Source organism: Dromaius novaehollandiae, chromosome Z, assembly GCF_036370855.1.
Source record: "Dromaius novaehollandiae isolate bDroNov1 chromosome Z, bDroNov1.hap1, whole genome shotgun sequence".
NCBI lineage: Eukaryota > Metazoa > Chordata > Aves > Casuariiformes > Dromaiidae > Dromaius > Dromaius novaehollandiae.
In genome coordinates, this window is record NC_088132.1 from 33,484,176 (window position 1) to 33,556,264 (window position 72,089).

The following is a 72,089-nucleotide window of genomic DNA, read 5'->3' on the forward strand; positions in this document are numbered from 1 at the left end:
CTGTCTATGATCTCTTGTTAGTTCAGGATCCAGTTTGCTTTCATGCTCCAAGGCCCCCTCTATCCCCATTACCCAGTCTGGAGAGAACCTCTGGGCAGGAGAGCTAAGGCAGAAGACAGGTCTGGGTTACAGGGGGGGTCTCTGCTCCTACAGTGTGGGCCTAACAAACTCAAACCTGCTGGTCACAGTCACCGAAAGCTGCATTGTCGGCCAAAGGGGTTAATGGCTGTAAAACCAGTAAAGGCCAAAAACCAGTACTTACATGTTATCTGACCAAATCCAGCATTCAGAACTGGATCAGCCCAGTTTGCCACCTGCTCGCTCCTAGGTCTGAGATCCTGCAGCAGTTCTGTTTCAGAAAAAGTGGTTCCTCAGATGCTGGCATGTCTCCTTGCAGGCATGTCTCGAGCTGCCCAGGTCTGCACAGAGCCGAGCGGCTAGATGCCAACCTCTTCCCGTGGACCTGCCCCGAGACGCTGCTGCTCACCTCTGCCGGACCCATGCTGGCAGCGTCTCCCAGCACCCGACTCTAGGCCTTTGCAGAGTGGAGAAGATGGTTCATCTCCGTCCCTAGCGGCTTAGAGCATTTGCTCAGGAGGTAGGCAACCAGGCTAATTTTTTTGGGGGGCTTGCAGAGCTCCAAACCTCTATCTCCTAATTGCACTAATCATCAGTCTGAATGGTATTTTGGATTACTGCTCTGTGTCTTGAGGGGGGGAAAGGCAGAGAAAAGCACACCAGCATGTATTATAAAAAACCCTGGGCATCGATCCCTGCTACAAGGAATACATAACATACCCTGCTTGAGTATTCATTTTAAAAACAGTGTAAAGACAAAACTCCAGGTTCTTTAGCTCAGTGAGAGCCCTAAGGGCTTAGCTACCTTGGCCTTCCTTTTTTTCTGCTACCAAGAACCATAAATCATTTTTTTTCTGCACAACAATTTCAACAGACGACATTAAGCGCGTCCTAGCTGTCTGCCCTTTCTGTCCTCATCTGAATTAGCCTGGCCCCAGTTTCCTCTTCATCTTGGCTACAGTTGCTTACACACACGCACCGATTTTATAACCCCATCAGTACCTCAGGCTGGATGGCCTTGAGATTGAGAAGGAAGGAAAGTAAAAAGCTCCGTGCAGCTCTCAAAATGTTAGCTTCTCTAACAGGAAGAATCCCATAAATTTCAGTGTACACAATACAAAGCCATTTTACTACGTAAACTAGAGCTCTCTCCCTTTCCCTCTCTGCCTTCAGATGGTGGAAGCCACTCTCCTTTTCCTTTTCTCTCCTTTCCTTCCCTCTGGACTGGTAGATTATTTTTCATTGCATAGCTGGAATTGTAACCCTCTTCCCTCTGCTATTTTTTCCCCCTCCCTTGGGCCTGATCCAAAACCCACTTAAATTAAGAGAATTAATAGATTCTTTTGTGTCTGACATAGTGAGACTGTGTCAGCAAAAGTCAGTCTCCCAGCAGGAATGGTGAGAGATATTGTGACATTAGAAGTAAATCACTCCTTAAAATACTTTTGAAAAAATTAGCCCACCAATTTATGATTGTTTTATAGTTAAGGCTTTGATTTTGATGTTCCAAAGTATTTTTTATTTCTGTAGAAAATTCAGTCACTTCCAAGCAGCAGGACTGTTTCTTATTAACATCATTAAAAATAATCACAGCCAACTTCAAGCATTTAAACCTGCAGTTAGTCCCCAGTAAAATACAGTAAATAAACTAATGAGGAGATTGGAATTTTCCACCATTGCAAACATCAAGGCACTCTTCTGTCAGATAGTTTGTTTCATGTCCATAACCAACACAAACATTACCAAAAAAGGATAGTGTGGGAGAATGGTGGTATTAAGAGAGATCACTCCTGCAGCTGTGAGCATTGTCCCTTTAATTTTTTTAAATTTTTTACTATGATGGGAAATAACCAGAAATACAAACTTCCAAACAGAACCTGAAGAAGAGAGACTGAATTTACTAGTTTTCCGAGAAGATAATAACCAACAGAAACTGCAATGAATCATTTGTACTAGATATCAAAAGATTGTTGTGGCATGCAAAATACATAACCTTGCCTCAGTGTGTTTCTATAGTGCACACTGCACTATTGTGCACACATTGGAATGATTTACTTTGACCTTGATGTAATCAAGAAGTAGTCGAGAGGACATCCTGGTAGAGTTGCACCAGATCAAAAGCATCTAATGTGCAAAAGGAAGAAAAAGGAGATAAAAAATTTTAGCCTTTTATAAAGTCAGAAGTAAAACAAAGAATGTAAACTATATGGCAGCATACAAAATATACAAGCATCTGAGCAACTCAGGCCAACTGAGACACCAGAGGAGAAGACTGACAAGGTAAGTCTTTGAGTAGAACAGATTTATCCAGCTGTATTTGAGAACAGGACCTGGCTCTCGGCCACAAACTCCAAAATGCTGCTTATGAAGATGGGATGGGGCAAGACTGTACAAAGAGCAACGTAGCTCAACCTGCCAGGACTTACAGGTGGCTAGATTAACCAGGGGAGCAGTTGTTTAACCACACATAAATTAAACGGGACATCACCTCTTTTAGTGGCTATCAGTGCAGGTCTCAGCTTTATGTGGTGACAGGAAGCAGCAAGGAAGTTGAAATCTAGAGTAAAATAGGTTAGTAGTTTGAACGCTCACTTGGGAATTAGTCACTGCAGACTATCTCTGGGCAAGCCACGTCTGTCTGTGCCTCATAGGTTAACAATATTTTTCCATCTCACCTCAGTTCTGTAAGATTAATATGTGAAATGCCCAGACACCATAGGGAGAGGGATGACTGAAATACCAAGAATTTGCTCCCATAAAATGTTCAAATACTTGAAAAAAGGTATCTAAGTAAAGTTTAAGCCATTCCGTGAGTGATTTTATACTGCATGGAAAATCCCAAGCCTGGTCTGTTGTACTGGAAACATGCCTTTGGCAAGCTGTGTCCATTAAAAAAAAACCCAGCTCAGCCATCATCAGCCTAAATCATACGCAGGTGCTCTGCACAGGGCATGAAGACAAAATCAGCAGTAACAGCCTCACTCTTTCTCCCCAGCCTCAAGCAAGTTACCCTCAGGTTTCTGTCACAGTTTTTGACTCTCTTTCTGACAATGCAGTGCATCCCTGACACCTCCGCTCCTTCCCAACTCATGACCCCTGGCATTTCATACAGTTATTTTGTCTGTGTTGCCTACCTTTCTCTCTCCCTACCTCTTCGGCATAGTTCGAACCACTATACTTTCGATGATGGTACACCGTCCGGGCTGCTGTGTAACTACTTTTTCTCTCTGAGGATAAGCATTGAATGAAATGACTACTCCAGTCCTTTCCTGTGCAGTTCTTCTCCTCAGTGACACTATGTTCAAATGTTTATCTAAAACCTCCATCGTGGCATTTCCTAACAACATGTATTTTGCTTGTTAGATTAGGCCTATTGCCAGTAAGGCAATGAAGACATAAAACTTAACAGCTTCTATTTATTTTCTTATCTTAAGTGCAAAATTACTTTGTGGCTGAAGGCAAAAAACTTAACAGGCCAGGCTACTACTGTGGAACATTGTAAAAATACATTCTAGAAAGAGACAGGGTAAGAACAGTATTAAAAAATAATACTGCAGGAATAGGTTCAGTATGTAGATTCATCACTGCCTCCAGGTCCTTGGTAGTGAGTAAGGAAAGAGGCAGTCATGCGAGCTGGGGGCAAGCTGGGATAGCGCTTTGGAAAGAGCAGGGAGGAGACCTTCCAGAGGAGCTGACAGCGAACACGTACAGGTCAGAGGTGTGAGGGGAAGTCGGCTCTGCAAAACCTTCCTCGCTTTGCATTTTGTTTTCGTCCTTTCCTCATCACGATGCTGATACAGAAACTAGAGCATGGAGAAGCTTCGAACACTTGCAAGAGAGCTCCGGTTCCTTTAGTCATTTCCATTGAGTTGTCATTCAAAACACATTCATTCAAAAACATTCAAACCCAAGGGTGATTAAGCTTATGTTTTCAAGAAGGCAACAGGACGCGATGAATCTCTCGGACTCACCGCTTCTTTAGTGAAATGGACATAAATTCACAGCAACCTCAGTTAAAGCACAGGAGTTTTGCCGACGTTATACCAGGGTGACTGTGGGCAGAGCTCCACGGTGACTGGTCCAGACCGCCACCACCACTCTTCTAAGCTGTCATATATTTTTTGAAAAAAGTGAGGACTAGAGAAAGGGTTCATCCCTTTCAGAGCTGAAGGGTAGAGTCGATCATTTGCTAAGGGGCTTCTTCACTGAGAAAGCTGAGGAGGACTTTCAGCGGTAAGTGAAGGGTAAATTAAAGACTGGCCAACTCCCAATATGACAGGGAGATGAGAAAGAGAATGGGGAGAATTAAGGGAAGAAAAGCCTGCACTAGCAGCCATGCGTATCGATGCAGCTGGGTGAATGTGTTGGGCTTATACAAAAGACAGGTTTTAAATGCTGGCTTTTTATGTCACAGTAAAGTAAATTTCAGATTGACATGATTTTCAGTCTTGCGAAGAGTTCCTGATTCTGCCTTTGTTTTTTCAGTTACGTGCTTGCAGAGGAGGGCAATCCCTCTGAATTCAGAACCCTAATCATGTACAGCTGGAGGCTGAGACCTGAATCACATGCACTACATTCATAAAATGCAGTATTAAGCTGGATGCCCAGATTTCTCTCTGTGTTCATCTATAAGCAGTTTTTGTTCACCTTTCTGGATTGCATAATGACTTACTAAAAAAACTTAAATTATTTAATATAATAGTATAATTAAATCAATAAATCTAAACATACATAAAATTAATAATTTGAAATATCACGATTATTTAACACATATAAACAAAAATTAATTAAAAGATAAAAAACTTAAATTAAAAAATCTAGCTTTGTTCACAAAGCAGAAAAGTTTTTTTTCCATTTTTGCCTTACTTCTGTTAAATGTGACTGGTTATCACTGACCCCTGTTTACACTAAGTAGCACAGTCATCACTGAAACTATTACAAAATGTTTTTTACATGCAAGATTATTTCTTATAAGCTCCTATTCAGAGGAAGGAGATGTTATCCTTGTCCATGACTAGGGCTGAGAAATACAAGGGAGAGACATAATCACTGTTCATATTGATCTAGAAAAACAGCTCAGTAGTAGTACTTTTTCCTGATACTGTCACTGGCAATGGCTGACATGTTGTACAGTGTATAAGCATAATTATCTAACTGATGAATTTAAGCATTGTCTCAAGAGTTTTCAGGCAGGATACCCAGGAGTCTCTGCCTTTTTCATTGCAATTGAAATGATGGTTCTACTGGAGGAATTGTCTAGTTTCATGTGGGGAATTTAAAACTAAGAAAGATCGCCATTTTCTGTTAAGGCAAGATTTATTTTAGCAGAATTTATTATTGGGTGAAGTCAAAACAAAATATTTCATTTGAGTGTGGGTAAACTGTTTTGTTACACGAAATGATTAAGTATTTCATCCTTCTGTTCCAATTCAGGTCATGAATGGTACTTTTGTTACTGTTTTTCCCAGAGGACAAAAATTTCATTTTTGATCAAATTAGTGGTTTAACCTTGCCAGTAATTATTAGAGCTATTACTGTCAATAGAAATTGGTAATTTATTTTAATTAGTATTTTGTAAAAGCCCACCAACCAAATGCAGTACTAATTAAAGCAAAAATAATCTGAACCCTCTCATTTTAACTCAATAGGCCAAAAGATGAGCCAATAGTAGATAAACATACAACATAATGTTTTGGCAGGGGTGTGCATCTGTTTCTCATTAACTTTGCTTGAGACAAGTAAGGAATCAAGGTTTCCCGTGATTTAATTTGAAGAGCAATTTGGATTTCCTGTGCCTCAGCTGGAGGCATTATTGGTATGAGACCAAAAAAGGCCCTAACTGTCTTAGGAGGTTCATGTTTCACAAAATATAATACCTACAGAAATTCAAACAGGATGTCAAGAAGTGTTATGAGGGGTTCTCAGTGCTCTCTAGTGTTCCTAATAATAATTTGCGAGGCAAAACAATATTAAACCGTAAGTTTCATTCTCTCTTCTTGCCACACAAAACCCCGCCAACTTAGAAAAGATAAAAAGACAGTGAATACTGCTCAGTACATCACCCTGCTGGATTCCTTTTCAGTGGAGAAGTTAGAATTCTAGAATAGAGTCTGTGAAAATGATATTAGCAATGTGGGTAGCTGAAACTTAGTCATACAGAGGGAAAACAACTTGGACAGAGAGCAATGGAGCTTTACTTGTTCAAGTTTTGCAGAAAGGACTGAACACGTGATCTCTGAGAGGAAGGTCCTATATTTTTTCTCAGGTGGGTATCCAGAAAAGGAGACACTCTGAACTTGCTTGTGTAAATCATGGCCTTAGTGTCTCTGACAAAAATAATATGGATGGCACGTTTGCATGAATAATTAAACATTATTAGGAAGATAATGGAGGTCTGTTACCTCCTTTCGATGGGTATTTTACAAAGTACACCTCACTCTCTTTTACTTTCAAATGAGGAAGAAATTTTCTTAGCTATTCCAATACAATAGTTAAGAGGTTAATAGCTGCGTACTTAATAGCAACTTTGGCTTTTTTCTTCAGATGAAATCCTAGCCCCACTGGAGTCAATTCTGCCTTTTGCCATTGATCTCAACACAGCTGGGATTTTTACCTCTTGGTGCTGGCTGAGAGAGGTCTGGAGATGCAAGTGGGGAAACTGTCTGTGATTTTTTGATACCTCTCATGCTCAGGCAAATATGACTTTGTACATTTTTGCAAAGAGGCAGATTTGCATCTAACATACCTATCACTTATTCTTACCATAATAATCCACAAGACCCTGAATTTTATCAAAGCTACCTCAGTCAAAATGAGTGATACTAGTTATTACTTTGTGCTTTAGTTCCTTTCAACTTTTGTTATCCTTAAAACCTTGTAAAAATTATTTTTAAGTTCAGTCACTGGCAGTTTTGGAAAAATTAAACTATCTGCACTGTTTCTTTGACAGTGCAAAATTATCTTTGTTACTGGTTTATCCTAATTATTGTTAAATCATACTGACATTTGTAAGATCACATTGTTACTGGATTTTTTTTTTTTCTCTTGTTTTGTTTCAGAAAAAAAGTCACAGTGAAAAACAATAAGAAGCTGTTCACTTAATTGACTGTAGCATTTATTATGTTATAACCTGTAGAAATATAAAAAGGCTTAATTTAGGCTATAATTTTTAAAAAGTTAGGATTATTAGGAAAAGAAAGCCGATTTTTCCTGTTTTTGGAGAAGGTTAACTTTTTATCAAAAAGTTTGTCATTTTTAAATGAAAGTCGAAAATTTTTTTGCCGAGAACCTTATGTCATACCTCTTATTTTGGAAACCTTGTTTCTCTCAAAAACCAAGCAAGCAAGCAAGCAAAAAGTGTTACTCTGAAGTATTAAGCCTGTTTTAGTTTAGAAGCTACATTTGTATTCTAACCAGTGCAGAATTGTTCTCAGTAAGTATTTTTTCTGTTGCTTTTTTTCTATTCTTACCTTTTTTGGTGTATGAGACTTTCATTTTTAGTATTAAGTTTCTACAGTGTTACTAATCTTACACCTAAGACATTTAATGATTTATTGGTCTATATTTGTAGCTGATACTTGACATGTTTGTCATATATTATTCAGTGTCTGCATCTTATCATTCCACATTAAAATTCAACACTGCAGAAACATTAGCTAATAAAATCATGTTTCATGACCAACTGTGCAACTTTTATACCGCCCCTAAGATTTTTAACTAAAATCAGAGCATATGCATGAAACTTTCAAGTCACGCAATTGAAAATATGGCCTTTGGTGTTCAGTAATGAGCAATAATTAATATAAAGGCAGATTTACAGTAGTTAATATTGGTTGTAGCAATCTTGAAATGCAATTGAAGAAGTCTGCCACTGGGCATGGAGAATTGGAAAAAAATAGGTTTTATTTACAGTTAATAGCTATTTCACATACGATCTTCAATTATCAAGATAAAACAAAGTTCTTTCCCAGCAAATATTCCATCTGGTTGTAAAGGCCTTAGAGAGGTTCGTTACAGGCAATATTAGAACCACATCATCCATGACTGGAGCACACCACAATTTTGCAGGTAGCTATAGATGAGCCTCTTTAATGACATAGCTTCAAAATCTCAGAAGGGTTGTAGCAGTGTCAAGAGGGAACATGACTTTATTTCCATATAAACAACTTTCATTTCTCACAGATACGGATGCTTTCATAATTAAATGATGAAACACCAGCTAGAATTTTGAGCTGACCTGCTTTGATCATTTTCTCCCAACAGCTTGGAATTTCATAATATTTACTGTAGTTGATATAACACTCTGCAGTTGAAATGTGTGAAAATCCTCAACAACTCTCCCTCCGTGGGAAGAACATCTGACCATTCAAAATAGTCGCTGTTTTGGAATGAAAAAAAGGACTTTCTTTTGACTGGTACTTGCATGACTTTCTTGACCTCTCCATAAAGTTCTGAACATGCCACGTTTTCAGGACTCTCTTGGGTATGGAAAACATTTGTTGTTCTCAGTCGAAACCTTGACCTCGTATGCTCTATGTGACCCAAGAGCCATAAGGATATCATTGACACAAAGCCATTTGTAACATTACTGAAAATACAAGTGAGTGCTGCTTTTTAAATGGGTTGATACCTCTTTTCAGGGAAAAGTCTGAGTGGCACATTCCTGGCAAGCGCATTCTTTGGAGGCTAACCTCTACATGGCTTACCCCAGTCAAACCTTTCTTGGAATTTTTAAAAGGTTTCCACGTATTTAAAAAATATTTTCCTTTCTAAATAAGAAAGGTTGGTTTAGTTGTTTTTCTCTTACTAAATCAAGAGCTGAAAGGAAAGTGGCCAATACCCAAATGTACGTCCAATGACTAATGTGAGAAAATGCTGATTTTATGTCACTAATGTTTTCCCATATTTGTGTCACTATACTGAGAAAGCATGGCAGCTAAGCTCAAGAAATCCTACACACATGCTCTATTACAGTATATCGTGCACTAATGATCTTTCAGGAATGATCTCTTACAGGGAGAAGTCAACAAACAGCCTCCCATTGACTTCAGTGGACTTCGGATCAGTCCCATGGGATTTATCTTCAGAGACAGGTGCTGGAATTCATCTCACCTAATTGTAAACATTTTCCATATAGACATCTAAGTCTAAGGAAGTCACACCAGTCAGGGGAAAACAGAGCATGACTCATAAGTACTGCTTTAATGTCTACTTGAGGATGAGAGGAATCATGCCCTAGGAGGTCCTGTATCTCTCCGTGTAAGGGGGACCCTGATCTAGACATCAGATGTAGCCATCTTCAGTGTAGATATTTCTGCTAGGTTACATGAATCCCATCAGCAGGGTCAATTCTTCCCCTATGAGTTCCCTTCGTCTAGAATCTCTTGGTCAAAGATGAAGCATTTCTCTACATCGTTTCTGCTATAGAAATTCACACTGTAGGTATGACAGTTATGAGTATGCATGTCGGTGCTATCCAGAAAACAAGGGTAGGTGCTGATCCCATAGCTTGGCATGGAATAGCTGGCAGGAGGGGCTGTAACTCTGCTCTGTGTTTCCCAAGACTGTAGGACTGTTACCAGGCTGTTTGGCCTCGCTGCTCTAAACTCCACCTGACTTAGTGTGGGACTGGCTGCAGGACTGACCAGCCCTTGTGTGACCCTGTTCAGAAATGTGGCTGACGGATGTTGGGCCCTCTAAGAGTATGGCCCAAAGAATTTTAATTTGGAAAAGCAACTAAGGATGCTTGCTCCATTATTATTTAGCCTGAGATTTCTTACAGGGTAATTTTTGTAACTATTTTAACGGTAAAAAAAAGACTTGAATTTTTCAGTTAGCACTTGAACTTGCACATCTGAAAGAGGGGAAGTGGTTAACATGTGATCTCAATTGTTTGCAAAAATTGGCTGGTTATGCCTGTTTCTTGCACATGTAACTATCTGCCACATTTCTGTCTTTAAAATCTGTCCTTAAAAACAAACAAAAAAACCTTTTTAATGAGGATGAAAAATCGCTTTGCTTTATGTAACCTCTGTAATATTTTTTGTCAAAGAAAAATCTAAATCAGAGGAATGTTAAAAAAAGAAAAAAAAATCAGTGTTTCTGGCACCAAAGGTTAATCGTGACCATGATTTACAGTCTGTGAAAAGTATAGATAGATAAGTGTTCAGGAAGATAAGATTAGTAGCCTTGAAATTCACAAGGAGACAGTGATTTTAAAATCCTGCGTCACTGTGCACATTTTGAAGATTATGACACACATTCCACAGAAGTGAAAACATGTATTTTAAAAAAGAAAATAGTTACAAGATTAAATCTTATTAATAAATTATTTTTTAAAATTCAAAAGTATGGAAGAAATGAAACATAGCACCTGCAAAGGCAGCTTCGGGGTTTTAAATGGGGCGTGTATGGGATTCAGCTACTGCTGAGTACTAGTTATAGATCTTAATTCTTATTCGCTTACCCGCTGGCAGGAACACTCATGCAGCATGCGGGAAACCTGGCCTGTAAACTGTCCTCAGCCGCAGGGATTTACATTCATCTTTTTCACCTCTGAGGAAAAGGAGTGCTATGATTAGCACACTCTGCGCCAGCCAGGCCCATGGATGATGCTGGGCACTGTGCTGCCAAGCGCACAAACGCTGGGACCAAAGAGTAAGCAAGACTTTTGTAGCATAATGCTACTGCCCGTAGCTGGAGGGGGACAAGATGACATGTGTGTAGCTGTGAACCATCAGATGTCAGGCATGCCTATTTTACCCATTAGGTGCGGTTACACATGTGATTTATTTCCTTCCTTGCTCTCCAGTTCTGAAAATATGTAAAATCCCACACTCCGAAATTCATTAAAATACCATATTCTTTACTGCTATTTATAGGCTTTAACAAAATCCAGACTGCTTTTTCAGGAAAGGAGAAACTTGAGAGCAAACACTCTGGGAATCCAAGAGAGTTCCAGCAATGAAAATAAACGCTTCAAGCATCTTAATGGCACCTTGAAAGTGGAGGGGAAAAGAAAGGTATGTATAATGTACGATCTTTTTTACATTTCTTAGCATAAAAAAATAATGTCCTTACATTTTTTACTTTCATGGTCCTGTTGTAAGCTCATGTTACAAATTCTTTAAGATTTTTTTCTTTAAATCAGTGTAGCGGTTACAGGAAAAATAAAAAGAATGTATAGAAAAGCAGACTTTCTTTTCCCCAGGTATTTCAAAGAGGTGACAGAAAGTATTAATATGAACTAAAAATATACACAAGCAATTAATTTTTTTAAATTGCTTTCAGACTGTTTCATAAACCACTGCAGACTCCTGTAAACAAACTGTTTATTGTAGGTGGCGTTTATCTTATGAGCATTAGCTGTCTAAAAGTTAGGTGTCTAATTTTTCCTCTGTAGCGATAGAAAGAGACAGCCACCCTGGAAACACAGTTTATCTTGTCCAAAAATGCAGGTCGAGGCTGATGATAAATTGCCCTCTGAAGGCTCTTGTCAGTCTCCATTGGCCACGGAAGAAGCTTAGACTGTCGCCCAGCCGTTGATGCCTAAAATTAAGTGCGATGATTCCCAGACTGTTATTATAGCTAGACAAATAGTACAGCTCTGTAACTTGTAATCAGACAGAGAATTTGATAACGTTTCACGATTAGATGATCTGAGTAAGATTAAATACTTCTTTCAGAAGTATGCAAGTTTGAGAGCAGCCACACTCTCCCTGTGAAAACTCTAGTAAGGATCTGCTTTATATCCTTCATCAAAGACTCTGCTTTGTCCTAACGCAGCCATGTTTAATTAATTGAAGTGATGACTGCTGGGTATTGTCACTTCAGTGATAGCTGTTGCAAAACTTTTCCAAATAGGTGACTATAGAGATGGCTAGGAATTTTTGATTTATTTCTTTGCGGTTAAACCAAGAGCAAGCAGAGAAGTGGATTTGGAAAAGACATAAACAAACTGTTTATGTATTGAGGAAACATAACCAGATCATCTTAAAATACTTGAGGCATAACTATAGTCACTGAGATATAAAACTATTTAAAAGGTATTTTTGTTACACTTGACTTTGGCATCATTTTTATGAATAATTTCTGACATTATTTCTACCTAAAAGGTGTTTTACCAACTTGAAATGGCTGTAGATTCTACTAGTTTAATTGGACACTAGAGTTCATTGCCGAGCAACAGACAGCCTGCTGTCTACCAAGCAAAGTGGCCCCGAGGTTTCCTTTGAAATTGGATGTGCACTGTGTGTGACCGATTATTCGTTGCAAATAACCGAGTAACGACAATCAATACAGTTCTGATTTTACATGAAGTGAGTGGGAGAAATATATAAAATAAGGAAGCAGAAAGGAATGTAATAATAGTGGTGTTGGACAGTACTGGGAGTATTTTCTGGGGGACTTTCCAAAGAAATAAGACATCTGTGACTTGTCAACACTTGTGGAATAATCCAGTACCACAGATGAAGTATCAGCCTCTGTGATTGGTTGAGGTTGATGTCATCTTATTTAAGAGGGAATATAAATCAGAGTGTCCTTTATATGCACCTTTATATGTCCTTTAGATATATCCCCAGTCAGGAGAGCCAGCAGCTTTGTACTTTCAGGCCTAGATCATCAAAGTCCAAATATTAAAAAAACATCTTCAGCTGCTTGATCATGTCCTTGCCTTTCAAAAGCAATAGTTACACTCATGTTTCCAACAGAGTAATTAATCTGATGCATAATATTGAATTAGATGGTGGTAATTTGTTGATCCTCAGCTGGGGCAACAAGAAAAGGAATTCTACATTTAGAACAGATCTTCATGGAAAACAGCAAAAGTTTCAGAAACAAAATGAAATTTACTGGGGCAATGGAAAATGCTTGATGCCTGATGGGATTGTTACTTTGCAGAACATAGTTATATAACCAGTTTCACTCTAGCTTTCTCCAGACTTGTTTGTCTCTGACTGCAGATATAATACCTGTTTGGAATCAAACAAGTGCAAATAACTTGCGTTTGACATTTTGTTTGGTACTTTGCAGACAGACGTGTAAAATTATAGGAATTAATAGTTTAGCTGGACCTGGCAGATCTGTTTTGGAAATCATTAAATCTTTCTCTTTTGGGCACAGAGCATAGCGGGACTCTCTTTAAATTCCCAGCCAACTGAAATGACTTCTGTCTGTTTTATGGCTTACCATCCCTTCAACATATTTAAAATTATCTTTTCCTACATTGACTGTGAGAAGGTTGTGTCATGAAGTTTGTGATTTGTGATTAAGATCAGTTATAATAGATCGCTCTTGCCAGTTTTAGCTATGTTATTCTTCAGTGTAGTTCAACTCAGCCAATGACTTAGGGAGAGCAAAGGAAAATAGTGTACTGTGAAACAGCAGGAGCTGTGAGTTGTCCCTTTACACTGATAAAAATCCTCTGAAATAGTGCACCGCAGGGCACATGACTTCCAACAAAATAATACCAAGGACTGTGTTTATTGTATGCGTATCACGTATCCATTTCAAGCTTGACTTTTCTGGTGCAGTGAAAAGGAGGTTCATGAGAAGTGAATGTGCTTAGAAATAGACATAAAGAGTGAAAAGCCATCTGACATAATGTCCAAAACTATACCTAAGTAAGACCGTATTATACTGCTTAGCCTCAGCCAAATTGAACAGTGTTAAAATAACAAATACTCCCTTTTACTGAAAAGGATTAATTGGCCAGTCAAACAGTGGGAAGAATCTGTGTGTTGGCTGAGACAAAGTCACAACGGACTGATACTGGTGACTACAAAAAAAAAAAAAAAAAAACCCTGATGCTTTTTTTTTTTTGGGGGGTAAAATTGTCTTTAAGGTCATACACAGTTGCCTTTCGTGGTAAGGACACTTATTGCATTTTCCTGCAATGGAGAATGTTCAGTTTTGCTTTGCAATAGGTTGGTGTTAAAATTAGGGTGATAATCAGGTTGTGCTCACCTTCATTTTGTCCCATTTCATGTGGTGGCTGATTAGGTCATTTATTTTTACTCCTGACACTTTTAAGCTTATCTGTGCAGCTGTCATGTCATTGGATCAATACACTCTTCTTTGCCAAATAAGAGATGCTTTCTAACATGTGTAGGTACATATCAAACAACAATTTCTGGCTGTTAGCTTCAGCTGTGAAAACAGGTACCTGTAACAAAAATGTGGATGGTGTTAATAATGTCATTCACAGCATCTGTCTTGGCAGATGCTGGGTAGTACAAACACAAGCTTGGGAGTAAGTTTTGAGGACTGGTTCACAAATTAGTTAGTAAAATTTGACGGTCTGGGTTACTAAAGAGGTCAGAACCAATAACTGGAATAGCACCCTCTGGATTTAAAAACTGACTCATGCTGGGTTATTTTGTACACTTCGGGATGAGAGTGCATGAATAAATAAGCTTCCTGAGAAAATTGACGCTAAAATGACACCAGTATCTGGTTTTCCCTGTCTTTGACAGTCCAGCTGAAAGGGAAGGAATTAACGCGCACATAATTTGGAAACAGAAAATCAGTGTCTTGTTCTGCAGTGTGCAGGGTCCTCTCATTGACAGCAGTGCGAGCAGCATGACATGCTCCTTTTCTTATTCTTTAATTTGTTGTTCCCAGAAATCTGTCACACTCTCCAAACATTTAATCTTCCTGTAACACAGGGAACATATTGGTATGTTTCTGCATAGTGCAGCTAAAACATATTTGCCAGTGTATTTTTAGCACAAAGCTGTGAGGTAATGGAGCAATTAAGGCATCTTTCTACGGATTTAGGGCAGAGTATCTGGGAATTAATCTGCACTTATGCTGAAAGCTGTACCAATAAATACAGACATATGTGGTACTTGAGCACCTAAACATGGCACTTAAAGGCAGCAAGAAGTGATGCTTAGTCCTATTGCCTGCTTGTGTACTGCTGACTGCAGAACCCAGTACTATAGTTAGAAGTTGTCTTTGCTTTTTTAGCACATGATCCTCTGCCTTTCATTTCCATATCTGCAGACACTGACTTTGTTCAATACCTCAGTATGAAAGGGGCAAATGCAATTTAATATTCTAAAGCACTAGAGAAGCTGGGGAATTTAGAGAGAGAGAGAGAGAGAGAGAGAATTTGTTAAGCACTGAGTAGAGCTCCTGTGGACTTTCCTAGCTGAAAGTCTATTTCCACATGAGGTGTTCCTGGGACTGGTAGTGACACACGCAAAACTTGTATTATATTTTTCCATACAAAAAAGAAAAATCCCAAATTGTATAATTCGGTCAATATAACATTGGCTTTCTCAGCAGAATAAAAGTAAAGAGGAGGCCATACACCACGTGCTTCCAGTGAGACCAGGTTTATGTACACAAGGCAGTAAAAAGCCTCATTAGCTTAAGTGATTTCTAATGTTAAGAGGAGGAAATTCAGGCTTCAGGTGAAAAATGAAAGAATGAGTCAAATGTGAAAAATGGGAGAACTCATTTAGGAATGTCTTCCTGTTTGCACAGTGGTAGATTCATGAAGGCAATGGAAGATGAAGGTTGTGATACTTACAGCTAGCTACATACAGGCATCTCAGTTAAGTGCTTCGAATCAGGCTGTGGAGGCATGCATCTCTCCGCTAATTGTTTAGGACTGCTTAGGGAATTTTGTCTCTGAGTCACACCCTTCGTCACGTAAAGCAGCTGGTACGAATACATAACCTGTGCCAGCTTCCACATTCACCGTCTCTACTTTCTCAGGCTATTTCAATTGTGTGTTGTAATATTTAATTCACGGAAATTTTAGAAAAACCTTTAATATCCTTGAAGGATAGATTTTACAAAGATGCAATGGGTATTATTTACTTAATTACAGCAATTCATTACATATGATGGTTCAGGTTGACTTAATAATTCAGGTAGCACTTGAAACTTAGAGTAAAGCTGCTGAAGTCTATATTAAATATAAGCCCTACTATTCAACAGTTATCTTTCAGCCATAGTTACAGTATGCATAAAAGCTCTAGCTCAGATGAAAGGAGAGCTGTCTTCTGCATCTGCTAATTAGGAAAATATATAAATTATGCACCTTATCCATAGAAAATGTTACATTGGTCAAAATCTTTTACATTGCTAAGTAACCAGGCAGTTGGGCTGGCTCTAGTATTCAGTCTGATATTTCAAACACTCACTTAGCCCCTGGAATGGGAGTCACAGCATTTTAATGAGCTTACAAGAAAATGGAAGTGTTGGAATATGTGTAAATGCACTGGAGTAATTACTCTCAAAAGTATGAAGAATTCTTACCCTGGATTTAGTAAATTAACAAAACCTTAAGAGTTAAAAAGTTTCCAATTTCAGCATTTGTGTTAATAGACTCAGTTCTCTTCAACAGGTACTTATTAAGGATCAATTTACTTAAAAGATGCTCTACATTTAGGAATGGTATACATACAAAATTTCATTAGGCAAATTATATGTTGATAGATAGCGATATGTAAATACACATACTAAGGCCTTCTTTTAAGCACAGTTTCTTCATTAACAAATGCCAGTAAAAAAAATGCATTACTAATAGCTTATATAGACATGACCCAGGGGAAATTTGGGGTATGAGTTTGGACAGGGAGACAAACCAAAAAGCTGTTAGATTAACAAAGCAAATAGTTTTCTTTTTTTTTTTCTTTTTTCTCCCTGAGCAAAGGACATGAGTAATTGACGTTAATTTAAAATCCTCCAAATCAGCTTGTTTTGAAAATTGGTCTAGAATCCTGTGAAAAACCTGGCCTAGAGAGATGCCAGCACTCCCTGGAGTTGGCCCATCTGAAAAGAGGACAGAAACTGCCCTTACTGTGGTATTTTGGTACCTCAGCTTCCCAATGAAATGAGGAAGTGCAAATTAAAAATATAATCTCTCCAAAGAATTGTTAAACATTTTCAAAAAGTCATTCCTGTATCCTAGTCTGCAACAGGAAAAGGGTCACGTTTTTGCATTCGCTGCCCCCATTCCTCTTCCACCCACCACCCGCAGGTAATTATAAACCTCCTCAGCTTCATACAAAGAAGCTTTCTCCCCATTTTGTTCTCTGTCTCTTGCCATTTATGTTCATATATACCATCTTTTTCATAGACCCTTTTCTAAATATTTCCCTTTGTAGAAGTGAACAATCGGGCCCTTGATGAATCAGGGCAGTGTTGCTTCAGGATCCCTTCTGCATGGGCTCCATGCTGTTTCATTCAGCATCCTTTGGTAAACCATCAGTTAATCCACATAAAGCCTGCGGGACAATCTCTGGGTTTGTACTCATAGTTTTCTTCCCAAATGGCTAACAAAGAAGCCTCTCAGTCCTTCGTTTCTTTTGCTGCTCTCCAGCATCATGTATGACAATTTTTCAGAAGAGTTTAAGAAGAAAGAAAGTATCTCAGAACGGCCGTTTCACAATTTGCTTTGTGACGAGACAAAAGACAAGCTCCCTGTAGGTCAAACGGCTGCCACGGGGGAGATTTCTGGGTGAGAAATTGCTCTGTTTACTCAGCCTGAAAATGACCTCCCTTCTGCCTACCTCCAGCCCGTTGCTCAATCAACCAGTTCAAAGAGGGAAGCGAACTGGAGGCTTCCTTTCCCTCTTCACGCCAACTTGCATTCATTGCCCACGTAAGAGCCTGCGCGGCTTGACTGTGTGATACAACCAGCAGGAACATGACATAGTTAGTGGCTTTGGTAATCCGTCACTTAAAGAAGAGGCTTAGTCTTTGATAAAGTGAAGACAAAACCCAGCACTTATTCCTGCAATGCCTGCTGGGTCTTTAGATGACCGTTTTTATTTCCAGATAAAAAGCAGGGAAGCAATCAAAATTAGTGTGATCAAGCTGCTTAGAAACAATTAACATCGTTACGCTTCCAATACAAAGTTTCATAGTTGTTCTGATTATGCAGAATTTTGGATGGTCTGTAATCCTGCAAAATTTTGCAAAACCAGTTCACATCCATGTCTGTTAGCAATGCTGCCAGCATTAGCAAGGGATTGCTGTCAGCTCTGACCAGTACTTCAAAGAGCAGGCTAGTTAGACATGCTCAGAGCTGTCGATGGCAGACAAGCTTTGCCTAAATTCAGTAAACAAACCGAGGTGAAGTTCGGCTGGTCGACTGAGCTTTGAGAGGACTCAGACTCAACCAACTGAATCAGGGAGAAGATTACTGTTAGCCTTCTATTACCAGGAGGGACAAACCAGCTCACTCTGATCTGATTTGAACCATCCTTCCTAATCTAGGGGAAATCAAAACAGTCTGTCTATACTAAAGCTTAGATTAGCATAGGTGAGCTGCTCTAGATTTTATTTACAGAGGGAGACTCACCAAGATAAAGATTTCCATGTGCAGACATTCCAGAATAATTTGCCTGTGTAGCCACTCTACTAGAAAGCAAAATTAGTATTTCAGATAACTGTGCTGCTTTGAAAATGAAATAATAAAATTGAATGCCCACATGGGGGAGTTATTGCAGAATAGTTAGGCCAGTTTCTGTGTTAGGTAAGTACTGCTAGCCTTTGGAAATGGTGATGGAGCTGAAATTAAAGCTGACAACAATATGAAAGTATGCAATATTTATTTTGTGTAAGCAAAGCTCTAAGCACCTCTCATTTGTGTCTTCTTCATCCAGAAGATCTGCTTAGTTTATTATGTTTTTCCACCTAGGTAACCAGTAGTGCCTAATATACAGATTAAAATATCTGAATGTCCGAAAAATGTCTAAATGTGCCTATCAAAATTATTTCACACTTATTGAGAAAGTCATCATACTTAAGGCATAATGTGCAGCCAGGTTTGCATATCAGCTCCTGCTTGAATAAGAATTTTGAAAAGAGCTTTGTATCGTCTATCATTGTTAAATCTTCAAATAACATAAACTGGAAGTGACATGTAGCTGAAAGGAACTTCGCGGAGTTTGCTATGAACACAATGGAGCTGGCTGTTGCTGTTCAAATAGCTCTCCACATCCAAGAGCCAGAAGCATGCACACACTCATCTGCTAGTGCACTTTGAATGCTGCTGACAAAACAGTGATGCAATAGATATCGCGCATCCTCAAAGCAAAATCAGAAAACATTTGTCAGCTTCAGTGGTTATTCTCAAACAGTAACAAAGTTATACAGAAAGAAAATGCAAAACAGAAACAGATTCCGTTTTTTAAAACATCATTGTGACAAGAAAGAGAAGCCTCAAGATTGCGAAGAGCAAGAACAAAGCAGGGTACAGAACAATTCCTCTGCAACTAGTCAACGTCAGTGAGATATGGACAAACCCCTGGAGAACTGCATGATATATTTTTTTATGAGTAACCTAACAAGAGAAGAATTTCAGGCCCCAGATCTTATATTTCTGGTATTAAAAATCCAATCACTTCAGCATTTACGTAATACTCCACAGGCACATATGACTTTTTGGCCCTCTCAAGAGTGAAATTTACAGTCTAGTGTGACCTGAAAGAGAACAAGCAAGTGAGGATTTCAGTGAGACTGAAATGGCATTTCAGTGTATAGTTGTTGTCCTTGGAAATTGAAGTTTTATTTTAAGTATTTAACATTAATAAAACAAGCAAATGAGTGGTTGTATCCCCAAGTGACAAAAACCATCCCTTACAGATAAATCACAGACTTTTGTGACACTGCTAATAATGGCTATGTGCTGAGAGCGGCCTTGTTGCTGAACAGTCAAAACAAATATTTATGAATTGTAAAAATCTGTATTGCTCCTAGATGGCAAGACTTACAATTTCATTCATGTGCTCAAACGTATGAGGTCTTTGTACTCTGAAAGACTCATGAAACATTTTACTGGATTCATCTAATAACAAAACAGCTGATTGCTCAGTGGCTTTCCCCCATCATCACTACAAGTCAGGAATGTGTCTTCAGCAAGTAGAGGAGAAAGCTGTTAGATTCTTTGACAGACTTACCACTCCAAGTATGTATATACATAAAAAAACAGCATTCAAGTAATGTAATTTTTATGTAAAGAAAAGGTAGTAAACCTTGTTTTGGTGGGTTGATGATGGACCTTTCCAATTCGCATTTTTAAACCAGCTCATGGAAAAGTACCAATGCAAGCCCTGATTGTAGAGAGTTTTTCACTGACATGTCAACTAATTAGTGATGGAATCCAATTAGCCTTTTCCCACGGAATCCAGGTATGAGCTTTTGATCCCATTGAAATGAATAGATTTGTCATTCACTTTGGATAGACAAGAACTTAACTCAGCTTATCCCCTATCAGAACAGAATGCTACTATTATGTGTATCACTCAAAATCCCCTTATGACATGACTTTGACATGGGCCTCTTCTGTGGCAAAACTTCTGAGAATTTTTCCTTCTATCCATTTCTAGCATAGAAGTCATTGAAATAGAGATAAAGTCAGAAATCAAGGGTCTATGATATCATTTAAGTGCAAAGCCTTAACGATGGTCTGATTCAAAGGCAGCTGAATTCCATAAACTGACCCATATGGCTTTCCCAGGGCTTTGCTAGGACTACTACTCTTGTTTATGTTTTTCCTTCTTAACATATGTGTAATCCAGCTTTCTTATTTTAATTATCAGTTCAAAGTAATAAAAAGTCTAGGTACTTAAATATTTTGCTAATTTTATCCTACCTTCAAAAAGTTTGCTTCAGTTGTTTGTGGAAATTTCCATTGTAGCTGGAGAATAGAATTAAGATTGAATTCATTGGGGAAAGGAAAAGGGAATAGTGTATGGTAGCTAATGAAGTGTTAGTATATCACTCCTACTCATATTCCAGTCTTACTTGTATTTACTTAAGCACAAAAATAGCAATGGAAGTAATCCAAATAAGCTAGCTTTATATTTCCAAGAATGCTCATTCCACTCTTTGAGCTATCACACTGTTCAACTAGAAGCTATGTAAAACCAGGAATAATTCCTCTTTAAAAATAACTGAAAAGAGTTTCTTTAATGTGGAGTGAATAAATATTTTCAAAATAAAGATCCATCCTGAGATTAATGGTTGGGGTGCAGGACTGCGCCCCGTAAGAATTACCTAGTTGAAGAACGTGATTGCTTGTCTCTGGCACGCGTTATCCTTTACTGGAGAACGAGGAAGCACAGAGGAGGCCTTCCAGAGGCTTGTCTCCACTGAGAGAATTTTTCTCCCTGGGTCTCCCATGAACCAGACATGGTTCTGAGGTGTTTCCACATCTATTTCCCTTTCAGTTTGATTTGGTATCAGGTAAAGCAATGCCTAACCTGCAGTGAACATCAACCGACGCTTCAGTGCTGAGGCAGCAGAGGTTTTTAATGGGAAAAATAAAAATAAAAAGCAATCCTGTCATTATTAACAACAGGATAGCAGGCCAGAATGACATTGCTGCCAAGACACTGCCAGTCTCCTGGAAATGACGAGGAGAGACTTTCCCCCAGCAGAAAGTGGACTCCCTGTCTGTATGCCTGCATCATGGATAGGCATTTATCAGCCTTTTTTTCCAGGACAGGCTGGTGGCTTCGTCTGTCCTCAATTAGACCTTTCAAAGTTGGACTATAAGCCTGAAATAGTCACTATCGTCTCCTTCTACAGTCAGTAGAAAGAAGTGAGCGTCTCCAGAGGGCAATTCATCTCTTTCTAAGGCATATGCCTAAGATGAGTCATGTAAATCACTCTTATTTTTCTCCCTTGACTATAAAGGCAGCTAGCGTGACTAGCTCAAATGTTTAAACCTTCATAACTTTTAAACTTCTTCAGTTAGGTGAAATGAATCCCACATAAGGCGCATGTTACAGCAGACAGGAGACTTTTAGTGGGTTTGCGTCATGTAGGGGTAACATGACAGAACAGATTTCTGAAAATTTCGTAGTAGATTTGAGTCCCTAGCAGGATTAAATAGTCTCCCCTGGTTTCCAATATGAGCGTGAGCAGATAAAAATGAAAAAAAGTTTCACCTTTAAGCAATCTTCCTAGTATCGGCATTTGGGTTAATGACCAGTATCATTTGCCGATTGTTGCATTTTCTTTCTTAATAGAAAGTGTTGCAGAGCCCAGTTTGCTTGCGTACATACTAATCAGTCTACAGAAAATGCTGATGACTTTCTTCCTGGGTTTGTATTAAGCAGTAGATGCAAATCTTATAAATGAGATGTGAACATCTTTGTGCAGTTTCTTCCCTTTCCAGCATGCGGGATTTTCTCCCCTCCTCCGATTCTAGTCCTCTCTTTGTTCAGGCAGTTTCTTTGTGTGGTTAATCTTCAACATGCTTCATCTGCTTTCCATTCTCCTGCCTGCAGCCTAAGGCAATTACCTCAACCCAGCTGGGATAAAGAAAGCAGAGATTCTTCTTTAACCAAGGGAATAGCTTAGTAATGATCACATTTCTTCTGAAATAAATGATTGTTTGTATAATATGAACCCTTGGGCCATAAAGTAGAGCTGGATAATGCAAAGAAAGGTCCTTCAGAAAAAAAGCAAGTGGTTTGTATTCTGTTTAATAAACAGCAGAGTATCCAAATATTTATACGTTGCTTATTATGTTGCTTTTCATCTTACTGAAAAGATCTTTAAAAGTCAACAGTTAGGTCCTATTTAGTGAAATGATCACATAAAATTAATGGTCTAAGAAATGTTGTTACTATAGATGTAGATATTACTGTAACACCACAGCTCTTTCATGGCCATTGGGAAAGAATGGATACCAAGAGCACTTAAATGCTGGTACATAATCTTTTTCCTGGACAAGCCAGAGACTGCAGTTCAGGAGGGGCTGAAAAAACCTCAGAAAAGTTTGTTTGTTTTTTTTACCCTGCAGTATGTGTAAAGATTGGCCAAAGGTGTCCAAATCCATTGTTCAGCATAGCAGTAGTTTGCCAGAAACGAGGTTTGTGTGTCTAGTAATCTGTGTCAGGAAGAGGAAGGTTTGAAAATGAGCAGAAGACTTAAGCTGTATAGTGAATGACTTGTGCAAATAAATAGCAATTGGCACTCTTCATTCTTTCTGATACTCACTTGAATTAATGCCTGAATATTAGTGCCTGATAAATTATAAAAGGATTTTCTTCTCTTACTCTTCCATGTTAAAATAATAAATGAATGAAGAGAAAGAGTTTATATTACAATCCTGTCATAATGTTTAAATTACCTTTAAATGATCCAGACTGGAAGCTATAAAAGGAAAGGGATCGGTTGCTAACTTTTGAAATATGACTCTTGAAAAGAGACTGAACTTTAGAATGGTAAGTTAGATCGATTTTCAGCATTCCAGGTCATGTCATGTGGAAGCAATTTGGTGGCCTAAATCTCAGAAGGGGGCCAAAGGCAGAGCACAAGTGGAGAGGATTGGTGTCTCTGGTAGTTAGATGCAACATGAAAAAATTCTCATTGTGAAAGTTATGTTCCATGTGATTTTCAATTAGCTGGCTTGTGTCCAGTGAAATAAGACCCCAAAAGTGACCTGCTTGTAGTTAAATGTCTGTAAGCACATATTTCTAAAAGATTTGTTCTATTATATTACATTTTAATCTGCACAGTCTTTAGCTGGAATGATACCCCCCCAAACATTTAATCCTGAGGACCCTTTCTGAGGATTTCTAATGGAGGAAACTGAGAAGGAATCACAGCTGGAGGAAACCAGACTACTGCATGAGGGAGGGAAATGGATGACAGATGAAGAAAGAGCAATTTTCATGACTTGTCAATATCAGGTAATCATAGTTTGATTCCTTCTTTGAGGTGCACAGGGTACTTGATTTTCTTTCAACTGAAGATGAGTGAGACCTTCCAAAAAGATGGCCCCATCATTCAGAAATGCCCAGTGGCTTCTACAAGAAATAGCCCCAGATTATATGATTGGTTGACTAGAGGTTCATCATGAAATTGCATCTGTTAACTTTGCTGAGTACGATCTGTTTCAACTCCAGCAAGCTGAACAGTGAGCTGAGGACATTGGTTTGTTCTCCTCTTAAAATATAGCTTAAAATGGAGAAGGTGGTTAGAGATAACTCAGTGGTTAGAGGATGTGTTTAGATGGAGTCTCAGCTTGCTTCTTTGGGGAATTCAAACCTCTGTCTTAGGAGAATGCCCAAACCATCACAAAAGTGCTCTTAATGTTGTGTAACTGCGTAGCTTCAGATGAAACATTTGATGAGAGGGTGTAATTGGGAATGTATCTTAGTAGCATCATGCTCAGAGCGCTGTTTCGGGAGCTGCAGTCTGTTCTCAGGTTCTCTTCCCTGTCCCAACACTCTCTATTTTATCCAGGGGCTCTCTGAAATAATAACAAAGTTATTTTATGATATGATCACTGGTATGGTTAGAAATGAAATACTGCATTTCTGATATCACTGATTGACAGATATTGATGGTCAGAGCAGAGCCTTGAGTATGATTTAAGGTTTGGGAAAAAAGCCGCAATGATTTCTAATGTTGGTGTCCAGGATCACAATCTATCCTGCTTATCAAAGAGAAGTTAAGAAGTGACTTGATTTACCCGGGGAAGTGGCATTTTGAGGAGTCTGGTTTTACATGTGTTCTGGCTGAGTTTATGAAATACCAGAAGTATAAATACTTGGTGTTTGTGGAATCGATAATTTGCCACTAGAGTGAAGTCTTGGGAGCAATGCAGAGATTACTCACATGGCTCCCGATCTGCTGGGAACACCTGTAAAGAATGGGAAGTGGAAACCAAAGAGAAAGTCTTTGTCTGCAGTTTCTCAAAGGGACTTAGGATTTGAAAATGATGGCATTTCAACATGGGGCTGAACAAAAAAAGGCCAACTCATGGTACAGCCTTTCAAAAACAGTGTGTCTAAAAAGCCGGAGAAGGCATTTACAAGCAACAAATATTTGGATAGGTGCAAAAACAGAGAGGAATGCTTTTGTAGTCTGAAGCTGGTGGATTAAACTGTGAGATCAGCCAAAGAAAAATGAAGTTTATTGCAGAGGAAGCACCCATTTTAGCTTCTCTAGTGATTCAGAGGAAAAGCTTGAAGTTACAAGAGAAATATCTGGAGGCTTCAGAGGCCCACAGTGAAAACAGAGAATTTAAGAGCGGTGAGGACATTGATTCAGGAAATACAAGGTCCTGTTATTTCCTTTGGGTTTGTGCATCACTGCTGTTAAAAAGTAAGGAGTGGCTATGTTTATAAACCTCTACAGACCATGTGTTGTCTCTCTTCAAGCTCGGTCTTGTACGCCTACACTGGCACTCTAGAAAGGGTGTATTTATACCCTAGGAAATCCAAGGAAACAGAACAGGCTTTGAGAGCAGGAATGCAAAGAGAGCGTAATATATACAAAGCTTGTACCCAGGAAGTGAGTTAAGGGGCTAACCATTTTTTGGGTTTATTCTGTCCTCACAAAGTGGAAGATCTCAGCGTGGTGAGATGCAAGCACGGTAATGTGGTAACAGTGTGGCTGAACAGAGCTCCCAGGTTTCAGGAGCAAAGCCGTCTTTGGCAGAGCCTTTAGTAGGCAAAAGTAGTGCGAAAACCAGCTTAAAGCTGGGAGTTGAAGCTAGACAAGCTCAGACTAGAAGTAAAGCCCAACATTTTGAGTCAAGGATAACTACAATCATAACAGGGATTGTAATGAAAATCACTGGGATTTTTCATCTTTGCAATTCTGGATGGTAAGAGTAATGTTTATCTAAAAGAGATGTGCTTTTTCAGTACAAGTGCTCTTTTCTTGCCTTAAATTCTGTAACTTTAGAACTAAAAGGAAGAAAATGATAGCACTGTGATTACCATTTGCTGATGCTCTGATTGCTGCTAATGAAATGCACAGTTTTTGACAAAAAAGCAATTTTCAAAATGAACTACCTTTTGCTCTAAAAGCCACATTTACTTTTTATTTGATTAACATCATCTGGAACAGCACAATCAGAATAATACTGTGTTGCTTATCCCATTGTTACTTGCTCTGCATGAGCAAGTAATTTCTGGTACTAAAGTCACAAGCAAGCTCCACAGGAAACAGGATAACAGAATTCATGTCATTAAAGAGTCTAGTGGAGAAGAATGAAAAAAATTCCAGTACTAGGGTTTTTCCCAAATGTGAGGAAATTATCACTTTGGGATAAGAGTCAATGCCTCAAAATAGTGTTAGCTTGCTGATAGGTGTACATGCATATGCTTTTGTATGCTGGTGGGGGGACAGGGTCATGTTTTAAAGATGACAACATCGGTTAACTTGTTTTAGGGTTTGAATGAATGTTTGCACACATTTTTTCCCACTGTTGAAAGCTATCTAGGCTATAACAAACCCATTTTGCCACAAGGTCTTCAAAATTATGAGTTTGTCTCTCTAAATTTGTTGACTGCTTTTTGGAAGTGCAAAGCAGGGACAACTTGCACCATCTGGCTCCCTTTTAACAAACCTACAAAGACAAAATCTTCATAAAGTATTTTTACCACCAGGTGGAACTGCATGACTTAGTAGATTAGGCAAGATGCTTACAGTAATCAACCCACTTATCCCTTAAGCATTCAGCACAACAATGTGGCTAGTATTAGTCTTGGAGGGACAGGGACAGCAAGTCCCTTGTGGGTACAGAAAGTAACCACACGCTGAAAAACAGTAGGGATGGGATTGCTACTCGGTCATGTTTGTCTTAACATTGGGCAACCTTGAACTGCATTTCCCCATCTGCCAGGGGAAAAAAATATATATAAACCAAGAGCTTTCTAATGTTGCAATATGCATAATAAGATGATGTCATGTTGGAGCCCTTCCACACTTTGCAAATCTGCGTCTTGGACACAGACAGCTGAACCCCTGTGCCTGAGGTTACAATGTGGTGTACTAGGCTGGAGAAGTTAACATAGGAAAATGAACTGCTCGGGGTTTCTAAAACCCTCTGCATTAAGTATGCAAGTTCCATTTCCCTCAAGTTCTAAACACTCCTTCAGCAAAACGACATGTTCCAGCATGTAGTGTTCAAAGCAAAGCCCTGACCCTACTGAAACCTATGGGAAGCCTGCCATGAAGGTCATTGCAGATGAGCCTGGGAGTCCTCATTAAAGAAGATGGGCTTGAATCCTGCTGTCTCTACACAGATTTTCTTTCTTCTTTGTTCTGGAAAAATGCACTTGATATTGATGAATTACTCAGCTTGTAAATCTATAAATAGGAAACAGATATTTGCCTACGATTTAAAAAGATGGTGCACTGTGTGTGTGTGTGTGTGTGTGTGTGTGTGTGTGTGTGTGTGTGTGTGTGTGTGTGTGTGTGTGATCTGAGAAACCAGAGCAGCAATTGAAGAGACACTCAATTCGTAGATCAGGTGCCCCACAGCTGTGGTGAGGCATGACCCAGTGTGTCCTCTTTTCTCCAGACTATGAGCCACTTGCACGTGCTGACCTACTTCTGAAAAGCGGCTGTTTAAAAATACGATAGAGAAACATAATCAAACGTGAAAGTGTATAGAGCAGTAGTTTTTGGGCTGTGGACTGCAAAACCATGGGGGACCTGTGTGTGCTCTTAAGGGGTCACAGAGAAGTGACAAAAGAAAGCAAATCTGCATATGCTGTACAACAATATGTGTATGGGAAATTGGTCCACCTCCCCGCTGGGAATCTTTCTGGAGTCCACATATTGGAAGGCTCTTGAAAACTACTGAACTAGAAGACTGAAGAAAGAGCTAAGACAAGAGGGCAAGGATGCAAAATGTATTGCACAAGTAATACTTCTAAGGCAGTGTGTTAAACCAGCCCAGAGAGAAAAAAAAAAAAAAAAAAAAAAAAAGAAAACCAAGTCTCTTCATATTTGGCAGGGCAGCCATAATTTTTTCAAAGCTATGTCCATGTGTCACAGCAAAAGTTGTCCTTTTCTAGCCTGGCAGGGTTATTATTATGGTGTTTTTTGGGTACTTCTGAAGAAAACAGCCCAGAAAATGTTTTGGCTCATTTCACGTATTATCACAACTGTAATTATACGCATGGTAGGGTTGCAAGTAATTATGCTTGGTTCTTTCTTTCTGTATGAATATACCCAGATCTTCCAGAAAGAGAGCCCTGGTTTTATGCAAGAGTGTAATTTCTTTGTAGGGAATGGAGCTTGTTTCTCCCATCTGGCCTACCTGTTTCACTGTTCTCCTTCTTACACAGCAGACTGTAGCAATTACTGAGTGTCGAGGCAAGTCTGTCCGATACAGGCTGAACGCCGCAATTTATCCCATGCCTTGATTGTATTTGCAACGTATATTTTGGTGATGCTGATCTCTTCTTTTATGATTTATCTTAAAATAAATATGCAGGGTATTCGCAATATCATCTCTGCCGTGAGTTTACAGGCTTTCTAGTTGCCTTGTGAATAAACTGTTCCTTGACGTGACTTCGAATTCTGTCATCCTTTTCCTATGCATATGCAGGCAGAACTAATTTCCATGTAAGGCCAGTCTTTTCCAGCTCTTTTTCTTATAAAGTGACCCACATTTCCTTTCAGAGTCACTTAAGCAGGTGCTGTAAAAGTTGGGGAAGGGCCACATCTATTTTGACTGAAGTGTTGTATTTTCTGGTGCACAGAGGCAATGTTTTGTTTTTGCAATAATACAAATGAAGTTCTGTGGGTGTAGAAGGTGTATTTTCGTATAGGCTAGATTCTGAACTGATTTGTGCTGGTATTGCTTTCCATTACTTTCTATTGATATGAAAAGTCAACAGATCCTGCAGGTGCCAATGGAGCTCCTGCTGGTGGGCAGCATGAATGCTAAGTAAAAAAGTGGGTGAAAAGCCATCCACCCAACATCCATCCACCCAAAAACCATCCCACCAGCAACATCACATTTTAAAGGGCTCAGGTAGTGATAGCAAGATACAGATTTCTAGATAGGACAGATCCAGGACAATTCTGTTTATGGGCAACCTCCTTATCTCACAGACCCTCTGAGAAAGGTGCCATATTTATTACTGTATTTGTACTGTATCTTTGTACATGTAACTTTGACATGCTCTGCAATGCAAACATTAACTGATGGTTGTTCAGTCTGCAGTGTTTGTTTTAAGGGGCCTGTTGTTTGTTCAGACAGATCAAGACCTCAGGGCTAAACACGTTGGCCTCAGATCCAAGACAGATGGGAGTGGGATAAAGACGGGCTTCATACCATTGCGTTCCTCCAATCTGGCTCCTTCCAGGCACACAGCTTAGATTTAACCTAGTATGCCCTACTGTTTGGGATCAAGACATGCTCTAGACAGCTGATCAATATTTCTTCACGCAATACAAGATCATCTAGAAAACTGAAAAACATGTAAATCTCCCTTTAAAAATTCTGTGAAATACTTGTGCATTTTCATTTTTATGAGACATAATGACTGACACTATGCATGAGCTGTAAAGTAATGAAATTACCATTACAGAAGTAAAAATGAAAATGGCACTTTCTTCATTATTTTTTCAGTTCCCACTCTGTGTGTGTCATCTTAGTCACATCTCTTTACCTCAGGGGCATCAGTGAGGTTTTAGAGACAATACTACTAGGAAAGAGTGAGTTGGTATTTTATTCAAGTCTGAAATACCATCAGTAATTTTAAGGTCCATGGTTGCTGATGATGTGCAGGGCAGAGCTTGACTTCCAAATAGTAGGCTGAAACTTTGAACCCCACCTTTCTTCCCACCATGTCCATTTGTTGTAGATATCATCACCGAGAGACAATACACATGGATCGCAGCGCTGCTTTTTAAAAAGGCACCTCTATAAACACATTTATTTTAGCTTTAGATGTGTCTGGAATTTTTCCTTGTCTCATTAAATGTCTTAGGCTCCCATGCTATGAACATTTAAGCCTGTGCTCACCTTTAGTGAAGCACATAGGTAAGGGTTTGCAGGAAGATATTGACAAACTGAAGCAGCCTGCAGTATGATTAGGGAGACTGGGCACGTGATGTCTGAGGAGAGCCTGAAGAAGTTAAGTTTTCTTAGCCTAGGGAAGAGAAGGTCAAGGAGTCTGCTTCTTGTCTTCCGCTACCTAAAGGGAGTAGAGAGAAGATGGAGTTAGACTCTTTCTGGAGGTAAGTTCAAGAGACAAAGTCACAAGTTTCAGCAAGGGAAATTGCTTTTGGATATAAAAAATAAAATCTTCAAAGGGAGAGTGGTCAAACATGGGTTACGGCATTTTCATCCTTGGAGCTGGACAAAGATGGAGACCACTGCAGCTGGACAAACTGATTTAACTTTGAAGTTGGCCCCATTTTGAGCAGACAGAGGTCCAGCAGACCCCTGTAGGTCTCTTCCAATCTAAACTATTCTATGGTTCTATGAGGACATATTTTCTTCTGTTGTATATAACATTTTTTGAAGCAACAGAATGCTAAACTTGAGGATTTCTGACTTTTTTCCCCCCAAGGTCCATTCATAGAGCTTCCCAAAATGCTGCAGAAAGAACAGATTCAGTGGCTTATATACTGCTAAAATAACCCTCAATTCATGGACACACAGTGCCTCAGGGCTACAGATCGTGTCCTTGATCCTTTTTTGTCATTAGAGCTGTATGTAGCCTGATTATGAGGGCAGCTTTCTACCTAACATCAGCTTTTTGCTGCTTTAATTATAAATAACTGAGAGAAAGTGAAAACGCTTTTCTTAAAAAAAAAACAAAAAAACCCAAGTTTGAGTTATAACTCAAAAGATAAAATATGCAACCTAAGACGCCTAGAAAATGGAGATTCTAAACCAGGAACAGACCTAAATATACATTTGTAAAATAATCTGCACTGAAAGAAAAGTACTTGCAGGCAGAAGTAATTCACTTCAGAGTAAACTCTTGCTAAAGGCAATGTGTTTCGTGACCTCTTAAGTAGCTAAAACGAGAAATATAAATGACATTGTCGTGTATTCTTGTCCTCACAGGTCACCCATCCATGTCCTTAGGAAGACTTAATGAATGAAAGGGGAACCAGCCTGGACTCACGCTTCTGTTTCAATGGTCGGATGCTTTAAGTAAGTGGGATGCCTTATTTAGGGATTTTTTCCTAAATGTGAGCAGCTTGGGTGTTAGCTCTGAAATGACTGTGTTGATCAAGTATTCCTCAAAAGGTGAAACTGAGGCCAAGTTTTGGGACTACTCAGGCAACTGAGGGTAATGGACTACCTATTACTTATATTAAAGGCAGCAGGAAGAAAATGTCTCAGGTCCGGATAGTCAGCTAGAAGCCTCTGAGGTTGATACCTTTGGGGAAAAGGTATCTTTCCTGTGAGCCATTTTGAAAGAACAGCTTCTTTTACGTAAACTCTGCACATTTAAAGGAATGAGCAAATGCCTGAACAAGACATTCACGGCACAGTTCTATTTTAAGAACTGCTTTAAAAAATTCTGCTTAAATTTAAAGAAAGAAAATGGAAAGATCTGTGTATCCGGAAAAACAGAATCATGTCCAGATGAGCAGAGGACATTGACAACTTATACAACCAAGCAACCTTCTTCCTCCAGCACAATAACCACACTACCCTGAATATTTCTCTGACTATCAGCTTTTCTCTTGGGAAGTCCAATTTTTGAGAACAGGCTTCTAAATTAAGACCATCAATCTCTGCTGCATTTTTGTCTCAACTTAGCACTGAAGTTTTAAACTGAGGCTCTTCACAGCAGAGGTTGTCTGTGTTTTGTGTCTTGTGCAGAGCTGTAACAGGATGTCCGAATACACTTATTTGTGCACTTCAGTGTACATTTGACAAGCTCAAAGGCAAAAAAAGTGTTCATTAAGGCACTGCTAGGTGGAAATCAAACCCAGACTCTCTAGTGCGATTTTTTTTCAGTTCTGTTTGTAACAGAACTATGTAAAAGAGGTGTTTTCAACAGATGTTAGGGATGTGAAAATTTTTTCTTCTGTATTATGGTAGAAAGCAGTTCCTGGCTGCTGGAAAAGCCATTTTACCCAGGGGAAAAGGACAAGACATGAAACCCACTGTTACCAATAGGAATTTTAAGCATGGATAGAAAGGAAAATAGGATCTTTAATGTGAATTATTGTCAGATGCAGAAGTGTTTTGGTGATGAAATAGTGTTAGGCTGTCTGAAATGGAAAAACAGAAGATGTTTATCAGCCACATGCCTTTGTTGTTGCTGTTGTTTAGTTTGTGATTTCTTTAAGCTTTTTGGCATTCAGACTCTGAGGAGAGGGAAATTTTGCCTGAATACTGCTCTTGTATCCAGCATCTCCCTGTTGAGTTTATTCACATCTTATCTTTGTGAGAACTGGGGTGGAATTAAAATCGCAGTGAGCTCAGTGAGGAAAGAAATAGCAAGAGCAAATCTACCAAACCCAGCAATATTTTGCACATTAAGCAGCTGGTCTAACCATTTCAGAAGGTCGCATGGTCATTTCCACCCCTGGAGGGAGGAAAGAAATTCCCTGTAGAAATTAGAGAAATTGAATGTCTTCTCTGTGTTTCACATTTGGGAAGCTTTTCTGTGCGTGCTGTGGTTAAAGTCACAGCTGGGTTGGTGCAGCAAGGAAACGTACACAGCAGCACACCAGAGACTGCGTGTCTTACATTGGTCTTGCCTATGCCTGTCTTACAGCTGTGTACTCTGTTGCTTTACTGAAGATTAATCCTGGTTTGCAAAGGGTGAGATCAGGGTGAGGTCCTCTCAATGCAACTTAATATAATTTCTACAAAGAAAGAGCTGGACTCTTACGTTCCTGTGAGTCGTAAACTGGCTGTCACACGGAGAGCTCAGAATAGCAGACTCTTCTCTTGGGCCATGTGGTTGCTACTTCAATAAACCAGTTGGAGAAATAGGGCCAGGGAAAAAGCAGAAAAAGGCACAGAAAGTGGGGCTAATGCCTCCCTTTCTAGTCAGCTAAAGACTTTTTGATCTCGTCTTTGAAATCCCCAGTGTTGTACCCTTAAGGTCCATGGTAAACGTCTGTTGAAACGTGGAAACCATTTCCCCTCCTAATTTACATCCTAATTTATAAAATCACTTGGTGTGAAAGTGCAATCTAGATGTCTAGGCTTGACAGCCCAGAATAAAGTGAAACTCCAGGTAAAGCAGAGTTCAAGCTTGGCATTAGTGGCAAAAGAATACACAGGAAGGGGTGAGGCAAAAAGCAAGCTTCGTACTGCATAGAAAAAAGGCAGATTTCAAATTAAAATGCTTACCAGGTGATTGGGACATTCTGTCTGGAAGTTTCAATAAACATGTCCACTGAAGAGTATCAGCTGTGTCTACAGTGGCTGGTGTGAAACAACGAAACATCTGTTCTAGATATGATTTCCACACAGAGGAAAACTTGGAGCCAAGACTAAGGGTCAAGAATGCTCTATATATGTATACGACATAAAACGTATTTCTCCAGTGTAAACATAGCTAATGTTCTGGTACTTTGATAACATCCCCTGCAGTGGAAGTACTACCTAGCGTGAGTTTGCAGTGACTTCACTCTTCATACACAAAAGTACAAAGTGTCCCCGTGCTGAATCAGTCTAGTTAAAAAAGACGACCCCCACCTACCCACCCACCCACAAACACAGGCATTTCTAGCTGGGCAGAAGTAGCTATACACTTAGCTTTGGACTCAGTTCAAAATAAAAACCACCAGAGCTGGCTCTTCACCCCATAAAACTTGTGACTATGATAACCACGATTTGGAGAAGCTAGGAGTAGAAATACTTCAATTTTTAAAGAACAAGCAATAAATTCATTCCCTTAAAAAGTATCAGTGCAAGTATAAACTGGTTAGTTGCAGTTAGTAGTAATTGTTAGTAACTGTTTGGTTTGTCTGAAAGTACAAGGAGAGACAGGCAATACTACGTGGATACACACACACTCATTATCCCACACGTTCTGTAGTATTTCAGGTTCTGTCTACCTTGTTTTGGGTTGGGTCAGTTACGTTTCTAAACTTGCCCTCCTGCCAGTCCTACATCCATCAACTTGGAAATAATGAGAAAGAATTAAATTTGTGGAAGGAAAGACAATGCAATTTTATTTTTGCAGGCTTGCTAATGAATGTTTAGCCTGGCTAAAGTTCAGCCCGGCTCTGCCCAATGATATGCATCAAAATATTTTCGTAGCTAAAGTATATTAAACAAATTAACCAACCAAAATAAAAGGCTCGCAGTAGGACAATGCAATTTTCTAAGCAAGCTTTGTGTCAAGGTTGCAATAATGGTGTATCAGAGGAGGAGCACAAGAGAACAAAAATAACTGGGGGAGCCACGGAGCTATGGGGGAGTGGAGAAAGAGCTGGCTAGTCAGTGAGAGACCATATGTCCTTGCATAGAGCCAAGACACAGCCTCGTGCTGTGGAAAGATGAAAAAGGATGAGGAAAGCTTGTCTAGATGAAAGGACACATGGACAGGGGAAAGCATGAGTCCTCAGAAAGTAAACCACAGATCATTTTGTCCCCTTTGCCTTTGAGGTGCATTAGGCCAAAAGGTTAATAGCTGAGGATGATGTGGGTGCAGAGCATTTGGAGGCTGCTCAGTCTTAGGTTATTCTACAGGACTATCTCACTAGGGAAAGCCGTAAATTGAGATTTCTGCCACCAATGACTAACCTTTCAGAAACTATTACCCAGATCTGGCTGGTGTCTTCATATCCAGCATGGCTTGCCACCAGCGATATTTTCAGGAATGGTGGAAATAAGCACAAGGGATCATGTCTAATTGCGGCGGTTTGTTGTAAGACATTGAAAAGAGGGGAAATAATCCAAATCTTAATCTGTGCAATGAGTCGTATGAATGGCAGCTGCTCTATCTGGGTCTCACTCAGGCCAAGCCAATTAATCCACAGAGAGGCAGTCTTTCTGCCCCCTTTCACGCTAATCTTACAGGAATAATGCCAATGCATTAAACAAAACTGGAGTTAAAGGAAAACAATAGTGGTTTACCTGAAAGGCAGAGTGAAATGATAGTGACTACTCAGTTATGAGCTAGCTCGTTACCCAGAAAAGGAAGAAAGCTGTGTTTCCCATGGGAGTCACTTCACTGTGGAAGTGCCTCCTCTATTTTCACAAACGTATGAGCTGCATGTTCGCAGATGTCTTTGGGAATGTGCTTCCTCCCTGAGAACCAGAGGGATTGGCAGCATCAGGAGACAGCATATGGTAAAGCCTTAGCCCCAGGGGGTGTGCAGATTGGACGTTGCACAGCACTTTTTGTGATATATGTTTCTTCCCAGGGAAACGAGTTGGATTTAGGAGGAAGAAGGATCTTTGCGGGAAATTCAATATGGAAGATGTTGTGAAAAACAACTACTTCTTCCAGAAATTAATAGTGCCTCTCCCAGCACGTGTATCTGTGAAGCCCTTGACTACAGTGCAGAACAGGGTCTTATCTTTTGGGGAACACAGTGAAGCAGGAGCAGGAGCTAGACAAAAGTATGTTGGAGGAGACAGCAGTAGTCTGAAGAAAGTTTACATATGGGGAAATTCCCCCTGTTAGTCAGAAAAGAGAAAAGATATCTCTTCCAGAGCTTCTACAGGAAAAGCTGATAGAAGATTTCTAGTGCTGCCTTCTCAAACTGGATTTTCCAATTTTTTTTAAGTTATAAAGCTGTTCTCCTTACAGTTTGGACAGATCCTACATCTCAAGGCCTGAGCACAGCCATTAGCCAGCAGTCCTGAGCTTGTAACCCAGGAGGGGAGTACGCGCACTTCTGTGTGACTGCTCAGCGCCGGGGTCTGCAAGAGACTCAGACGTGTGAGGGCGGACAGCATCTTTAGAGATGTAACTGCAAAAATCAAAGGTTATTGTAACGACAATGTACCAATTGAGATTGCTCAAGGTTTGTCATTTGGCAAAGTGCATTTCTCCTAGAGGCAGATAGATGGCATGGAAATTTTTACCATGAATGGTTTACATTATCTAACATGGAAATGGATAACAGGGCATTTAAGAAATTCTAACTTATACCATACATTATTAAATCAATGTAGTACCCACGTTAGCCAGAGTGCAGCAGAAGGTTCTTTCTAATTTACTCAGTTCTTAAATGCTCAAGAGAGAGAATTCATTGACCAACAACACAGAGCTAAAATTTGTATTTTATTTAAAAATACGCATTAAAAAAACACTATAGGTTTATTGCTGCCAGTAAAACATAAACCACTGAACACAGAATAGATGTATGTGGTTGTAAGTTAGATTTTGTACATGCAAAACTAACTTTCTCTATTTAGGTCTCATCTAAATTTGCAGAGAAAGGATTTCATTTTTGCCAGCCTGAGCTTGGGTAGAAGCTGCAGAGTAGAGAAAGTGCAGATACCAAAATTACCACAAAGTCTGGTAGTCTGCATTAGTGGAGCAGTGCTAGTAGAGAATTACAGGATCTCATTTTGGACAGTATACACACAGTCATGGGATTAAGGATAAGATGTCATTTCATTTGCACTTACAAGTTAAGCCAAAGCCTTAACTTTACATGGCTTTTAAAATACCATATGTTGCCAATGTATAAAGAGATGGATTAAGATTTTGCAGCAGAATAGCAGACATTCTTCCACAAGATACTTCAGTGTAATTTATGGATATTTAATGTACTTCCAGAGGACAAAATTATGTATACAACTTTTCTGAGCATGCACCAATCATCCAAAGAACCCCAGAGTAGTCAAAAAGCTAGATTCATAGTAAAATAGTTTAATATAGCTACTAAACAAAATGGAGGGTTCATGAAAAGGACAAATACAAAACATACGCTTGCAAAAACTAGCACTGGTAGAGCGCAACTGTATAAAGCCATGTCCATAAGACCCTTAATGTTTCTAAGCTACATCTGGCAACAGGGAAAGCTAATGAGATTTCAAACTACAGTATGTCAAATTTATGAGGTGTAGAAGGACATGTCCCTTACCCTCATGTAAAATAATTGGCAATAAAACACTTTAAAACATTCCTGAGCAGATCTGAAATTTAAATTTACACCATAACTGGATTGTATGAAAAAGCAGATTTTTTTTCATGTCTTCAGAATCTCTCATTAGCTACTATAAATCTTCAGGTTTCCACCATGACCTGGTCTGGAGCATCTGAGTGCCAATGTGTCTTCAGCAGTGTGTGTCGCTCCAGTGACTTGGTATTTATAGCATGAAGCTCATGAGAGCTTTCGGAAGTGTCTTGTGGAATTATAAAAACACTGTGAAAACAGCCACTCCAAAAAACTGTAATCATGACTTTTACCTTTTCCTTCCCTAAAAAGAAAAACACAAAAGCACTATTTTGGTGTATGTGTAAAAATGTTCTTGCTTTCTATTGGCTATGTTATGCAGCTTTTGGTTGCACGTTGCTACATGTACAGTTAAGTTTCAGTTTTACTTCAGGAATGCATCATTCTTGACATACGAAAAATATAGCCCATCTTCTGAGAACAAAAGCACTAGCTCTGAGCACTGCATCTTTTTCAAAGTTACAAGAAACCCGTAAATAGATGGAGCTAAAGTTACAGGGAAGTTAGTGGTTAAGCCTGGGACTCTGGAAGCTGGGTTCAATTCTTTCCTTACCACAAACTTAATTTCTGATCCTGGCCAAGCCATCTCCTTTCTTTCCTGCAAACAGTGAAAACAACGTTTCTTTTCCTGAAAGAGTTCTAATGAGGACAGATATGCTGGAGACTGTAAGACCCTTAAGACATATGAAACAGAGAAATTAAAAAAACAAGTCCTTTTGGAAATGCAACATGCCTTTGTTCTGAATGATATTGATTATTAAATAACCAAATGCCTATGACATCCTTGTAGCAATGCCTCACTGAAATTGTATATATTAGATCATGAGGGGTGCAAGGTGCTCCAGCCAGTTCTAGAATCCCACAGTGCTGGATTCTGTAAGAACAAATCATACCTTGTAAGTCTTTTTCTGAAATATTATAGATGAAATTTGCCAAACAGACAAAGCACGGTAAATCTGAGAAATTCAGATGTAAAAATAACTTCTTTTTTTCCGTTAAATTACAAAAATGTACAGTTGGAATATTCAAGCAGCTTTAATTCTGCCTCAGGCACCATTGTAGGAGGTGGAGAGGGAGGAATGTGTCTTTAAAATGCTGTTTACTCTAATTTGGGGTTGTGGAGATCAAAACAGTTTAATCATAAGCATATGATAGTTACCATAGGGTATCACTCCTTGTAAAAGTTATTGTCTGAATTTTATGGTCTCATAATTTTTGCTTTGGAGTAATTCTGCCAGCCCTACACTGTACATTACCTTATCCTGATGACATATGCTCTCAGACTCAATTTCCCCATAGTTTTTGTCTGGGATTGGAATATAAATTGGAAAAGTGGGAAATAGGTAAGATTGCATTTGAACCACTCCTTTATTCCCTCCTCACTGCAAGACCATATACTCTACATTCTTTTTGGAAATCTCAGGTAAATCCTTTGTAGCCTAAGAAGGCTCACCTCTGTGATGGGGCATTTCTCTTTTCTTAGTTTAATTCCACAGTTCTTTATTTCATCTCTGTATAACATGCTAAGTGTCTGAGTTCTCTCTGTGTTGGTGTACATGAAAGAAAAGTGCAAATTATATCAATGCCTGTACCCTTAAAAGCCATGGAAAGGCCTCAGGGGCATTTGGGTGTCCTGGGAAAGAAGAAGGTGCTTGGGGCATGCGGTTCTAGTTTGTGAGCTTGCCATGACACCCAATTCGTACCAAAAAAACAATTTTGCAACAGTCAATAGCACAGCCAAACACTAGCAGGTTTTCTGAGAACGGCAAAAGACATATTCCCGATACAACTGGCTGCAAGTCTCCGAGCTTCTCTTTCACAAAGAATGAAGCTACTTGAATGAGCTACCCTCACTGCAGTTCCTGAACACCAGCACAGCCTATAGAAGTTCTCTTTAATCTTTCCTATACTTATTTTTTTCCTGGAAGCTTCTCCCTTCGTGCGTTCTGGGAAATCTCTAATCCATTACCAACAAGCACAGCTGACTTGAGCAGTTCCGAAGCTGCACACTCATCACTTTTAATTTGGGGTGTTAACACAACAAAATCCAGCCATGCCCCGCTAGGAATGCATGTGCAGTGCTCTCTACTAAATCTAACTCTTTGTTCAAAGTAAAAGGCCTTACAGCTTAGGAATGATAACAGTGAAATATCAAAATGAGGGCTAGGGCCTCTTTAGGGCAATGTCCAGGCGTGTTTAATACCAACTTTTGGCAGTGTGCAAGCAGGGGTGATGGGAAATGAAAAAGTGACAGAGGAGAAAGGTATGGAACTAGAGCTTTCCAAATGATGGAGGTTGCTTGCTGACAGTTGAGAATTTTTCCCAGGCAACACTAACGCAGCTCTGAATTGTGTAATGGGAAGGAGAAGCTGATGAAATAAAGCAGAGATTCATGACTGATACATAAGGCCCATTCTGGTGCAGGAGAAGTGGGGAGTGCATGTGTAGGCCTATATCTAAAAGTAAATGCGCACATATATATGTGTGTAAGAGAGAGAGGTGAGCATTTACGTTCGATATGAGCTGCTTGCATCTAAGCATCTGCTGAAATGGAGCTATGCTTAAGGGTAGTATTAGGGCTGCACACAACAGCTGGAGCTCTTTAGGGAAAGCGAAGGAAAGATTTGCTGAAGAGAGGGTGCCTCATTGGGGATCAAAGTGCTGGGCAGCAGTGGTGCGATGACCCCCGCGTGGTGTTCCTGGACACGTTCCTGGACATGTTGTGCACATCACTGGTCTGGAGACCCTGCTTCTCATCAGCCTTGGCGAGAGGTAGCAGGAGTGCCTCACTGCCTCCGGGGCTGCCTGTCTCCAGCTGTGAAGTATCTTAGAAAGGTGTTGCGAGATTAGGACCTACAAGTCCTTAAAATAGCATTGAAGAAACTTTGATGATGACTGAGTGATAAATCCTTGACAGCTGATATTTTTTCCAATGAAATGCAACTGTGATGCAGGAATTCTTCATGTTGCTAATAGTTGCCTTCTTGAAAAAGTTAAACCTTCACTTTGAATTTAGATGAAAAAGCCTCTATCACTTTAGGACAGGCATTTGCATTAAACAGACCAAGAAAAAATCAGAGTAAATAGGCACATGGAAGATAGAGACAAGAGAGCTGTTTGTTTAGCCTATATGCAAAATAGAATTGAAGCACAGGACCTGCAGTACAATAATTTCAGCCAAAATTCTACGGGATTATAGTAGGTAGTAAATAAATGTAGATAGAGTGCTGGTGGAGTTGGAAAAAACAGCACAAGTTCCAGAAAATTTTGCCTAAACTCATTTGGCAAGTCTTTGGCAATAGGGTAAAACCCTTGTTTTTCTTTTCTTTTCTTGTTTTTTTATGGCAAAAAGGGCATTTTTTCCGAAAGAGGACAGAGTGTAGGTAATAGCTGATCCAGTTTAATGAAAGACACAACAGATTAAACTCAAGAGAAAACAAAACAACAAAATAAGGTTACTCAAGCGGGGAGCCAGTAAGAGGACTTAACTTCCTTGACAGGAGAAACAAAGGATTTAGACCTCATTATGGGTCTGAGGTCAACAAAGAGCTCCATGGCTGCTCCTTTTAGTGGCAGGGATTTTAACCATAATAGGAGCTTTCTCAGCATCTAATGAACAGAATAAATGAGCTCTAGATGGGCTGATACTTGAAGAAGCCTCTGAGAATACAATAGTTGCTAACAGACATTATTGAACTGATGGAGAGAGAACCCAGAGAGTGTTGCCTTGACACAGTTTTTATAATGACATGTCTGCCTAGAAACCAGGCATCCCAGCAGCCATTTTCTATGTCTGTTCAGACTGCTTAACTCCCTTTTGCAAAAGATGCAACCAAGACAGCAGCTAAAGAGGTGACAACCACAAGCACTAGGATGTAGAAGTGGAAATAGACTGATTTCTGTTTCTTCTTCCTTCGGTTTTAGCAGTGTGAGACCTGTTCCCATACAATACCTCCTCTAGTTTTGCAGAGATCCTGCTCCTGTGTTGTTTTTCCCAAGTAATACAGGCAGCAAAGGTTCAGAAAATGTCAGACTGAGTTCAGTTGTGTCTTTTTTTTAACATGTGGTCTTATTCTTTTTCTGGTTCCCGTTTCTTTTTCTGAAGGATGAGCAATATTTGTTGTAGCATTAACTTGCCTGGTTTGAGAGGGGACTGATGGGCAGGTGATGCTTGCAAAGACATGGAAGCTGACTGAAGCGGGCTTCCCAAAGCGTGAATCCGTCGTGCCTCTCAGGCACCCTGTAAGGAATTTGGAGGTTGTATAGGAAGTAAAGTGGGAATTATTATTACTTCGGATAACATATGCTAGAAAAGAAAGCCTGTATTGACTTCAAGTTTGGTTGCATGTAACACACAGGTGAAGGACCTTGGACAAATACGTTTTAGTAACACAGGAAAAGACACATTAGCTATTCTCTGTTCAGCATACAATGGGGAACACTTTGCCCAATGCAAAGAGATGCGCAAAGTGAAAAAAAAAAAAAAAAAAAAAGTCCGAGTGGTCTGAAAGTATCAGTACTATACTGTAAAATATAGGGTTTTCTTTGTAAGTGAAGAGCAATATTTTGCAACTGTGACCCAACAACTTTTGCTAACACTATTCTAATTTTTAAAGTAGCTGCTACAATAGACTCCGTTTCTCTGAATCCTAAATTGGCCATACATTCCTTTAACTTCATGAGAAGTAATATAGTCAAATAGAAAGCCTATAATTAGAAAGTAAAGACAAGCAGTGCTGTTCTATTGAATTTCAATACATAGCCCCTTTGAAGTGTGCTGCAGATCCAGAAGATTGAAGGCTAATTGATTTTAACCACACAGCAAAGACAAGGCCTTGATACTGCAACTATTTTTCAGCATGTGCAAGTACAAAAGTGCAAGTAAAAAATGATAGGGTGATACAAAAATAAATAAAAGTCAAAATCCTGGACAAATGCGTTGTATGGGACACTGCTGATGTTCGGTCCAGGACATTATGTCACTGGACCCAATTCTTCCATCTTTTCAGCCATTTAAGTGCTCTCTAGAGCCATGAAGTTGCAAGTCTCGATGGCCTACCCGCCTGTCTGTTACCATCCTCAGAAGCAGCTGCATAAAAATGTCTTCCTTTTGTTCCTCATATCGTCTTCTAATCTCTCTGTCCCATTTGTGAAATTTTTTGACAATTTACTACTATCTGTGGCAGAATCAGCCAAGACATGGATTCGATCCTATTCCATGGGCTGCCAACAAAGTATGCCATAACTTCTGATCTCTGAGCTTGTACTGTTTCTGACAATAATATGAACAGGTAAAAGGATGCAGGTTTAAGCCCAAACTTAATTTGGAGCTGAAACCCTCAGTCCTTGGTCTTCAGATTTAGCTAATATGGCATGGAAATGTTCAGATGGGATAAAATTGAATTCCACAATATTATTTCCCCTGAATCCATTTACCTGCACTTTTAAATGTATTTAGGCATTTCCTCCTTCTATGCAAGTGCATACAAGTGCAACACGTGCCTTCCTGGTTTGTTTAAGTTTAGTTGCATCCTGAGATGTGTAAGTAAGAAATTTGGAGTGGGGTCCCACTGAACTCTCTGACTGTCACCGTAAGGGCAGGAAGGATCCACGGGATCCTGTTCTCCTTGTGACTCGAACCACAAATTGCCACTTCTGGTTCCCCTCCCTGTGTACCCCTTCCCTTCTGGTTCCCCTACACTGACTCTCAGAATCTACCCCACAAACCTCACTGTAGTTAAGTGTGCCTTATTTACACCTATGTGGAGCAATAGGTGCCTTTCTCAAACTCTCTGAGTTTCTGGAAGGTGGAACAGAGCTATCTGATAACCTCCATTGCTTTTTCTGTAAAGCAGTGCCAGAAGAAAAGCCTTCAAGTTTCCATTGTCAGTAAAATTAGAAGCAGAAGATATCCCTGTGAACAGCCTGGTGGAGACCAACGTACTGCATCTTTTAAAGCCCAAGAGAAATGTAGAACTTGGAAGGGGAGTAGAAAGCCATGCTTCAAAATGTATCAAAAATAAAATCTGTGCAAGTGAGAGAATCTCTAAACTGAGCTCTAAGCTATTATGGGTCAAAAGAATGGTCTGGTGAAATTAATTTTAGCCCAAGTTTATGTAATCAAGCATTCTGGTACTCAGTACTTTCATACCAGTTACAGATATACCAAATACATTGTATATTTATGATTTGTTTGAATATTGAGAATTCCTTTCTCAATGAGGGAAAAATTGCTGGTGGTTAAGATATAAAAAAGAGAAGGTCAGTTTTCCTAAAATACTTTATATCTGCAATCCATCATGCTAATGTATGATAAGCTGCTTATTACCCCAAGATAGCGTTCATGTCAAAGTCAACACTATTCAGGAGAAGAACATGTAAGGAAAAGCATAAGGGGCAGTCTGAGAACTACTGCAGGAACCATGGTTGATGATTACAAGAGTTTTTTATTTTTCAGTGATGGAATGGTTCAGAGAGATAAAATAAATTTGAGAGTCCACCCATTTTCTTCTAAAAATATTTCAGTAGTCTTACAGGGATAAACTGGACACAATTTAACTACCATGGATTTTAAAATCGACTTTCCCTATGAACTGGTGAAGCACTGCATACTGCTTTATTTCAGAGGACATTGTCTCTTGAAATGAGACGTCATTTGCATCCGCAAATAATGCAGTAAGAAAAATGGAGTGACTGATTCTATTCAGCAGACTGTAATTTAACAAAACTTAGCTAAAATGGGCGGACAGACACTGAAAAAGGCACAGGATGACATTGGCTTGGAAAATACTGTCTTGCTAAAGTTAACCCATTCTGGCAAGGAGGGTGAACAGACCTTTTGCTCCTCATAACCTCCCTTGTACATTTAAATATAAAGGTTGAAACCAGTCCATCCCATGTGCAATCAGTGAAGTGGCTGCAGGGGGAATGAAAGGGCAGTGCAAGCAACCTAATGCACGCTGTTGTCACTGCACATCGAGAGGAGACGCCGGTGTTCTGGGAGCCTTTTCATAGTACTTGAAAGGTAGACCTTGGTGGGTGCCCAACTCCCAGATTCTCCCCAGAAAAAAAATATTTTCTAATTCTGCTATCAGATCCTCCGCCTGGGGCCATGTGCTAAGATTCAAGCTCCAAAACATAACCTGCTGAGGTCAAGGATTTTGCCCCTCTCCTTCAGTGCCTTTGGCTCAGCACCTATAACCATATATTTTTCCTTCTCACTCCAATGAGGGCTTGAGTGGTACTGAAAAACCAACCAATTTAAGCTGGTACCTAACAATTATTGGACCCTTGAGTGTGAATAATTTGGCCATAGTGTATCTATTAAGATGCAGCTCGTTGTGCATATTCACAGATACGTGTGTTGGATAAGGACAAGCTGTTTTTGGAAACAAGTAGACAAGCATTGCTCTGGGATGCTATCTGTGTTATGATACCACAAAAGGCACTTGATTCTCTTTCAGCTTTATCCTCAAACTGTCTTTCAGATTTTATCTACTGTGAATAACATTTTCTTGGTAGTAGCTTTATTGCAACAGCGATAGTCTAAGCATATCAGAGAAGCTGTCTGTGAGAGAAGATAATCTTTTTTATAAGAGCAAGCAGTATACTGATATAGTTTAGCCAACGGATCTATACGATCGATGGTTTAGTCCATCATGTTGAGCTAATGAAAAGTATTACTTCGCCATATAAGCCTTGCTTCTGTAAACACATTTTCAGTTCAGGTCATGGCTACCATAAAAATTATAGATTTTAGTATTTATTGGAGACATCTGCTCTTATGAGTGGCTTTGCACAGAACCCAATTTGTTGCACCTCATCAAGTAGGATTAAAGCTACCTTTGTATGGTCTCATTTGTTTTTTAAATTAAAGCATCATGTCTTCAGCCAAAGTGAGAATACCTGTCAACTTTACTTTGCAGTCCTTTGATCTGTTTCTAACAAGTGCAAGGTGTCTTTTGATTCAAGATAATGTTTCTCTTCTCTTTTCTGCAGATCACCAAAAAGCTGAAAAGATGGAAGTTAGTGGCAGGGGGAAAAATCCCAAACCAAATGCAACAACCTCATTTAGTTTAATTCAGCGAACTAGAAAGGAGAACAAAGAAGAAAATACTGCCTTCCTGAATCTGCGGTGTTTTTTCCTTCAACTCACAGAAAGTTTGAATTACCTTCATCAAAGATATCCTTTTTGAAATATGCATCATGGGTCTTCTAGTAGTAATGGATTGGGAACAGGTGACCTCCCTTTGGCAAAGTGTCACTTCCTAAAGAAGGTCAACATTTCTATTCAAACTCTTACATTATTGGATATCCATTCTGTGCGGCCGTGACTATGGGAAAAAGGAAGAGAGCTGCGTTCAGAAGATTAGAGGTCCAAACTAAAAGCTGGTGTCAAAGAGGATGAGATGGAAGATGAGGAAGAAGAAAACATAGAAATGCCCCTACAGGAAATATCGATGAAGTGTATCTAGTGTGTTTTTATTCAGAATACTTTCCTCTTATGCAAAATTTCAATAGAATTTAGTAGAAAAATTTATCTATCTGCAATCTGGAGTTTATAGTAATGGTAACTAAAAGCTATACTTGATGAAATTAATTTTTTCCCCTAAGGAATGTTACTTTTCGTCACTAATGGGATTTCCCTCTGTTCCTAATATATACCTGCTGCCTTTTAGTTAAAGATATCTGTTTAAAAAATAATCACATTTCAATCATAGAGTTAATGGTGAGGAAAATTAGTCTTTGAATGTTAACTATTTTGTGAATGCTAATGTGAGGTGGCAGCTCTGCCATTTTTATTGTACCTCGCGTATATAATAATGTTTTCTGGTATTTTCCTAAAGTTATGCTAATGAGGCGTGCTAACTTTGAGGTGAAGGGTCATTCTTATTACCCCACACCAGTTAACATTTATAAACTCTGATTTCTAGGAAAGAACCATGTCTCAAAGTAGGAGTATTGATACATTGATTGGTCCTTTTTCATTTGCTTTAGGGAGGGAAATCGATGCATGTCTAGCGTTCCCTATTAGCAGCCCCTGAATTTTTCTTCCAACAAATCCACTTCTGTTTTCACTTCTGGGTTCGTGTTAGTGAGCCCTACTTCTGCTATGAGGTTATCAGTGGTCAACAGCGTCTGCATGGATTGAGTCACTATCAGCTCTTGCGTTCAGCAGCTGCTTGGAGCAAAGCTAGATAACACGCAAGTTAGTTGTGTCTGTGCTCGACCGGCCTGCTCGTTGTCATCTCTGCTTCTCCAAGTAGAGGAACGCCGGGTGAAGATACTGCAGAGACTAGGAAATTTCAAACACAGTGCCAGCACAGTCACAGCCAACCGATGTCACCCTCTCTCTGCAGCTAGCTGCAGCACTGAGAGGCCAGGCAGCATAAATTCAGGTTTCATTAATGAATGCAAAGAACTCCATCAAATTTCACTCGTAAAGGGTCAGAATAAATCCTCTCAGGCATAAATGCTCTGAAAATCAGCCTGATTAGCACATGTAGCCAGGCTCACAAACATGCCCACATTTTCTTTCTTCCTGATCCTTCAACTTTGTTTCCTGGGCAAGCAATTAGCTAGCGATTTCAGTGTTCAAAGAATATTTTTGGCTTCCAGCAGGTGAAAGAAAAGAGCCAGCGCTGGAAGGAAGAGCTCTCTTGACACTGAACAGAACAGACGTGGCTGTCCGAGGAGTAGCCATCCTGTCTGCATGCCTGTCCAAAATGGGTACGTTTGGATGACTGTGCTGAAAAAAGACTGAGAGCAAGTATAATTGAGGTACAACTCTAAGATTGACAGCAACCTTTGATATGGACAGGTCATGCAGAATTTCTCCTTGGCTTTGGTAAAAATGAATTTTTTCCTTCATGTCTCTCTTGCCTTGAATAGTTTTGTGCTTCTAGTGAACTGTCACTAAACTGTCTGTGGATATCTAATTTATTCAGTAGCATGGAATTTAGCTGTCCAAATGACTACTCAGACCACATACCAACATAACCGATGCCATGCTGTTCCCAGCAGTGGTCCATCTGTGCCATTTCTTGACATAACATAGCTATTATTGGTTCCTCCAGAAGAAGAAATTGTGTACTCCAAGCCAGGAGTTGGCAACTGATAATATGTGTCAAAGGACACACAGAGATTTTCACTAATTTTTGAACTTCACCTCAAATTTGGAAATGAAAAATACAAACTGGAACACAACCCTGGAAAATCACCCATCCATGATTTAAGCTACTACCATGCTAAGATGCCTTGTTGCTTCAGGAGTTCCAGGTTGGCTTATGCTTTGAAGCAGGAGCGCTTCTGTCCTTTCCAAAATTGTGTTTATTTTTTTCTAATACTTGTTATGAATGTCTAATTCCAATTTTGAATCCTTCTTCGGTGCTTCTTTAGAAAGTGGAATTCATGGATTTAATTTTCGTTGTGTGAAAGCTGTACTTCTTTTTATCATATTGCATTTTGTTCAGTTATGTTCATACAATAACTGCTCTACCCATGTTGGCATTACAAGAAAACATGTTGAGAACTTCTTGCCATATCTTCTTAAAGCCATTTGTTAATTCCTGTACTTTTTCTCCTTCCTTAATATTCCTCAAAAACCATTGTGATGTGTTTTGTCTCAAGTGACTTCATGAGAAACTGCGAGGTTCTCATGGTGCTGTTGAAATACATATTGTAAAAGCTCATTTGAGTGATTTATGCAATTAGGAAAATGTACAAGCTGTGGCTTCAGGTCATGCCTATAATGAAATCCAAATGCAGGTAATGAAGTTGAATTTCAGATTAGAAGTTTTGCACAGCTCTGCTCCAAGCAATACAAACTGAAGCAATTCCAAGCTTGTTCGGAAAAAGTGATGTTAAAATTAAAAGAAGAGGAAATGTCATCTGTACGATCTCATACAACTGTAATAGTCATCTCTGATCTGTCACACCTGCCTCCATGAACTGTTTTCTCACAAGCTTTGATCAGCTGCAGTTTGTTTTAGGCTTGTCCGAGTAAGGCAGTGAAGCAGAAAGCAGTGTGTGTGTGTGTGGCTTAAAGAATGTCAGCTTGTAAACAAGTAGCAGAAAATTTCTAATCAAAAACAAAACCACAGATGATTTTCCCACAAGATGAGATACAAGCTTGATGGGAAGCAATTGGTCAGAGTTTACTCAGGAGTTTGTAGAGTTTTTGCAGATTGAGACGAGAGGCAAAGAGGGGATTGGAAAATGAATGGAAAGGAATCCCAGCTGAAGTGTTTTCTGACTCAGGGCTCAGTTCTGCTGTCCACACACATGGTTTAGGCAGGGAATTGGCTGGGTTTTTTCTCATGTGAGTAATGCAGTGGACTTAGTAAGTGGCTTTGATTAAAGGCAACTAAATTCAGCCGAGAAATTTTATAGCTGCTGCCAGAACATCACTACCACAAAAGAAAGGAAAGATTAGCAGTAACATCCCTGAACTCTGAATACGATGACTTTTGACAAAGAAATCAAAATCTAGGGTTGGAATTTTGCTCTTAGGCTGTCTCTTTTTGATGGGCTGAACAAAGATTTTGGATCTGAGAACTCTTAAACACAGAGAAATGTCAAAAAAGCAGAGAAGTTAACTGAACTCTAACAGCAAGTCGAAATACAGTAAGCTAAAAGGGAAAACCATGCAGAGGAAGGACTAAAACCAACAATGAAATAGCATTGCTATGGATGAGTTTGGAGGAAGAACCTCGATTACAAAGCATTGCAGTCTGCAGAAGATGCTAGGTCAGTTGTGTATAGCAGGCAGGAGAGGTAGCTGCAACAGGCTTAGTAGTTACAGGGCATTTTTTTTAAAGCTAGTACCTTTTAATAGCACACCCCAATATTAATGTAGACACAGATGTCCAGGCCACAGGGAACCATTAGGCTGCCACCCTTTTCAACACAGGCCACAGTATTTCATCAACCTTTTTCCTTCAGCTTGTATGCAGGCAGTTAAAGCATATCTTCTGGGGTGAATCAAGTCTTGACTGAGAGTTCCTAGGAATGGAGAAACTATCACTTCCCTCAGTGATTTGTTCTCGATTTTCATCAGCTGCTCTGTCAAAAAGGTCTGCGTCCTACTTCCAGTGTTGATTTGATTGACTTTGATGTGATTGGTGTTAGGTCCTTCCTAGAAGGTTAAAGATGCATTTTAAAACGGGTATTTTGTCTTCTGTGAAAATAATTCTTTTTTTTTTCCTTCTTTCTTTTTTAGAATGTGAGAATTATGTTTCTTTAAAAAAATAAAGTCATGTTTCAGGTATTTTAGATATACTGCCTAAAAATATTTGAACATAAATAAGCTATTTTTTTACTAATTTGTCTATAGCTAATATTTTATCATATGTATTTTAAATATACTTAATATGATCGGACTATGGGAAGATACACATCTCAGGCAGGCAAAGTAATGCCATCTAAGTGCAGGATGAGTGGCAAGTCCTTAACTTAGGGTCAGTCCTGCAGAATATATTTCCCATTATATAGAGCCAGAGTAAGACCGAAGCCCTTGTTCCTCCAGGGAAATCAGTGTGAGCAGAAAAAAGCCTCATCCCTGGAGACTTGGCAGAGCGGTACTCTAAACATTTACTCTTTCATACAGGAATTGTGCACGAGTGGGAGAGGACTGAATTCTTGGCAGCATGTCATGGATGGGATCAACATGGCGAGACGACATCATCCTGTTTCGCTAAACCTGCTTTTGAAGGATCTTGGAGACTGAAATGGAGAAGTGGTGGAAGCAGGAGCCTGACTGGAAAAATCTGTCTGAGGAAATGAGCTGTAAGGGAGAGAAGACAGTTTAACGTGCCGTCACAGCAAGAGCATTCCTGCGGCGGCCAGGACATGACCGTTGCTGCATCGCGGGAGCAGCGGGGAGGAAATGTGGAGAGGACAGGGGGGCTGATGAGGGCCAAGCTGTCATCGTTCAGGCTTTAGCAGACACATATGCTGTTGGAGCGATCTTTGTCACGCTGCGCTAGTCCAGGTGGAAAATGTAGCCTGCTAGGCTTGATTCTCCTCCCACTTATCCACCATTTATTTATACTAGTCTAATTCTACTGAATGATGAAACAAGACCAAAACCACTTCTGCCAGTTTCATGGACCTTTTTGCTCCCTCTGAACCAATGTGAACGTGTAAACATGGAGCAGAGCAATAACATGGCAAGGTCCGTGATAGCCCAAAACTTCTATCAATGAGAGAAAAAATGAGTCTCAGTCACTAGATACAGAGCTCAGGCTAACAAGAATGCTGCATCCCAAAAGCATATGTAAGCATGAGAGCCAGCAGGAGCCATGCCCAACGTTTTGGGTTCACGGGGTTGTTTGGTTTTGTTTACCCACCCCAATTTCTGTTAAAGTCAAGCCACTTAGATTCAAGGTTATTTTTGTCATCATTTTTCACAATCAAGGTAATCGTTCTGCTCTGTTCCAGCTCTGGCTTTTCTTCTAATTGACAGCAGAGCCCTATCGTTCGCAGAAACACTATTCACCATGTAATCAAATGATTGTCTTTATCGCCTAGCTCGGCCTTCATTGTCAGTATCCATTTATCCTGTTGACAGTATCCGTACGTCTCTTCTGTCTTCCAGCAATCTATGTGCCAGGAAAGCTAGAAGACTTCAGAAGGGAAGGAAAGGTAGAGGACGGGATCTAAGCTGACTCACTTTTTACTGGACTAAGAGTAGTTGTCGCCTTTGCCCCACATGGCTAGGCTGCTGGCTCTCAGTGCATCAGGAGCGGCGAGACACACACAGTTTGCTGCTAGGAGCTGTAGAGAAGGAAAAAAATCTCGGCAGCAGCAAGGTCAGTGCCCTCAGTGCTTCCCTTCACACCCCAGAGGCCAAACCTAAACAAACGGTCGCGTCTCAGTCCCCCGTGTGTAACCTTAAATTCAAAACCTGCCCCTACCCCATATATCTGGTAACAACCATAAGTCAGCGGAACTGAGCCACAGCAGTTCTCCAGGGGTTAGTGCTGAGGAACACAGTCATTTCACTGCGTGTTTTTTGAGAGACAGCAGCTTGTTTCTCTTTTAGCCATCCCTAGGCGGGGAATCATTTCCTGTTTAGAATGCAGGATTTATTACTAGATTGCTCATTTCTCGGGGACTATGGTGGTAGTGGGGTTGTACAACAGACAACAACTGAGAACTGAATCATTTATTCCTCTGGAAACTGTTGGCTAACATTTTCAGTGGTGTTTAATGGTTGAATGTCCCCTTTTTTTTTTTCTCCCCTCAGTTCCTGGTTTTGTGACACTTCAGAGAAGCTGATTTTCTAGAAATTGTCAAGCTTTAAAAATCAGTGCCCTTGACAATCTGTGGACTTTCATTTTCAATAACATAGTAAATAATGCTCCATTTGTAACTAACCCACTTACTCATCAGTTTGCTTTGCTTTAGCTGCCAAGTGGTGTTGTCACACTCTCATCACATCCAGGTATCAGTGTACTGGTTACCGGGCTGAGGCAGCAGCAGCAAAGAGTCTGGTCGCAAATGCAACTGTTTTATTCACCTGAACTGTATGTACACAAAGGTTCAGTCTAGGCTCACACAAGCGAAGGACTACAGAGAGTGCCTATACCCTCAGACTGCTAAACAGAGGGAAGTGGTCGGAGTAATTCACTGGGACCATGGACCCGAATGGGGAGAAGTGCTTGCAATGTCTTAGGAGTGTTGTATATCAAAAGTGCTTATATGAGCAGAAACGTGGATCCCAAGCAATGGGAAAAATCATAGGAAGAGGCTCCATACCTAAATGGATAAATAAGCACCTAAACCGGGTATATGGGAATTAGGAGATGTGATGTTTAGATGAGCTTTTTTAGAACAAAGCCATCTCCCTTCCTCCCTAACGTCACTGAGGACTGAGGAGCCTAGAGTGATTATTCTCCTAAGAAAAATCAAGTATTCTGCATGAGAACGATTCTACCTTCAGCCCTTTGCTGTGTGCCAATTTTGAGCACGACTGAGAGGTTTCTATCAAAGGTAAATGACATTTCAGTGTGTCAATGATTCTTCTACGCCTAGTGTGATCAGCCGGCCTGCACTAATTCAGATTTCCTTAGACTTCAGCATGGGGCCCATTCTGCCCCTGTTTTAATGATGAGCCTGCTTCTGCAAAGTGCCAAGTATGCTCGGTTCCCAGGAGTTCGCAGAAAGAGTTGGTGGCAGTCAGTACCTCATAGGGCTGTGCCTGTGCTCAGCACTTTGCAAATGAATGGAATGGAATTGAATTTGCCAGCTTTTAAAAGAATACATTACAGAGAATCATCCCTTTCCAGGATGTAATTTGGAAACAAATTCTAAAGGAAAACCAAGCACATTAACTATAAAGCTGTCCTCCTATCCTTCGAAGATTGCCCAGCAGATCCACGCTATGCTGTATTACTGTGGTGGGATTTGGAAAGGAAAGCTTGACTGAAAAAACAATATACAGTCCTCCGTTACAAAGGACAGCAAAAGTCCTCAGCCACGGCTGCTACAAGGACCTTGCTGATCTCTTTCTTGTCCTCTCGACCAGACATCAGTGGGGCAAATTTGTTGCAGGTGCAGCTACTCTGAGTCCACCGAGAGAGAAAGCTTTAGTCAGATGAAGTTTTTGTGGGGATGTGGTATTCATCAGACTCTTAAACCACCATGGACTCTTCCAGGAGCAAACTTGCAGTCGTGATTCAGGGCCTCTACATTCCTCTCCAGAGTTACAGATGCGCTTTGAGGCTGATCGTTACAGAAGGACTGATACTCACAGAAGATTTCTTGCCCATCTTTCCTGAGGAATTCATTCCTTGCAGGCTGGAGAGGGCTTCGCTCTTTTGGGTTTGGAACCCACTATTTATGTGAATATGAGGGAGGAAGGGAGGTGAAACTGAAACAGAGTGGCCCGTGTATTCCAGAAGTGATTTTTCATATAATTGGAAGTGTTCCAGTGCTTTGTGAAAATTTTAAATACAGCTGAAAATTAGGCACTAAGAGGGATTTGTAGCCTTTTTTCATCCATTTCATTTGAAATGACAGTTTCGGGAGGCACACACTCTCTATGCAGCCTTAATGGTTGAAGCTGTTAAGAAAAAACCAGCAAACAAAAATCCAGCTCCCCACCCCTTTGGAGCTACCAATACATTCAAGAAGAACCTAGAAAATCTAAGCCCTTTAAACAGAAGAGAACCTGCAAACAGAGCAAAAATGTTATAATGAGTCCCATCCCCTCCTTCTGTCCTTCCCTGTTTGGCTTTAAAATTGCATTACTGTTTTCCTCTTTGCACTTCCGAGGAGAAAGTCAAACATTTTTCTTCAAACTCTGAAGACACTTGGACAAGTATGTAATCTTCCATGTTCAAATGAAGTTGTTAGGCTAAAAAAGAGCATACAGTGCTATCAAAAGCACTTTAGTAAGCAGAAGGGGAAAACTGTGAAAGGTGGGTTTTTTTCCCATCGTGATATTTCAGTAAGATAACTCCTGAAACATCATTTGTAGGAGATAATAGGTAATAAAGAGTCTTTGAACAAAAGTGAGCAAATTAGAGCATGTTCTTTTTGCAAAGGCTGCTTTTGTCTGAAATGTTCTCTTCTACCACTGTCACAAGCATCACAGCAAGAGACTAGCACAAAAAGTAAGCCCTCTCTATTTTTGCACTGTCTTTATCTAGTTCATTAGAATGAACTCTAAATCCATCTTCTTCCAAAATACAGGCCAGTCAGCACTTGCACCTCAAAACAGCCAACACAAGACAATATGTTTCAAAAATCTGAAAAGCAGGAGCTATTTAATACCAGTGCATTAAAATAAATGAATAAAGTTATAATTCAGTGAACTATTGCTTTGCTGTACAAACTGTAGTAACAGTTTGTCTCAATTGATCAGCCAATGTATCACTTTTTTCTTTCTTCTTTTTTCTTGCTTTTTATCTTACATTTCCTTCATTCTTATATGAAAGAAATTTATTTTTCACGCATTTCATGAAGAAATTAATTTCATTCTTAAATGAAATTCTAGGGAATTTTTCAGACAGCTTTATGCACTTTGGTAAATAAATAGGGCTACATGTTAGGTTTAAATAATCATTTTTAAATCGGCACTCCATTTCACGTAATTGTTCTTATAATCCTGAACAGTCCAGGAAGGTAAAGGTCTAATTTCTTAGCAACCTATTGAAATACAGGAATAGGCTTGTGCTCATGGGTGAAACATTTGTGGGCAGTGGGCTTGTGGAGTGTTAGTCCGTAAAACAAGCAAACCATTAATCAGCCTTCCCCAGGCACTAATGCTGAATCAACTGAGGAGTTCAAACAAAGCAACAGTCCTGCACGGGAGTGTTTGGAAATGATTTACCAGTCTTGAGGCCTTTGGTGGCTGCTGCTGCTGCAAAGTGCCAGCTGTTGGACAGGGATCTGGACATCTTTCCACAGACAAATGTCTTTAAAAAGATGTGTGTACATAAAAAGGCCGAAGGTGATAGATCCAGCCAGGCTAGAAACTGGTCTTAGAGAAAGTGGCGCGGTATCTTCCGGTTGCAGTGAGAACATCTGCAGTGATGCTTTCTCATATTTCTTCTTCTAGAGCCCGTGTGAGGGCCAGACTGCCGTTTATAGCAGTTTGTTCAACACTCACAGGGCAAAGAGTGCAGATGACTTCAGGGAAATGCCCTGTCAGAGCACCGCGAGCCCTAACGGACCTGAGAAATTGGGACTTTCTCCGGAGGATGGGTGCCAAAAGGTGTATGCATAGCCCCAGCCGCAGCAATAAGAGGGGACCCCGAAAGTCCCTGGTGCACTGTGTGGGATCAGACACGGTGTCAAGGGCTGCTCCCGTCCCAGAAGCTCCCGTCTCACCCTTGTAAGACCAGTGATCCCATGTCAGCACCCACAGGGGGTGCAACGGGCTGTATCCCCATGTGGTGAGCAGCCTTTTCCATACAGAAAAGAATCATTAAGGTTTAATAGGAAATATAAACTTAGAGACGTCTCTTTTTTTGGTTAAATCTATAGAGTACGAATAAAGAATGTGGAATAAGTTTTACAAGATCCTTTGAAAAACGAAATGGTCCTCATTTCTAGTAGGTCCTGAGGAACTCCTCCAGCAGAGGCATTTACATTCAAGATGCCTTTTTGTTCTACGTATTTGCGAGTGTTTCTCAGGTAGGTTTTTTTCAACCACTGTTTCCTTTGATGGTCATAATTTAAGTAATGATACATTATTCATAAGGCTGAATCCCTTTCCTTTCAAGTCCTGTGAACTTTAGCAGAACCATTTTTAATCTGCTCAAGGTTAGGTCCTGAAGTCAGATATTTTGGGGACTTCATAAATCAGAGTGTAAAGCAAATGTGTAAATATGTGTCCTTGTTTGTTTTTTTAATGTCATCATAACCTCCAAGATAAAAATCAGAAACAGTATGTACACAAGCAGCTGTAGTACACAAATCAAAAGAACTCTTGTGTCAGAATTTCCTGCCTGAAGAACCAATTGTCACATCAATAATAATAACATGGTGTTATTAAACATAACTGTGTTTTTTAAAGGATTGCAAAAAGTACTTGCAATAAAATTTCAAAACCAGTTCAGTCTTTCCTCATTTTGCATGTGTACATAAAGAAAGGGCAAAGGAGCAGGAAGTTGTTCCCCCTCAAAAAAACCACTTTGTGGTATGTCCAGACTTTGGACATGAGGATTGAGTAATAAGCCTGTTGGGGGGTTTCCAAATCTGCACATGAATTGAGATTTTTGTTCCTTTCCTTTTTTTTTTTTTTTGTTTTTTCCTTTTTCTTTTTTTTTAAGATGTGTTATTCTCATTGCTTTTTACAACAAAGATGCTACTTCATGATGTCTGTAACTGGTCCAAAGTTAAACTTCATAGATTGACACATGAAATTCTCATCTTCACTGACACATCTCAGTGACAATTTTGCTAAATCTGTTACTACATTTGGTCGGGAGAGATTTTGCACAGTAAATTCTGAGATATGAGCTATTTTACTCCATAGAGCTGATGCTAGAATTGTCATGAAGTTTTAAAACAAAGCTGGTGTCAAAAGTCAGTGAAGTACGTGGTGGGCCTGAGTCCTAGCAAGATGTGAAGGGTGACATTTCCTACTTACGGGTGGTAATTATTCCCTGTGAAAACTGGCAATCTGGCAAAAGCGGTGAATCAAATTCTCCTAGCATTTTATTGGGGAGGCAGAAGTTAACCAGGCCTCCTGGCAGCAAGAAATAGAAAATGAGCTGAAACAGTGCTATTTGGAAAGACACAAACATTTTAGTGCGCTGTCAGCCATTTCCTGTACGTTTCTTGGCCCAGATTTTCCATTAGTGTAAATTGTCATGGCAGCTCCACAGGAAGAGTGAAGCCATCTTGATTTATACCGGCGGGAATGTGGAGCTGGATACGTTCACCAGCTACCTTTGCTAATCTAGAAGTATCTAAGAAACCCACATGGAAAAGACATCACTGCTGCATTAGTATTAAAAACAAAACCAATCCTTAAATTTAAAAACAGCCCTTTTATTAGGTAATTAAATGTCTTTTTTGTTCATACATGTGATTAAAAATTGCTGGCTACATCCCAGCTGCCTGCTGGGGAGGCCATGAGATGTTGTGCTGTCCCAGACCCCAGCTGGCGTAGGCAAGGAGGTGTTGGGGTGTGCTGAGGCCATGCTGTGGAAACCAGGAGGTGGGACTGGGTGGTTCTCACCACCATGGAGAGTCAGGGAGCACCCAAAGCAGCACCTGGACTCAGGACAAAGAGCGTCCTTGGGTTTTTATGTCTGCAATCTGGACAGACAAGTTGCAGTAATAGCTTTAGCTCTATCTGCAAACTCATGCCAGAGGTTTTGGTATCACTAGTTATTCATTCTGATCATTTATATTCCCTTTAACTGGTGAAGATAAATGTGTTTGTAAAACTAACAATTCTGAAGGGACATATAAAGCTCCAGTTCATGCTGATCTCCGTTCCACATTCCTGTGTTTTCAGAGCATATAAAAAAGCTATATGGAAATAGTCATTGTCATAGCGCAAAACAGATGAAGCATTTGAAATTAAGTTCCTAAGAAGCCACATATTTAGTCTCACATGAATTAATGCGCTGCTTTATTTGATTTTAAGTTATTTAGAAATTCAGATGCTAAGCAGATGTGCTTGTAAAAAAAAAAAGACTCAGCAATTTCCTATGAGAGCTGAAAAACTTGCACAGAAAACAGAATCTTCTCAAAGAGTAACTGAAAGACCGTTTTTGTACTATGTTCTATACTTGTCTCCCTATGACATGGTACTGTGACCTATGTCAGGAAAATAGAGGCAGACTACTGTCAGATGTCCATGAGAAGAACAGGAAGGAGATGAACATGCTAAGATGTACCCAATCTAACTGATTATTTTGGAGGTGAAGCTTGCATTGATCTTTAGCTTAGTACATGTAGTTTCTCTGTGGGAGAAAACTGGCTGTCCCCATCCATTTTCTCACTTTGTACGTCTGTGAGACAAATCAGCTGCCTAACCACCCCTTAACTCCACGTACTCATCTGCCTCTGCAATTCCCACCAGCAGCTATGGGGAAAGGATAGGAAACGGGACAGATGCCTTTCCCACCCCTCCACCCACTACACCCTTGGGGAGAGGTGAGCCAATAGCCACATGTTTTTATGGTGAGACTCTTCCCCACAACTGCTTGCCCACAGCTACCTCTGAGGGGATATTTACTCACCTCGTGGCTTTCTGGGGCTGTACACCGTGTCAAGTTCCTACGTCAAGTTCCTACTCAAGGGCACATCCCAGGCAAGCACTGTTATATCTGTCATGGATACTTTGGGATTTGAGTAGATTGGGATCCAATTATTGAACAAAGACAATACTCTCCCACCTTCACACTGAATACTTCACTCTGCAAGTACCTAAGTTTATCCAGAATTTCTTTAGTTACTAACAAGAATGCCAGAACCATGGAATGGAAAACCACATAACTTCTGCGTCTTGCAGAGAAAAGCTGATTTTCTACGCCCCCTTGAAATCCAGTCATTATCACTTAATCAGACTCCATAATTATCATTGTGAGCACTCCCAAGAGCATGAGATTGCAAGATTAGACCACCACTTATGAAATATCATAGTCCTAAGCACAGCGAGGCCAAGGCAAGGAAAATGCTGCTGGCATAAGTTTGCCTTAATCAGTTTCACATTGTGATTTTTCATGTATCTGGACTAAAAGTCAAAATCAGTTCTCAGAAGTGCCAACAGGAAGATTTGTAGTTAACCAAGCATTGGGTCATCCCCAGTTTTAAATTAAACGTATCCTTGTTTATCAGTTGTAAATTTATGGTATTTCCAAATTCTTTTTCACGTCATTTTGAGCAGTAATCTTAGTGAATCACAGTCATCAGAAGTATGAGTTGATCACATTAAGATGTGTGGTACACTGGGACAAGCTGACCTACTTTGTGCTTTCCATCGTCCCAAAGCATGATTTTTTTGTTGTTGTTGTTGTCACTTCTCAGCCAGAGGAGCCGAAACCACATGCAGTTTTCCTGGAAAAGCAGATTTATTAATAATTTGCCACTGATTCCTTTAAACTCGTGATCTGAAATGCATTGTCTGAAGGAGCCAACATCTATTTATATCGGTTTGGAGTGGAATGTGAAAGCGGCGGAGGAGGAGATAGACGTGTGCTCTTCTCAAAACCCGGTGACCTTCAGATAACCTCTCTTTGACAAAAGAAGTCTTGAAGTTTCTGTTGCTACTGCTGACGGCAATCAGTTAAGGCCCCAAACAGATCTTGTCTAAACCTCTACATCCGTGACTAGTGTCTGTTGCCACATTACACACAAAAGGACTCTCCGAAGAGGTGCCACACGGGGTAAGAGCAGACCCCAAGACATGCGCAGAGCTTTACAGACCGTTCCCTTTGATGGAACAGAAAGCAAATTACCAAAGACAGAATTACCACTGCATTTCCTCGGAAGATTACTTGGTATAGTGATATTTCCAAACTAAACAGATTACATTTTACAGCATGATAAATACATACACTCTTTAGAAAAAAACTGTGTCAAGTACCACATAGCTCTGAGCTCAGAGGGTTTCCCAGGTAGAGTCCTGAGCTGTGTGGAGTTAATGCTGAATTAATGCTCTGTTACTCTGCCCCTGTTTGACAGCAGGAGCTCAGGAGGTCTGACCTAACCCTGGGCTTCTTGTACCAACCATCTACCTCTCCAAGCCCTTTTCTTTATCTTCTGTCAGTGCACTCAGAGACAGTCGGACAAATTACTGTGACTTTTCTTCAACGGCATCCGAAAGGCACTGGTTACAATTGGCTATTGACAACACTCAAAAGGAAGGTCTTTAGAAATATGGGAACAGAACGAGTATTTGCCTTCTTTTTCCGATAAACCTGTAAACACTCTTTTGTTTGGAAACTCTTGAAGTTTGCCTGGTTGGTTCGGCTGACTTCTACAGTGAGTTCATCCCCTGCTGTTCTCTGAATCCTCTTCCAGGGCCAAATACACAGAAAGCAATGATAAAAACGTCACTGACTTCAACAGTGAACAACTGTTTTCCATAAGTAAATAGAAATTGTTTATAAGAATCACTTAAACATTTGAAATGGGAAAACAGAGCAGTTACTGCTTCACTGAGGAGGCACAGAGTTGCGCTTCAGGGCAAAGAGGGCAAGGAACTTTTGTCTCTTAAAAGCTGTTGAAAAAGAAATCTGTCCATTGCTTGACTCTTGTTTTGCTTACAAACTTGAACAGTAACATTTCTAGCGATAGCAGATTTTATGGAGAACGTTCCAGAGGTCTAATAGCGAGGTCACAGGATAATATCGCACAATTAAAACCACATTCATTTACAACTTCACATGTGTAGGTGCACCTTTTAAAAAAAAAAAAAAAAGTTTTAGGGAGGCCCAAGAACAAAGGCTTTTTAATTGAAAGTGGTTAAAGCAGAGAGGGAAATGTAGAATTCAGACGGAAATCCCTTTTTTGTGGTCCCAGATGAATGTTCACGATTGCATGTACGTTTCTCACCTAACAGAATAGCAGAATACTTTGCTGTTAAATGCTTGCTGTCCATTTGGTATGATGTATAAATGAAATCCCCTTCATTGCATTTGTTCTCCCATTGTTTTCTACATTCATTTTGTTTCTCCCTTCTGCCTTGTCTTCTCACCTAGTTTTTTCTCTCTGACCAGTCTTCCCTCCCTCTCTTGCAGCAGTAATTTCTCGGTACTTTTCTCTGTATTGTGTAATCACTGTTTCATTCATTTACTTTTTCCCCTTTTTACTCCTCCACTTATTCTTTCAATAGTTTTCTACCTGCCACAATCTCTGTTTTTCTTCTTCTCTCACTTTACTCTCATTTTATCCCCTCCCAACCTTTCTGTAATCAGGAGGAGAAAGATAAGCACTACAGGCCCACTTTTAGGACCAGAGGTCCCAGAGCTGTGTGATTATATGAAAATCTCACTTCACCTTCTTAAGCTCCTACCCACTATCATTGCCAAAAGCCTTGAAAGCACTAGTGCAATTAATATAACAGCTGTAATTGAGCTAAGTAGCATAACTGATGCAACAATGTTTGCCTGAACTTGCAGAGAGCCTGCAAAACCAGTGCAGAAGATTTTCTTTTGCTCTATGGTTTGCAGCCCCATGTCCCTCCAGGAAGGAAAGACGAAATAACGCCAGGTTTTCTCATAGGCCCATGGAAAACTTTTGCTTTTACGTTAGCCTGGCTGGGAGAGAGGTGAGTGTGTCTGTGTGGATGTATGTGGGGCCTAACCTGCTGTGTCCAGGGGTGGGATTGTCTTACTGCAGTCCTGTTAGTCCATCTCTTCATGCTGCAGGTCACGCACACTCACTCTCTTCTCGACCTCCCCCTTTCCAAAGCCTCTGTCATGGAGACACACACATGTGCATGTTCCTAGAAGAGAGCAATGCATTGTACCAGAGACAGGATCCAGGAGCCAGGCAGATAATTCACATCAGGAGCAGGTGATGACACATAGTTTTTGCTATAAGTGCAAGAAAAGAACTTAATCTAGCTATTATGATCTGTTAATAGGTTATTTAATTGACAGTAGATGGTGCTCCAGCACAACTGGCACCATTAATAAGTTTTGCAGGGGCAGCAAAACATCCAGTTTTTCTGGATCGCTAATGTTTCTTAGCTCTGAGCAGATCTAGCAGTTCAGGCCTTGCATTAATGTGAGAAAAGAAGAAAAGGAGCAGAAAGACAGTCTTTTTAGAGGCCACGACTTGTAATATAGTAGAAGGTAGGTCTGGCTGTGAGACTGGAGCCCAGCACAGCTGATAGAGGCCGAATCACCGGGGACTTTGTTCTGTGGGTCATTGCCTTCGTGTATGGAAGAGGCAGCTGCTGCCCCATATTCTTTCCCCGGCACTGGATCTGCTTAATCCTAGCTGCCCCAGTTCATCAGTTGATTAAAACGTTGAAACTCAGGCCCATCACTGTGCATTGTGACAGCGATTTCTGCTTCTGCAATTTGCTTTATTCTGAAGAATTAGGGAGTAAGCAGACTCATTTTTCCCTATATATAGACTTGGCTAGTTGCACTCTGTGTACTGAAAGCAGTGTTGTAACATGTCAGCAAGGATGCTTTATCATGATGTAATTAGTGCACATACCAGCCCTTCATACCAGCAGCCAGCTGTGGTTCATTAGGATCTTGGCTGCAAGCTGCATTTTATTTATGAGCAATGTTCTCCCCTTCATATCTGATCAGCACATCCTTGTGAAAAATAAACCTCAGCAGCACGTGGCCTCAGTGTTGAGGCATCAGACGCTGGGTTTTTGGGCCAAGCAGCAACACCAGCCAAATGCCACAGCCTGATATGGGTGCACAGGGCCTGCTGCCTCAGTGGTGTGAGGCTCAGAGACGTCCCTGAAAGAGCAGCTTTCCACTGATGCAGTCCTGCTCCCCTTAGAGTCACTGGGCCGTATTATCACCCTCACTTGTTTTCTAGGGGGTACTGGCACAAGCTGAGTATCGATCCTTTTACCCTAATGCCTTTTTTCATGCCAGCACCAGCTCTGGCAGAGACTGGAAGAGCCCGTGGCCTGCTCCTTGTCCACACCTGCTGAGCGTGACCTCCATGCAGGCAGCTTCGGAGATGCGCAGCAGTATCCACGTGCTGCTCACGGTGATCCCTCACAGCGACTGCCTCATGGAAACCTCCAAGCAGAAGCAGGACAGGAGGTATGGAGAAAGCCAGAAAACCCTGGCTGTCCCAGCCAGAAAGTTGGGGACAGTTACACTTGGGGCTCCTACCTATGGGATTATGGTAGCAAAGTGGGCATCACTGCATAGCTTTTTTGCATGTTTTCTTCAGGCCTTAGTTTTTCAAGCTGCAGGACCTTGGAGAAGAAAAATCTAGGTAGTTATTCCGAAGTGGATAAATTCACACAACAAGATGGGCCAGGTGTTTTCTACATGGAGCAGTATTGGCAAGAGGTGTTGTCTGAACATGGACCTGCTGCTCTAAGGGAAAAAAGGGATCGTTTTATTATAGAGAGAAGCTGGAAGGGGTGTGTGTGTTGGGGGGGGGGCATCAGCAAATGAAGTGTCCATGTCCCTTGTGTGAGCATCACTCTGGGAAGTCATTTTTCTTCTAAACGCTTCTGCACCATGAGGGCATTGCATTATCTTTTTTTTCTTTCTTCCAGTTGAACTCAAGACCTTATCCCTTCACGAGAAAGCCCTCAGCTGCTCCTAGAGAGAAAATGAGTCCTGTGATGAAGACACTCGCCCCCTCAGACAGCAAGGTGCAAAGGCGACTTCCCATGAGGTAAAGAATTTTCCTGAGGACCATATAAGCATCAGGTCAAAACGTCTATCTTTGTGCTTGCTTATTGAGTGGCTGTGTTGATGCTGTAGGCTGCTTTATCTTAAGCCTTGCCTTAAACTCTCTTGGGACTGCTCAACCATAGACATAACTGCCTGTGACCTTAACCTGCATAGGGTACAGCTTTTAGGACAACCGCCTTCGTAAATGAGGATGCACGAAATGGCGCATCTTTGCAGAAGTGCTCCTCCGGTTGGCTGCCTGGGACTGCAGAAGTGCCGAACGCTTTCTGCGGGACCTGTGTGTGAGGGGATTTCCTGTGTACGTGTAACTGGGTAACCGTGCTTTACAGCTCCGGTGAGAATTGATTTCTGTTGGCATGCCTCCAGCTGAGCTCAGGAATCGAGATGCTCCTTTGGCTGCAATTGGGCATGCTATAGAGTATCGTTAGGATTCTTCTTGGGTCGGAAATATAGGAAATTGAGCTGTTCAGGCAGACAGCCAGTTTAAACAAATATCAGCATATGTTGCAGATAAAGCCAGGCAATCAAGCTGCTTCCTTCTAGGGAAATAACAGAAATACGCATGAAACTACTCCATCCCTTTAGTGGACTTATAAAAATTATTCCCTCAAGCTACATATGGGCGACTTTAAATCCATTGTTAACATTTCCAGAATGTGTTTCGTTTCCTGGTACAGGAAGTAATAACAGTAAAGCAAATAAAACTCCTTAATAAAGCTAGCACATGAGAAAAAGCAAGGGTAACATATTACATTCGATACCACTAATGATATTAATGAAGCAATAGTTACTAATAAATACTTTAAGATGCAGCAGCAACTCTTATCTAGTCAGCCAGGGTTTCTACTAGAAAAACCACATTAAGAAGAAATATCACAGGGTTCCCTGGGGTGTACAGGGCTCAGTATGCCAGATGTGTTATTTAAATAGCATCCTGGTAAAAGGACAAGGGCATAAAAGAAATTCCTGCTGCATGTGAGAAAGTGTGAAAGCGAAGGTGTGAGGGGTTTCCTGAGATGTGAATTCCTGACTGCTCTGTGTGTCTGTGCTGATCCAGGATAATGTATTGCTGTGGAAACCTGCTGCCGTGTGTCGGGCTTCTCTGATCTTTGCCCGAGGTAGAGGAGAAGTGCTTCTCTCTGACTCAGCCCCTCTCAGGCATCTGCTGTCCATCGGGGCATGACCACAGCTGAGGAACTGGCTGCAGAGGCCTGGCAAACCTGCGGGCTCTTCTCATTGTAAAGGGTATTTTTTGGTGTTCAGCACCCTTGAAAATCAGGCTTATGGAGGTAAGAAGCTGCCGCGTCCTACACGAGAGGCCATTTGTGAGCGCTGGGGCGGCGACCTTGTGCAGAGCCTCCCGGGGTCTGCGCTGTGCTTGTCTCATGGACCCGCTGCGCTGTTTCTGTGCTTGCTCCCGCGCAAACAACTGCAACGACAGGGAAACATGCTTCTTTTTGTGCCACAGGGACTGTGGAGTCTGTCTGCGTAGAGATCCGCTGCTCACTGTGGTTTTTTCATAGCTGGATGTCAGGAATTTAGGAAAATAATGATTTGTGGGAACGTAAGCTAAAAATGTAACAGCAGCATTGCGTGTGACATCCCCAAGTCTGGCTGGTAGAAGAACATAGATGGCTGTAGAAGTAACATTGTAGAAACCTGATTTCTCCCACCCTGCGTGCCACGAGCGTCTATAGCCCCCCTGCCCGACCTCTGTGCAGTATTCCCACGATATCTCAAACCTCGGTCGCCCAGAGCAGCCTTCCCTCCAGTCCATTAATTTCCACTGTGACACAAGTCATTTAGTTTTCCAACACTCTAATTATCCAGATTTGTTCCCTGTCCCCAGGACGTGCAGCTAAGCAGGGTCACGACGCCCTGGCTCGCCAGGGATGCCAGCCGAGCCTGCCGTGGCCCTCGCTCAGCCGGCTCATGGCCTTGGCTCGACCAAGCCCCGCGCTAGCAGGCGGCCACGCGGCGGCTGGCCCTCCCTCGCGTGCGGGAGGACGGGGAGCATCGTCTCCCATCCATCGATAACTTCCCGTTTTCCCTCCATCCTCCTGCCCCGGGCTGCTGTGAAAAGCAGCCCCACTTGCACGGAGGTGCATCTCCCCTCCACGCAGCACCCGGCGCTCTTGCGGCAGTTCGTTCCTCACTGATGCCAATGGGGCACGTCCAGACTGCTTAAATCGGGGCCAAGAGATTGCTGATTTGAGGTTTCCAAGTCAAAAGTGACGAGGCTTCAGGCTGACTCTCATTTTTTGCCATGGGCAGTTTTTCTCCAACAACTGTAGAAAGCAAAATTAAAGCTGATTAAGATCTACGTAATACAATCTCACACATTGAAAGTGCATTAAAAATACTGAAATTGGAAAATAATTCTGCAGAGTCATTAGCAGGTTACATGTCTGCTTAAAGGTGAAAACATCTCAGAAAATACTGAAGTATGCAAGCGCAGCAGAAAAGTTTCAGTGAATTTAACCCCTTTCTCTACTCTGAAGGAAAGTAGAAAGTAATGTAAAAAAGTGAATCTTTCTAATGGTATAGTGGACCTCTGTATGGCTTTTGAATCAATAAGAAACATAACAGACATTGGAGGAAAAGCTAGAACTCACTCTATTGCCAGCTTTTTTGTGACTGCTGTATATTGCAGTTCTGTGTCAAGCTCAAACAATATTTATTCTTATTATTTTTATCTCTAATGGAAACTGGGCCTGGAGTTATTAATATGGTTATATTAATAAATCAAAACCGCCTCACACTGTATTTATATGTACAGTCTGTATTTCCCCCATAGCAATCTGAAAAGATCAGCAAAACCTTTTTTTTTGTTGGCCCTGCCTGTGAGAAGATCAAAAAGACCTGATAAAATGCAGACGTAGGCAATTTTGTTTTAATCCAGACCACATGAGCCACTAGCAGACAGCACATAACTATTTGGAAATGTATGGTTTGTAAGCAGCTTTAAAGACAATGTATACCAGATTGCACTATATGCCTGGCCATTTTCCTCTCACTAAATGATACAGTTCTGAACTCGTCCTCTCTACTTACAGTGAGAATTATAGTGTACACTTGTATGGCTCAGTGGCCGGTGCAGCATCGGAGGAAAAAGGCCAGAATACTTGAATTGCTCCTTTCATTTTCTTCCTTCCTTGGAAATTTGCTCTGACTTTATATCCCACAAAGTGCCTTAAGAGATTTTAGTTTTCACATAATATATTCCTTGTTGAAAAGGCAATCGATAAATGCTAAAGACAAGAAGAAGAAATAGGCAAGTGAAGCTGCAAATCCTATTTCAAGATACAAAATGATAGCATGAAGATGTATTAGGTTTTTTTATACATACAGGTAGAGATATTGCCATTGTGGAAGTAATGTCAGCAAGAACATCACAATTTTGGAAGATGTCATAGTATTGCCACTTTGATTTTTTTTCCCCCTGACATTCAAGATCAATTTAGAACTTAACAGTCAGGTTTTTGCTGCTGTTCCTTTTTGGTTCAAAAGACACTTTACAGCAAATTTTCACATGGAGGTTTTCAAGCCCAGATGTAGGTCTGGAAATAGCATCACAGAAAGTCAGTCTGTCGGTGGGTCCTTGTGCATGGAGAGACTGGTGGGAGCAACATTATATGGCTCGCTATTGGCTTTGAGATTGTAATGCAAGGCCTTGATTTCTTCTTTTATGTTGAATAAATTGACTTTAAACAGCATTACTCTCAGCTGCCACACAGCTAAATGAACAGCATACTCTTCCAAAGGAGTGCTAGATCGTTTCAAAGAGAACAAACGCTGTAACATATCTTTCCTATTCCTTTACGCTAATGATGTGGAGATGCAGTAACAATATTAACTGATTTGAGTTGAAAGCGCTACCACAAAAAATAAAGAACCGAAGAATCAGATACTGTACCCAGATGAGCAAGTGCTAGGAGCTTTATGTTGGCCAGCAGATAAAGAGCTCCCCAGACCAGAAGCTGGCATATGGGTATCAAAAAAAAAAAGGAAATTAAAGAGAGGAGAGTTTTGATCATATTTATACCATTGGAAACTGATACGATTACTATGAGCTTCACTGGGCTCATTTTGATTTATATTGACAGAAGCAGAAATTGTGTGTCTCCCTGTATGGATACTTCGCATATGCAGGACAGAATATGCCTGTTACAGCCTTTGCTGGACAGTAAGGCTCTTTAGCTCCGGGAATAGGAAGGGATCTATGGTCTTGGATACGGAGGGGCCCCAGCAGTGTATAGCAAGGCGCGCACTGCTGTTGAATATGGAGTAAGGCTTTTAGTGGCCCCACTCTGCTACCTCAGCATACACTTGAAGAAAGTTTGAAGTAATCCTCGGAGCGGAATGAGCTGCCGAAATGGCCGAAGGTGGTGCATGCTGCGCTGTGACAGACTGGGCACGGATTTAGGACGCCGAAGATTGGGACCGTTCACCAGTGATTCGTGGCTACGTCCATCCCGTGCTAGGCAGAAACCCTGAGCTCGCGTGGCATGTCCTTACAGAAGCGCCTACAGGAAGTACGGACGGATGCTGGGTTTCTGGTGGTAGGCAGCGATCGCTTGGGCAGATGTGTCACCGCCGTGGAGCGCTAACTAACTGGGAAGCTCTGGGCGAGGGTGCCGCAGAGCTGAGGTGGATTGCCTGACCTGGGCGTCGGGACAACGGGCGCCACTCTGCGTCCTTTCTCGCCTCCCTCTGAGACTGCCAGTCCTGTTCCCACGCATAGCTCCGTCACTAACCATTTCTTATCTGCGTGCCCGATACCTGCCAAAAGCGTTGCTTTCAGATCGCTGCTTTGCTGAGGTCTGGCACGGCCCTGCGCGCCGAGGGGCGAGCGGAAAGCGGGGCGCGGGGTGCCTCGGCAGTCTGGCTCAGCGTCGCTCTCCCACCGAGCGCTCTGCTTTAACTTGGACTGACAATTAGCCCGGCTAATTTCTTCCAGAGGAACAACCGAGCGTTTCTTCGGAGAGCCCGCGCGGCCGCGTGTGCTTGCCAGCAGGACGTGTCGGGGAGCAGGGCGAGTTCAGCGCTCTCGGAGGGCTCGAGTGCGTCATGCCCGTGACGCACGCTTCCTGCAGAGCCAGCGCTGCCTCGGAGCATCCTTTCAGAAAGCCTGTGTGAACTCCACCAACACAGGCAGGGGGCTGCCAAAAAAAGCCACTTACTTCTCACTCTGGGACAGAGACAACATCTGCTGAGTGTTTCCCTGATTCTGAGCACTGCAACGTCTGCAGTTTTTCAACAACTGTTTTATTAGAGGAGGGGAAAAGTCTTGAAATCTTTTGAGAAATCTCCGGACAACTATTTCCATTAATATTTTTTGAGGAAGTCTTGAATCCCTCATTGACTAGGATAACATTCCCATAGTGTGTTCCAACTTCTGCAAAAGCCCTTAATAGAGACTTCTTTGAGCAACACAGCTCTGTTCGCTACAATACAACATATGCCATGCAGGGTATCTAATTGGTTCCATACAGCTTGAATAATTATATCACAGAAGAGTTGGAAGAGGACTGAAATCTCTTACCATGCCCGGCTTTATCTTTAGATAAGAGATCAATGTGGGACCTGTTTAAAATATAAAAGGCTGCTTTCTTATCTCATATTTCTGTAAGTACCTCAGGTGCTATAGAGCAAGACAAATTAAAACTCAGAAGAATATTTTATGCCCTGTATTGCTCACACCAGAACAGCAAATGGACAGCACACCACTGGAGCTTGGATACAAGGCTCTCAAGTACACAGGGTTGTAGACAGGCAATACATAGGCTTTCAAATATTGTGAGCAGGTTTTCCAAGAGGAGCTGTAATTTGGTGGTACGGATTCTCTGATTTTCTTAGATTCCTTCTAAAAATCATCCAGACACTGAGGTGTCCAACATGAGAGGCTACTGCTGAAAAATCTGGGGTGCTTGGTCCATTTTTCGAGTTATTGTAGTATCGGAACTGAAGAGGGAAAGGGATGACAGGATCTCCCTGGCCACCTCCGCACCCTCGTGTGTAGACAGGAAAGGCAGTAGAATAACACACAAGGGAGCCCTGGGAGTATATGAGCAACTGCTATTCTCAGTGGGCCCTGTCAGAGGGAAGCAAACACAAATATACATGCTTCTATTTATAGGCACGCTATAAATGTTGCAATTAAGAACTTTCCCTTATGACAATAAATCATTGCCTTTGAAAATACTTTGTGTTACCTTAGTTACATCAGTTGTTTCTGAAATTCATTAAGATTTATTGGATTCCCTCCCAAGAAGCAAGCAGCTTGATGTAGACTTGCTAAGAGGTATTATGAAAAGCTCCAGTCTAGAGTTGCCTCATGGCAGTGCCCCTCACTTGTGATTACCAGGACTACAGTGAAAGAAAGCTTATGCTGCAACATACAATATAACAATAGCAAACAATAAAAAGACATCACTTAGTGTACCCCACCAGAATCTAATCGTTCAGTCTTTGATAATACCTTGGCAATCAAATATATTATAGAAAGGCAGCACACACTTCAGTTTCCAGATGATGGAATTTACCTGTTATCCCTATAAGGGGATTTGGTGCCTCAAAACTCACTCTTGGTGTTCTAAAATTAACAGTGGTCTCATATTTGTTCTTAAATCCAGCACACTGGGGCTGAATGTGCTGTAGAAGATGCGCAGCCTGCCTACCTAACTTCATTCATTCCACTTGTGTATACCGCCATTCACATGCATTTTATTTAAACCAATTAATTTGATGAAACTCAGTGAAAAGAGATTAAATTGTTATCTGTGAGCCTGGTTACTTTTCTAATACAAGCGTACTAATAATCAAGAGCCAAATTCAAATCAGAAACAACTTTTAAAGACATTTCTGGGGTACATTTAAGAGCAATAGAAAATAAAAATATAAACAGTAGTGGCATAAATGATACCCATTTTTCCTGTTTCTTAATGACAAGTTGAAAGCTGCATTAAAGGTGAATGAATAAGTCTGAGCTTCACATGTGTAAATCCAGAAAAGTTTTACTAAAGTCAAAGAACAAAAAGCATTTTATTGTTCTTTCACCATTATGCGTTAGAGTTGAACCATCGCCTTACTTACAAAGTAGCTGGCATGTCACAGTATGCCAGTAAGTGCCTTCTTTGCACTACCAATTAGGATAATCTGTGGAGTTGCTCTTAAAGGCCGTATTCAGCTGTCACAGAAATTCATTAGCCACGAAACAATGAACTGGATGCTCGGTATTTTCCACCAGGCTGCAAGTGGATTGCATTTTCATTAAAGAATTGTATGTGATGATGAAGCCTTCTGCAAGTTATACTTTCAGGAGTAGTAATTTTCCAATTTTAGAGTAATGTAATACGCGATCAGCATCGTATCCCCTTTAATTAGTCCTGCTTCTCCCTATTGCTCGTCCCTGCTTAGTTTCTGCCCAGGACTGCTGGCAGTATAATGACACATGCCCCTCTGCATTGCCGTGGAGTTTACACTTGTGAAATTTCTTCCTCTCTCATGGGAATGGGAGGTACAAGCGGTGAATCAGTAAATCTCCCAGGACTGTGTCACAGCCCATTCCCCTAAAGGGCTGTAATTCCAGAAAACACCCAGTCTGTGTGATAAATCTGTTCAAACCTAGTTTGATTATTCAGTCTCAGTTTTAACTGAATACTTCTGCCTCAGCTCAGAGCTGTTTCTCTCATAGGTGGTCTTGGGTTTTGTTCTTCTAAACCTCTACAGACTCCCTTGGTAGGTGGTACAGCATGCATGAGTAGACAGGAGAGCTGGTCAAGTGAGCCAACCAGCTGAGCAAAAGAACAAATTACCCAGAAAGGAATGGGTTGGACCAGGTCTAAGAGAGATTTTGGAAGCTATTCGCATGGGTGCTTTCCCCACAGTCACCGGAGCAAGAGGCAGAGCATCTACTTCAGGCGCCTTCCCTTCACTGCCTTCTGGGAAAACCTCTCTCCCCACCTATTAGGCTCCCAAGAGAGCTTAAAAGGATTAATCATCTCCTAATTTCAGCATCCGAATTAGATGAAGGCTTGGGCAAAGAAGGTAATGTTTGCCAGAATGAGCGGAAGGAAGAAAGCAGAGCTTGAGGAGAAGATCAGGAGCTTGATCCAATTAACGTCAGGTTTAATCTGATAGCTGGGTACCAAGGAAGACATGTCAGACAGAGAGACTGAAATGGAGGGATGAGGTCAAGGGATACAAGTCAGAAAAAAGGACAAGACTTATGAGTCACTGATACACCAGTTATTACCATTTGAACAGACCGAGTGATTCAAAGAAAAGAGCAAGAGGCAATGCATGGATATTAATGGGAAATAATGTTAAAGGAGAGGCCAGAATATAAAAGTAGGAGTGTTTTATAGTTCCTTTATAACAGAAATAGGAAAAGTCAAGAGGAAATATTTGCTTGCAGTCAAAACTGGTTGTTGCAGGATCCCAGCACCACTCATCATAGCACTGCTTGCAAAAAACACATACATAGCTCCATCATAAGGTCCACCATAAACACACATCTTTCTGCTTCATTTCTCTTGTGTGGTTTCCCAAAAATACAGCAAGTTGTGTTTGCTGGCAGCCCTACAGTATTCAATAGGAGCAGATCTTTCCAGCCTGCTCACTGGTGGCTGAACACCACTGATGTCTTTTGGTATTGACGGTAAAACGCCCATCACCCAAGTGAGGGCAGTCCTGTCAACGTGGAGGGGTATTAAAAGTCTCAGCTAGGCTAGGTCATTACTACAGAAACAATGAACTGAATTATATTACTGAATTTTTCAAGCAGTCCTATGGAAATCAAGATGAGCCTTTTTTCTGGCTTCAAGAGGCTTCAGCTCAGGCCTTAGTTTCACTGATATAAATGCAGCAGCTGGAAAACATAAAGGAAACTCTTGTAAATTTTCAGGATTTCCAAGCTTGCTTGCAAGAAAACCAGGGGATTTACTTGGTACATTGAAATATTATGTGCAGTCAATGATTTGTAAACATGACACAATGTCAAGGCTGCCAGCGTGTCCTTGTTTACCAGTAAAATAATTAAAAATGGGCTGCAGCATTAGTTGAACTCTGTTAACAACGAGTTCATGCTTTCATTTCTAAACATGCCCTGCATTTATGAGAAGAAGTTCAACTTTAAATGGGAATGTATTCTGTCTCACCTAATTATGGTGATAGTGAAGCGTTTTTGTGTAGTTTTGTTTGCTCCTGGAAGCTTTCCTACACACTTTAATATTAATGATCTAAATATTACCACTCCTTCCATTCTTTCCTAAGGTGTTAGTGAAATGTTCATTCCTAAATCACGTACCGTGCAGCGTATTTGTGGGA

General features: G+C 40.7%; 1 long non-coding RNA gene across 2 annotated transcripts; it reads left to right on the top strand.

Annotated features, from left to right (window-relative positions):
* The first annotated feature begins 10,176 nt into the window (after positions 1 to 10,176).
* Positions 10,177 to 50,076, top strand: LOC135324985 (uncharacterized). 2 transcript variants are annotated; one of them, XR_010386207.1, is made up of 6 exons: positions 10,177 to 11,099; positions 23,574 to 23,747; positions 30,890 to 30,979; positions 44,935 to 45,505; positions 46,555 to 46,665; positions 49,544 to 50,076. It is a non-coding gene; the product is annotated as an uncharacterized LOC135324985 (long non-coding RNA). The 2 variants fall into 2 exon arrangements; XR_010386208.1 differs by lacking the exon at positions 23,574 to 23,747.
* The last annotated feature ends 22,013 nt before the right edge of the window (positions 50,077 to 72,089 follow it).